Genomic DNA, 72,089 nt, shown 5'->3' on the forward strand with positions numbered 1-72,089 from the left:
TCTCTGTCCTCCTCTTTTGGGTGCTTTAGAAATGACTAAGATGCTCAATGATCAACGTTTCATTGTAATTATTATTGAAAATAAGGTGGATAAACACACTCACTCACTTTCTTAACCGCTTATCCAATCAGGGTCATGGGGGGAGGGCGTGCTGGAGCCTTTCCCAGCTTTTAAATAGGCGCAAGGCACACAGTAACACCCTGGACGGGGCGCCAGTCCATCACAGGGCAGACACACACACACACACACACACCCATTCACCTATAGGGCAATTCAGTGTCTCCAATTAACCTGACTGCATGTTTTTGGACTGTGGGAGGAAACCCACACAGACACGGGGAGAACATGCAAACTCTGCACAGAAAGGACCCGGACAGCCCCACCTGGGGATAGAACACAGGACCTTCTTGCTGTGAGGTGACAGTGCTACCCACTTAGCCACTGTGCCCCTGGATAAATACATATAAATAAATATACATAGTCTGATTCCACTCACTAGTGTTGTGTACTAGTTTTCCCATCATAGCAGGAATGTTTACAATGGCAGGGAACCCCATTCCCCCCAACGTAGTAGGAGCAAGTCATAGCCTAGTGGTTAAGGTACTGGACTAGTAATCAGAAGGTTGCTGGTTTAAGCCCCATCACTGCCAAGTTGCTGCTGTTGAGCCCTTGAGCGAGGCCCTTAAACCTCAATTGCTCAGACTGTATACTGTCACTGTACTGTAAGTCACTTTGGATAAAAGGTGTCCACTAAATGCTAAATACTAAATACTAAATGTTAATGTAGTAGATCCCCCCCCCCATATGTAATTCATGACTAAAATAAATAACCTATAGATTCTTGCTCGTAGGCAGAGTTAATAACAGCGTGTTACTACTTATAAAGTAATTGATTTTAAAAGCAGTAATGCTGCCACCCCACTGCTGAGAAACAGAATCATTATTAGCTCCTGTACTCTCCATTACGGGGTATTTCACAAAATAAAGTTCATCAATCCTGTACCCTCGGTTCCCTTCCTGTCCTGTAGGCGCTGTTGTGTACGTTGATCCGTAGCGATCCCTGGATGCACTGCAACTGATTTCCAATAAATTTAGGGACTTGACCCAAGACGGCGGTAAATCTCTCTCACCGTTAACACCCTCATTAGAGCCCTCTTACTCACAATAATGTCGCGGGAGGCGAGCGTTATCAATATTTCTCCAGAGCGCTTCTTAATGCCAGACCACACTTTCATTAAGGACTATCTATAACCCAGGGTTATTAACTGCACCTACTTAATGTAAAGCATAACTGAAGCAGATTCCTGCAGGGGTGGACAGGAGGGTATTTTATCGAATTTCCAACAATATGCCAACAGCAAGACACTTTATAGGGAGCTCTGGCTTCCTTCTGATTGTTGGCGTCATTGATTTGACTTGCGGTAAGGCACCTAGATTGAACAAGCTCCAGCTGGCGACCTGTTCATGTCAGGGATTTATGCAACACATCAAACTCAACAGAAAAAGGTCCCAAACGGTCACAAATTTGGTTTTATGATTTTTTAATATTCATTAAATTACTTTGTTTTTACACCTGTTTTGCACCTGAACTCAATAATTAAGAGGGGTGTCTAAATACATTTGGCTATCAAGGTCTATAATTTAACATCTTTGCAGGGGTGGAGGGGTAGGAAAGGGCTCACTGAACGCCCCTCCCAAGTGATTTCCAATAATCTCCAAACAACATTCCATCAGCAAGACACCTCATAGAGACCTTCTGATTGTTGCTGTCCAAGTACAAAATATTTGAATTCTGGGAATTCTTGCGTCTGGAAGTGGAGCCAGCAGCCGTTTTTTCACCTGCACTAGGCGAGTGCTAATGCAGATCAGCACTGTGTACGGAGAGACACACCCTGATCAGCACACTCTTTCCCCGTCTCTGTGCAGGCACCATCAATCAGAACCTATCTGGCTTACTACTACCCCACCCCTATATGAACAACAGGCCAATCGTTGTTCATGTGGCTGCTCAGTCCAGCCAGATGGCAGATTGCAATGCGTGAATGATTAATACACTCATGGTCAAGTGTTTACAGCATAACACAAAACGTGCACTTTCAGTCTTTATATAATAAATAATAAAGCCAAAAACATGTTTTTTAGCTATAATCAAACCTTGTGGGTGCAGCACGTACTGGTTCACTTTCCCGCCCATATAAAGTGTCCTGGGTCGCTGACTCTTCGTGACCGATGGGAGACGTGCGGGCAGAGCCACTTAATTGAAGACAATTTGTCTTCTCTCATAAATTCATCATTGTGGGGAGCGACCTGCGCTCTCTGGGCAGCTTTTAGTGCTCCAGGACCATAAAGCACGGTAACATATTTGAACATCAATATTGCATCAGCCGCGCCTTTCCAGAAGTGGCTACGTTCCAATTTCTTGAAGCCAAGTTCGGTCGCTTCTGGAAACATGAGGATGGCGTAAACACGACATGTGCAGTCATCTAGCTTCAGAAAAATGAAAAGACGTACGATTTTACTTTATATTTCATAAACTTTAGTAGAGTATAATAAAGTAGCAGTGTATATAGATAGATAGATAGATAGATAGATAGATAGATAGATAGATAGATAGATAGATAGATAGATAGATAGATAATGTGTATATATGAATATGCATGTATAGTTTATATATATATATATATATACAGTGTATCACAAAAGTGAGTACACCCCTCACATTTCTGCAGATATTTAAGTATATCTTTTCATGGGACAACACTGACAAAATGACACTTTGACACAATGAAAAGTAGTCTGTGTGCAGCTTATATAACAGTGTAAATTTATTCTTCCCTCAAAATAACTCAATATACAGCCATTAATGTCTAAACCACCGGCAACAAAAGTGAGTACACCCCTAAGAGACTACACCCCTAAATGTCCAAATTGAGCACTGCTTGTCATTTTCCCTCCAAAATGTCATGTGACTTGTTAGTGTTACTAGGTCTCAGGTGTGCATAGGAAGCAGGTGTGTTCAATTTAGTAGTACAGCTCTCACACTCTCTCATACTGGTCACTGAAAGTTCCAACATGGCACCTCATGGCAAAGAACTCTCTGAGGATCTTAAAAGACGAATTGTTGCGCTACATGAAGATGGCCAAGGCTACAAGAAGATTGCCAACACCCTGAAACTGAGCTGCAGCACAGTGGCCAAGATCATCCAGCGTTTTAAAAGAGCAGGGTCCACTCAGAACAGACCTCGCGTTGGTCGTCCAAAGAAGCTGAGTGCACGTGCTCAGCGTCACATCCAACTGCTGTCTTTGAAAGATAGGCGCAGGAGTGCTGTCAGCATTGCTGCAGAGATTGAAAAGGTGGGGGGTCAGCCTGTCAGTGCTCAGACCATACGCCGCACACTACATCAAATTGGTCTGCATGGCTGTCACCCCAGAAGGAAGCCTCTTCTGAAGTCTCTACACAAGAAAGCCCGCAAACAGTTTGCTGAAGACATGTCAACAAAGGACATGGATTACTGGAACCATGTCCTATTGTCTGATGAGACCAAGATTAATTTGTTTGGTTCAGATGGTCTCAAGCATGTGTGGCGGCAATCAGGTGAGGAGTACAAAGATAAGTGTGTCATGCCTACAGTCAAGCATGGTGGTGGGAATGCCATGGTCTGGGGCTGCATGAGTGCAGCAGGTGTTGGGGAGTTACATTTCATTGAGGGACACATGAACTCCAATATGTACTGTGAAATACTGAAGCAGAGCATGATCCCCTCCCTCCGGAAACTGGGTCGCAGAACAGTGTTCCAGCATGATAATGACCCCAAACACACCTCTAAGACGACCACTGCTTTATTGAAGAGGCTGAGGGTAAAGGTGATGGACTGGCCAAGCATGTCTCCAGACCTAAACCCAATAGAACATCTTTGGGGCATCTTCAAGCGGAAGGTGGAGGAGCACAAAGTCTCGAATATCCGCCAGCTCCGTGATGTCGTCATGGAGGAGTGGAAAAGCATTCCAGTGGCAACCTGTGAAGCTCTGGTAAACTCCATGCCCAGGAGAGTTAAGGCAGTTCTGGGAAATATTGGTGGCCACACAAAATATTGACACTTCAGGAACTTTCACTAAGGGGTGTACTCACTTTTGTTGCCGGTGGTTTAGACATTAATGGCTGTATATTGAGTTATTTTGAGGGAAGAATAAATTTACACTGTTATATAAGCTGCACACAGACTACTTTTCATTGTGTCAAAGTGTCATTTTGTCAGTGTTGTCCCATGAAAAGATATACTTAAATATCTGCAGAAATGTGAGGGGTGTACTCACTTTTGTGATACACTGTATATATATATATATATATATATGTCTGACAGTGTTGATACAACAAATCAGGTAATGATTCAGTTCACTTTCGATACACTGTTAGAATTAGATTCAGTTCAGATTCAGTGTCTGTCAGTGTCGATACAACGAATCAGGTAATGATTCAGTTAACTTTCGATACACTGTTAGAATTAGATTCAGGTCAGATTCAGTGTCTGACAGTGTCGATACAACGAATGATTCAGTTCAGTATTTTGGGGGAATATCAGACCCTCTACTGCCTTGACCGGAACAAAGCAATGAATGAATGAATAAAATGATCCAAAATTAATAATAACAAACATATTCAGTACGATGTGTTCAGTCGTGTTGAATCTGAACTGAATCTAATTGTAACAGTGTGTTGAAAGTGGACTGAATCATTACCTGATTCGTTCACTCGACACTGTCAGACACTGAATCTAAACTGAATCTAATTCTAATACAGTAGTTGTATTGAATATCAACTGAATCATTACCTGATTCATTGTATTTACACTGTCAGACACTGAATCTGAACTGAATCTAATTGTAACAGTGTATTGAAAGTGAACTGAATCATTACCTGATTTGTTCACTCGACACTGTCAGACACTGAATCTGACAAATAAAAGACAAATAATAATAATAAAAGAAACTAATTTTTACAGAAATGAACCTGTATATGTACACCCCCTTGTGGAGGCTTTACGGTACATCTTGTAATCCACAGTGAGACCAGATTGCCACCAATTTGATTAATGAAGTATATTTTGTATTATGTTTTGTGTTGTGTTTTGATGCATTGTTTGTGTTGCCTGGGTTGTGGTAAAAATCGTGGACAAAATATGGGTCGCTCTGGAAACTGGAGACTGGACCTTAGAAGGGTGCTTGGGATCAATGTGTTGCTTTAAAGTCTGGTTAACACCAAGGCTCAGTTTAACCACAGAAGGTGGTCTCACAGAATGTGACAGACCAGTAAGCTGTCCACTGACGCCAGTTAACAGGAAAAAGTAAATTAGCCGTAATCAAGAACACGGCTTTACTTCTTCTTTATTAAGCCAGATTTGACATTAGAGTTTAATATAACAAAGGCATGTGGTGCAGTCCTAATGAGAGTCATAATTGGTTGGCAGTCATAATAATCTGGTGTAAGAAACATAAATTCACATAGCGCGGCGTACTGGGAGGACTTACGACCTGAATTACAATGACTCGTACTGATAAAGATCTCACTAGTTACAGAACGACGGAGGAACATCTGTAATAAAAAGAAAACGGGAGAATATTTTGTTTATTAAATTGGTCATTAGTTTTTCCACAAGATAAAACTACTTCATTAACAGTGTCGTAACAGCTCATTTATACAAGAGGGTTCTTTAATAAATGGACTGCGGTTGTAATAGCCCCAATTACACCAACAATTGGATAAACAAATCTAACCCACTACCAATGAGATCTGGGGATCGACTCGCCAAGTGAACATCAGCATGGACGGGATTGCCTAATGTCCGAGGGAATTGCCAAAAAAGCATAGCCACTGCTTGTCAGTGCGCTCTCAATGCTGGTCCCGAGCCTGGATAGAAATAGTACTGTCGCATCCGATAGGTCATGTGATAAAACATTGTGTAGCCAGACGTGCCGTATATTCGAATCATTTTTTCACGGTATGAAGGGCGTCCCTTTACACAGAACTGTCTTTAATCATGTGTCAAGCAGCTACGCCCACAAGGGAAGCGCCGTCAAAGTACGCATCATTAGCCGAACAAAATGTAATTAATGATTTATTTGTTCTACATAAAGACGTTACAGAAGCAGCTAATAAAGAAAACAGCAGTTAATCACAGACGAACCAAATCACAGTGTTTACTGAAATTCATCAGAAAAGTTACTGAAACAATGAAACACTGAAACAGAGCCGTCTCTTGAGCTGTTTGTCATCCTCTGTTGTCCGTCTGTTGGTGGATTTTAGATGAGCCTTGTGGCAGCAGTCAGAGAGTGTGATTTAGATCCAAAATCTCTCACAATGCCAGAGACGGTTTTCTCAAAACTCCAAAAAAATGCCAAAGGTTTGTTTGATTGGCTGCTCCATATTGCCCAAGTTGTGATTGTGTAATTGAAAGTGTAATTCTTTGTTGCCCGTAATGATGCCCTGTGAAATCTGTATTCCTGTCTCATGCCCAGTGTTTCGGGGGAATATCCGACCCTCTGCTGCCTTTGTAGTTTGTCCGTTGCCTTCTCAAATTCTTTTTCTTTCTCCAATGTGCTTTTGTGATGTAACTCAGTGGTGGACTGATTAGCTGGTGGAGTCTTTCTGAGTTTCTCCTTGTTTTTATTATATTTTTTCATATATTCCTGGAATTTCTGTGATTTTAGAGCTGTTATAACCGTTTACTTACTCAGCACTGTGTCGTCTTTACCTCTCTCTGGCTTTCTTTTCCAGAGACTCAGTAAATAGTAGTGGCTTTTTGGTTCCATCCGTAGCTTTTTCTTTCTCTAGTGTGCTTTTGTAATGTAACTCAGTGGTGGATTGAGTAGCTGGTGGAGCTACCGCAGTCTCACTTTGTTTTTCCAGAGTCTTCCTGATTTTGTAGGTCAGCTAACTTGCCAAACAGTAAATTTCTTGTAGGAGGGGACTGTAGGTGCAAAGCGAAGAGCAACTTTAAATTTATGCCCCCATGATGTCCCTAGACTCTATGCAGACACCACCAACCAGCCAGCAGAGGTCGTAATTCGCTCAGTTATAAGGAGTCCCTATCCGGCTTACCCACCCTATGAACAACAAGCCAATCGTTGTTCATGCAGCCGCCCAGCCCAGGCGGATGGCAGAGCTGAGATTGATACGATGTGTTCAAAATCCCAGCTCTGGTGTGCTAGCGTGTTTTACCGCTGCGCCACCTGAGCGGCCACATGGGTTCATTTTAAAAGACGTTGCCATCGGTTGAGAACATTTCACGCAAGGTAAATGTTGATAATCAATTGAAAAAGCAACAGAGCCTCAGCAAACACTCGAATCTTGAATCTTGACTCGTCCCTGTCATCACTGCACTCATCCGATCATTCTGAGCACGGAAATCCGTTCAGCGACCAACTAACTTAATTACTGACTGACTAATTCACTCAACAACACTCGCAGGGCTGCTTACTGCTTGTGTAGTTAATTATCAATCTTCAAATATGAAACCGAATGGTTTTTTTTTATCAGAACCCATAATGCAACATTTCTACACAAGAAACCCATTATACATTACGGCGTTCCTCTGGGTGCATCGCAGCGCGCTCCTATTACAGAAAATGCATCTGAAAATCCTTCACCCACACCGGGGTATAGAAAATATTAAAAAAACGAGGCTTTGTCGTCGTATCAACACTCTGCTATAATGAACAGCACATTCCCAATCATCTACAGCTCTCCTGAGATATGACTAAATACTGTTTCTAATTATAAAATATATGAAATACGACTGTCCTGGGGCCTCACAGCTGACTGCTTATTAAAGCGCTCATTTAGTGACACCTAAAATTGGAAAATTTTATCAGACGCAATTCATTAAAGCAATTTGCGTTCGAGTTTGTGCGTCTCTGATAACGTAATAGCGAATTAGCCTCGTTTAATTTGTGTACATTTATTAATTATTTTCTTCACGTGTATAAAAAGTATATCATTGTACTTTAGGGTCATGGGGGGGTGCTGGAGCCTATCCCAGCTTTTCAATGGGCGCAAGGCACACAGTAACACCCTGGACGGGGCGTCAGTCTATCGCAGGGCAGACACACACACACACACACACACACACACACACACCCAGTTACCTATAGGGCAATTCAGTGTCTCCAATTAACCTGACTGCATGTTTTTGGACTGTGGGAGGAAACCGGAGCTCCCGGAGGAAACTCACGTAGACACGGGGAGAACATGCAAACTCCACACAGAAAGGACCCGTACCGCCCCACCTGGGGATTAAACCCAGCACTTTGTAGTTCTACAATTACTGACTGTGGTCCATCTGTTTCTCTGCATGCTTTGTTAGCCCCCTTTCAAGCTGTTCTTCAATGGTCAGGACCCCCACAGGACCACCAGAGAGCAGGTATTATTTAGGTGGTGGATCATTCTCAGCACTGCAGTGACACTGACATGGTGGTGGTGTGTTAGTGTGTGCTGTGCTGGTACAAGTGGATCAGACACAGGAGCGCTGCTGGAGTTTTTAAACACCGTGTCCACTCACTGTCCACTCTATTAGACACTCCTACCTAGTTGGTCCACCTTGTAGATCTAAAGTCAGAGACGATCGCTCATCTATTGCTGCTGTTTGAGTCACAGGATGCTGCACACGGGGCGCTGTTGGCTGGATATTTTTGGTTGGTGGACTATTCTCAGTCCAGCAGTGACAGTGAGTTGTTTAAAAACTCATTGCAGTGCTGAGAATGATCCATTACCTAAATAATACTCTGTAGTGGTCCTGTTGGGGTCCTGGCCATTGAAGAACAGCTTAAAAGGGCAGAGCATGCAGAGAAACAGATGGACTACAGTCAGTAATTGTAGAACTACAAAGTGCTTCTATATGGTAAGTGGAGCTGATAAAATGAACAGTGAGTGTAGAAACAAGGAGGTGGTTTTAATGTTATGGCTGATCGGTGTATATATAAATATATAAATGTAAATACTTCCCTGATTGCTGCTGAGCGTCGAGAATATTAATAAACTGAGATATGACGCAGTAAAAACCCTTTCCTTGCTTTTACACACCGCACAGGTTGAGGAAGTGTGTGTAGGTACATTAGGCTGCACATTAAGATGAACCCGGAGAGGACGGTCGTGCATGCTGATTCACGCATGCTGATTCGTGTCGACTCTCAGCGCTGGCATGGTGCGGGGAGGTTTTTCAAAATCAATAAGCCTCCTAACCTCCAAATGAGCAAAAACTGTTGTGGAACTCATTCATCACCAGCGCATTCTTAATGAAGCACTCGAACCGGAGAAGGCGCCTCGCGGCCCGGCCCGGCGAGCGCACGCGGGCGGGCGGTGAGGAATGAGCGGCGGAATGAATTAGGTCTACTCTATTTGCTTCGGTCTCGGGATTAATCACTCATCACGGAGACGTGGGTAGACCGGTACACGTGCGCCTCCGTGTGCTTAAAGGTCGTCCCAGTGATCACCAGCGACGGAGCAAGAGTCAATTACTCGCTTTAAGGTTTGAGAGCTTGTTAATTCGGCCCAAAACAAACTACGGCTTGGATATAAATGAGCCGCCGGACTGCCCAGAGAGCCCACGGGTCTGATTAATGAGCGATGCATTATTAAAACTATATTCCTTTTCTAAGTGGAGGTTGTAGATGAAGGAAACTTCCACAGCACAGATGTGATTGTTACTGTAAAAACTTTGTAGAAACAGTGTGCGGTTTGGGCTGGGCGTCCTGTTCTGACCCCGTTAGCTACCGCGCACACGGAGAGAGAAAAACAGTCAGGGTTGTTTGCTGGAAGATGAACGATCCTGAACGGAGTGTCCATTACTGATTTGCCATCTCTTGGCAGCAGCACTGTCTACTGGAAGTGAGTCAGTATGGGCTCATTACTCTGTGTGTGAGTGTGTGTGTGTGTGAGTGAGTGTGTGTGTGTGTGTGTGTGTGTGTGTGTGTGTGTGTGTGTGTGTGTGTGCGCGTGTGTGTGGGACGCATCACGGTTGTTTGTTTATCGCTCCTCTGTAATAGCCGGTTCTGGCCTGTTCCAGTAATCAAGAGAAGTTCTCCTGAGATCAGACTCGAATTAACTCACTAATTACCCACCACTAATCCTCAAAGTCACACCGCGAGCCCCCTTCCTTTACGCTCCGCCGCCTCGGATAATAGGCACGCCCGCTCACGGGTCGTCTCCCGACCAATTCTGTCCGGTTCTGTTTCTGAACGCAGGAAGCTGATCAGATGGGCACCGCAGGGACGGGCGACTGGAGTCCTGAGGTCCTGAGTTTAATCACAGCCCCCCGAACCCCACTCTGAACACCACTACTCTGATTCCTTTTAGTAGCGTCCAAAAAGTGCATTTGTGACATCTAACCGTTCAGTCACTCACAGGAGGCACAAATTCCCACAGACGTACCTCAAAGTACTTCTGGTCATAGTGTACGTGCATTTATTCACTTTTACTAACCGCTTCATCCTGTTAGGAGTAACCATGGTGACACACACACACTTTTTCAGCACACACACACACACACACACACACACACACTTTTTCAGCACACACACACTTACTTTTTACATACACACGCTTCTAGTTCACACACACACACTTTTTACATACACACACACTTCAAGTTCATACACACACTTTTTCAGCACACACATACTTACTTTTTACATACACACACACATACACACTTCTAGTTCACACACACATTCATACTTCTAGTTCACACACACATGCGCACACACTTTTTACACACACACACACACACACACACTTACTTTTTACATACACACACACTAATACACACATGCACTTTTCTAGTTCACACACACTTTCAGCACACACTTATTTTTTACATACACACACATTTATACACACATGTACTTTTCTAGTTCACACACACTTTTTTAGCACACACACTTACTTTTTACACATCACACACACACACACACACACAAAATTCCAGACAGTGTCTGTGGGAATTTGTATTTGTGCCCATTCAGTCAAGAGAGCATTTCCAAAGTCGGGCACTGATAATGAACCAGTGAAATTATATTTTTATATTAACAATAACAATGACAAGTTCAACTGTGAACGATTAAACGTCATTTTAGAGGAAAATTCAACATCGATTCTGCAAGACGTTTATCTGAAGGAATTTAAAAAATTGGTTATCGTTTGCTGAAGTTATGAAAAGAGGTACAGAGGTGCATTATTTCTGACTTACAGTGGAACAACAGCACACCGATGCTACAAGATTGAAAGCACCTAATCTAAACCTGAGTAATTACAGATGTTTACAGATGTTTGGCCATGTAGCGTAACATGTACTGTATGACTAAATACCTTTTCGAGGCATCAGAAATAAGCAAACAATCCTTCTTCCCCTATTAATCATGTTCATATCAAACTCTTTTACATGACGTGAGGATCACATTTATTTTTTAGGTTCATGGAGACTTTCCAGTGTTCTGAGCTGTTTATTAAAGCTGCCACTTATTATGCTAATATCTTCCTGCTGCACCCAGAGGACTGAAACATCCTTAATGAATTTCAGAAACGATAAATCATTTCTGTGACCTTATAATGTAAAAGTTGTACTTCAGTGATGTTCGGATTTGTTTACAAGCTGTTTTGTAGCACTAATGTGTCGTGTTTCTGTTGTACTGTCATTTATTTTTTAATATTAATAAAATACTCCTTACTTCATTTTTTAAAATATTTTATGCATTTTTCTCCCTTTTTCTCCCAGTTTAGCATAGTCAAGTGGGTATATTGCTGCTCACACCTTCTCTGACCCAGGTGCGGAACCCTTCTTCACCCATGCATTCTGCACAGGCGCCTCTATCCGCCAATCAGGGTCCTTAGACAGCGTGTGAAGACCCCTCCGGCATATTCTGGTCATCCCTCTGCATGCTCTGTTAGCCCCCTTTCATGCTGTTCTTCAATGGTCAGGACCCCCACAGGACCACCACAGAGCAGGTATTATTTAGGTGGTGGATCATTCTCAGCACTGCAGTGACACTGACATGGTGGTGGTGTGTTAGTGTGTGTTGTGCTGGTATGAGTGGATCAGATACAGCAGCATTGCTGGAGTTTTTAAACACCTCACTGTCACTGCTGGACTGAGAATAGTCCACCAACCAAAAATATCCAGCCAACAGAGCCCCCTGGGCAGAAGGTCTAGAAGATGACCAACGCAAACAGCGGCAATAGAGGAGCGATCGTCTCTGACTTTACATCTACAAGGTGAACCAACTAGGTAGGAGTGTCTAATAGAGTGGACAGTGAGTGGACACGGTATTTAAAAACTCCAGGAGCGCTGCTGTGTCTGATCCACTCATACCAGCACAACACACACTGACACACCCCCACCATGTCAGTGTCACTGCAGTGCTGAGAATGATCCACCACCTAAATAATACCTGCTCTGTGGTGGTCCTGTGGGGGTCCTGACCATTGAAGAACAGGGTGAAATCAGGCTATAAAGCAGGTAGTCATTGTAGAACTGCAAAGTGCTTCTGATAAAATGAACAGTGAGTATAGAAACAAGGAGGTGGTTTTAATGTTATGGCTGATGCATAGGGTATTCCATGGCAAAACGTGTTCAGTATGAACTCCCAGAGTGTCTGAGTGATGGCATGAAGAAGAAACTTGATAGGCTGGATCTGGCTGGTAATTAACAGGCTGTGCTTTATGTGGCACAAAAACTACCCACATGACTAGTCTCCCAATTTTATGGGAATTTAATTTCATGCCCTAAAAATATGGACACTGTCCACAGTTAAGCGAGCTACACACAGGCTGGCGTACAAGCTTCCAAATGCCACCTTAAAGCTTTTAAAGGGGAAATCAGGGTCAGCGTATTTCTTCCTGCACTGCATTGTTAACCAAGACGTAATTTATAGAATCTACTACAGCGCTCTGGAAAGGGACGGCACAGCTAAATCAGAGCACGGCTTAAATGAGGTCCTGGCCTAGCGTAGATCACAGGCGCATTTGTTCAAGCCCTGATTTGCATGCTGTATTAGCACTAAAAGGAAAAATGAAAGGAAAGTTAAGTTCAGAAGAAAGACTCTGACTGATACTCCTCCTCCATCCCTAATGACTGCCTATATATACCCATCATTCCCTTTTGTTCACCATGACAAATTCCACTGTGACACCCACACTCTCCCGGCCTCCTCTGCAGACGCCTCTTTAAACTTTCATGTACTGTTTAAGCCGTGCCGAACTTCCCCCAGAACTCGTAAAAAGTGCGAAATTGCTGCTTTATGATGTCATAACAAAGACAAATTCGCAGCGTACGCTTCCGTTATTGGCTGTCTTCTAATATTGCCCATATTTGTTTTCGTTTTACTCCGAGGCATCTCCCAGGGGGTCAAAGATGCCCTCAACTCTCAGCCCGATTCCAATTTTAACCTCTTCGTGCCCTCTGGCTGCTCATGTTCCGGAAAAGTCCCAAAATCCGCCAAAGCAGAAGCTCCGAGAGTTGATTAAATATCCAAAATAATGTTCAATAAAGGATCCGATAAAGAAATATTAGGAGTAGTATTGGGATTTGAAGGTTCGGATTGGCCATCCGCAGCACTGGAAGATTTCCCTGTGGCCTGGACCAGCCTTGACCACCAGGCAGATAATGTAGACCAGGCGTATTCAGTAGGTAGCTCATGTCACCAGACTTAAGCCAACTAATAGGAGCAGGGGTAGCTCAACAGGTTAGTCATTCGTGCTCTCTGGCTACCCATGTTCCTTGAGTCAGAAGACCATATTTAAAGACTTTGATGGCATGACCAACATGTTTAACGTGGTGGCAATCCACCAGCAGGCTGCCGGTCTTATTTCTCCTGACATTCGTTATTGGTTGAAGGCGAGTCAAGGCACCAGAGGCCGGAAACTCGCTCGCCAGCCACACAGAAGGAATTTCAAATCAGCCTGGGAAACGTGGGGATTCATTTCTTCACCTTCCTCTCGTGTTATATCCCTCACACCGCCGTGATATAAAGGATACAGGAAAAAACAGTAAGGAGGGCTGCCATTTTCAGGGTCTCTAATGTGACCATTACAGTAATAGCGTCATTAAATAGAGTGTCTGAGAACAAAGGATCCAGGAGTCTTTGAAAGTGATCTCATCTTTTATCTCGTCTGGGGGAGTTTTTGAACAATGTGCTGCCTGCTTGTGGCATCCATCCGTCTATGAATTTTGCTCTCGTTTATGATCTGCATGTACAGCACAGGTACGTCTGAATGATAAACTCGATTGACTAACCTCTCAAGGAAGGCTGATTTTGAGTATTTTGGAGTAGTATTGGGATTTGAGGGTTGGGATTCATCAGGCAGATAATGTAGGCCAGTCATATTCAGTTGGTCGTTCATGTCACCAGACTTAAGCCAACTAATACTAGGAGCAGTTGTAGCTCAACAGGTTAGCCATTGGAAGGTGGCTGGTTTAACCCCCAAAACTGCCAGGTTGACAATGTTGGGTTCCTGAGTGAAGCTCTCGACCCTCAGTAGCCCAAAATAATGTTCAATAAAGGATCCTGTTAAAAGGATTTGGATTATTAAGAGTAGTATTGAGATTTGAGCCATTTTGCCACTGGTCAGCCTTGACCACTAGGCAGATTTTGGGCGCTCAGGTGACACAGTGGTAAATCATCGTAGCCCACTACTGCTGAGATCTTGGGATCCAGGGTTTTAATCACATGGTGCTATCAGCCTGTCTGTCATCTTCATGGACTTTGAGAAGGTTGGTGGGGGTTTGCACAGTCCAGCTATTGGGAGGTGCACTTGTCAGTGCACTCTTAGTGCTGGTCCCAGGCCCGGTTAGAAAAAGCATGGTTGCTGTTAATCTGGTATGTAGACCAGATGCCCAAATACGAAAGCAGCCGAAATGTAAACAAGTTAGTTCAGAAAACTTCTTATGTTCTGCACACTTTTCTAATTTGTCAAGGCCCAATTAAGCCCGAAATTTGGATTTTCTTCACTCCATGCCAATTTTAAACCCTGCCAGAAGCTCCTTTTGTATTTTAAGTGTATTTTACATCTGGTTAATTGTACTTTCGGCGTGTTATATCATCCTAAATGTGAATGGCAGGTGAACATATGCAGGAAAAGAAATCTTGATTAAATCAAGTGTCAGATTTGATTCTCCTTCTATGTCAACTCTATTAAATTCAGAACATTTACACACACACACACACACACACACACACACACACACACACATCACGGTTTAGTTGTTTTCCAGCCTAACAGCCACTATATCGTATCATATCGTATTCTCATCTCTCATAGCTCATCTCTCCTCAATTTAACCTGACATGTTGTTATGAAGAATTGTAATTGATTTTCTTAAACGTGGTTAGCGAAAGATACGAGGCGCAGACTCGAAGCGTCCAGGTTCGTTTTTAATTTCGACAGACGTCCGGGCGTCCAGACAGCCAGACCTGGAGAACAGACGCCTGTAAGAGCGCACTTCTAAAAACAGGGTCAATATTTTAGTAAAAGATTTTATAAAAAAAAGGATCGACTTTGTAATATGTGTAGGAGTCATTCTGATTTTTACCACGTCCTTGTTTCTACACTCACTGTCCATTTTATCAGCTCCACTTACCATATAGAAGCACTTTGTAGTTCTACAATTACTGACTGTAGTCCATCTGTTTCTCTACATACTTTTTTAGCCTGCTTTCACCCTGTTCTTTAATGATCAGGACCCCCACAGGACCACCACAGAGCAGGCATTATTTAGGTGGTGGATCATTCTTAGCACTGCAGTGACACTGACATGGTGGTGGTGTGTTAGTGTGTGTTGTGCTGGTGTGAGTGGATCAGACACAGCAGCGCTGTCAACACAATCAACACATTTTAACAGGTACATAAACACAAACTGAATTTGTACACGGACACCCTCTTGTGGAAGCTTTATGTTAAACCTTGTAAACCACCATGTGACCAGATTGCTACCAATTTTATTAATTAACTATATTTTGTTTTGTTTTGATGTGTTTGTGTTGCCTGGGTCACTGTAAATATAATGGACAAAATGTGGGTCTCTTGGTAAAAAAGCTCTAAAGAGCACCAAGGTTCAAAGAGCCCAAACAGAACCTAAAATATTCTAAATATACTAGAAGTTTTATTCACAAAGAAATGTATGATTGACACCTGCTGGCCAAATTCAAACACCCCAACACATGCTAAGGTAGCAGCACCGTCAATCACAGCTGTGTTAAATCCAGCGGTTTCTCTAACTCCACGTGTCTGACGACACACATGACCGTGTTTTACAGTCCCGGCTCCGCACATCTGTCAGCACCATCTTCATTCCCCGCTGCTCCCATCTGAGCCCAGATTTCTTTGCTGTGCAGGATGCTGGAGTGTAACGAGTGGCTATGAAGCCGGCGCCGGGGTTCAAAGCGGGTCCACAGAGATTCAGTTAAAAGATCTACTGTCCGGAACGTGAGAAAGCTTCTTCAGGGATCTCGTGTTATGGTAATGCTGGTCTGAGTGAGAATGTACTTCAGCATGTTCACCCAAGCTAAAATACTATTAATTGTTATTCAGTATACACCTTAAAAGGTAGGTAGGGCAGTGGGGCAGTTGTAGCCTAGTGGTTAAGGTACTGGACTAGGAATGGAAAGATTGCTGCTTCAAGCCCCATCACTGCCAGGTTGCCACTGTTGGGCCCTTGACCCTCATTGAGCTGTTTCATTGGGCAAAAGACCCCAAACAGGTCATCAGTTCAACACAAACACACACTTAGGGAAATTTCTAGAAGCTACACTTAACCGGACTACACATCTTTGGACTGTGGGAGGAAACCAGAGTACCCACATAAAACCCATTTAGGCACACATGTTGACCCCAGACAGGTGCACCTGTATATTATACAATGTTCTTTTAACCAGTGATAATGAAGGTATTATAAAACCAGCAGTTATTTAACGAACGTTGCAGGATAACCTGAAAGCAGCAGGAACAACAGGCACACAACAAAACAATAACAATTAATTCCAACCGTCTCCACCAAGAAAGAACCTAGAAACAACTCTCAACCAGTGATAATATAATACCAGCAGCTATTTAACAAATGTTGCAGGATAGCCTGAAAGCAGCAAGAACAACAGTCACACAAAAACAATAAGCAATTAATTCCAACTGTCTCCACCAACCCCAGACACATGCACCAGTAAATTAAAACAATGTGTTCTCCTAACCAGTGATAATGAAGGTGATATAAAACCAGCAGTTATTCAACAAACATTGCAGGACAACCTAAAGGCAGCAGGAACAACAGTCAAAAAACAACAAGCAAATAATTCCAACCAAGAAAGCACCTAGAAATGCTAAGCACCAGTTGTCTGACCACAGTGAAATTATACAGTACTACTAGATTATACAGTCACACAAAAAACAATAAGCAATTAATTCTAACCCCATGTTGTCCTCAGACAGGTGTGCCAGGAAACTATACAATGTTCTCTTGACCAGTGATAATGAAGGTAATAGAATATCAGCACCTATTTAACAAAAGTTGTAGGATAACCTGAAAGCAGCAGGAGCAACAGTCACACAAAAAACAATAAGCAATGAATTCCAACCAAGAAAGCACCTAGAAAGCTAGACCTAGGGCGTTTCAGAAACAGGGACAACCCTCTACTCATGACTTTTCTTACAAGTGTCCCTACATCACCCAGCATGATAGGTTTCCAAAAACACACCAGTACAAGCTAGTTTAAATCTATTTTGCTCATATTTGTGTGACATTGCGGGCAGTCTGGCATTCAGCCGTATTATTTCCAGACTTTCGATGCTGCCCAGCAGATGTCGCTCATATTAGCTTGTAGAAACACACAGCAGACCTGTATCATACACTGATACACATACCCGTGTCTTATATTTACCCACATGTCAGATGAAATGAAAATAAAACTCTTCGGCAGTCATTCAGCCGCTCCGTGTGTCTGTGTACGCGCATCACCTTGACTCCTACCGTCAATACAAACGCTAACGAAACCCAAAATTAAACTTTCATTTAAGCATTCATACCGTGCAGCGCAGGAAAGGAGGGGTTCCGGACTGAAAGAAAAATTTGTTACGTATGTCAAGCTGTTCCGAGCCGCAGCGCCAGAGCAAAGCTATTTAAAGAGGCTATTAATCTTCAGCGCACACGCACTCAACCTCGGGTCGAGTGGAGCATGAATAAACCACAAAGCGAATGCGGGACAAAGGTGGCTAAACACGGCGGCTCCAGGATCCACCTGGTGCGACGCTCTCCGGAGGTCAAATCTGTCAATAACGGGCCTCGCCGGCGCTGGTGGCAGCGGCCGGGCAGTTAATCATTACAGGACACAGTATCGCTGACAATGTGGTGAAGGAGCGCTGTCAGCGAGGAAGAGATCAGCACCGGGAGACTCTTATTTCCAGCGAGCGCGCACTAAGAGCGTCTTTAAATGGGTTTATAGCAGAATAAAGAAAGGGCTTTGTGGGTAAAAGGATTTTCAACGGAGAACTTGGTTTGAACAGACAGAAAATTGGACTTAATCTCACTCAATGTGGCTGGAATTGCTCTTGAGTATTTAAAATGAGGAGCCTATAATACCATTAAAACACCATTAAACTGGTAAACATTTACACTCTATAGAAACGGTTAATAAGAGCAGATGATGAGCTGGGTGGATGAGCTTTGAAGAGGATTTTGGGGGGTTTGCCAGAGGACGTTCTGCCCTTTCAGTCAGAGGAGTACTTGTGAGGTCAGTACTGGCTCGCCAATCAACGTTCCGGTTCATTCCGAAGGTCCTGAAGGTTCCGAAGGTTAGGGTTTATCTGGGGTTAAGGTCAGATTTATGTGCAGGCCAGTGGAGTTCCTCTACTCCAAACTCATCAAACCATCTCTTCCCTTTTCCCTCTTCTTCCAATTCTGCATAGCCAATTATTGTTCCGCATCTGAGGAGGGTATATGTCCCAGTTACACGCTACCTCTGACCCCTGTGCAGTCCGTCAATCATTTTTCTGTGGATTTGCACTTGAGGCCAGTCCTGCGCATGGACAGTCACTCGCCTATCTCCACATTCCTCAAATCTATACAGGAACCTCAGGCCTTTAAAGAAGGGCCCTTACACGGCATAAGAAATCCCACCCCATTTTTTTAAACCTGGTCTTTAGCCACCCAGCAGACTAGTGGCCATTTGTGCCCGCTAGGGGGCGCCCAGCCGACCGGTAGCAGAGCAGAGATTCGAACTCGTACGATAGGTGTGGCTCAGGGTCATCCACATACTTGGTTTGTAGGTTGGGGTGTAGAAAGCTCCATAATGTTGTAACCTAGTGGTTAAGGTACTGGTCTGCCAGGTTGCCACTGTTGGGCCCTTGCGCAAGGCCCTTAACCCTCAGTTGCTTAGATTGTATACTGTCACAACTGTAAGTCACTTTGGATAAAAGCGTCTGCTAAATCCCGAAAATGTAAATGTTATTTATCTGGTCCTGCAGCTGGTAGCTTCTCTGTGCCCGTTTACTGTAAATATGGCTAGTTTGACTGCATACATTTAAAACTGGAAAGGTCTGAAAAAAAAAAACCCCCGAACTGCCTTCGTATGCTGTCAGATTTATTCCAGGAACCACCGAAAATGGTTCTACCAGGAATACGAAGCTGCTGACGGACAGGGGACACTTACCCACGGTCGTTTTATTGTCAGGGGCTTAGAGGCTGTCGTGCTGGAACGAAGCCCCCGGTGCTGGTTTGCTATGTGCATGTGATCAGCAAACATCAGTCAGGGTGAAAATAGACCCCGTTAGCACAAGCGTCCATTTACATTTTACTTTTTTGGCATTGAGCAGACACTTTTTATCCAAAGCGACTTACAGTACTGTGACAGTATACTAAGGACCTTGCTCAAGGGCCCAACAGTGGCAACCTGGCAGTGGTGGGGCTTGAACCAGCGACCTTTTGATTTCTAGTCCAGTACCTTAACCACTAGGCATCTAATGGAAAAAGAAACAGAGCTTGATGGGTTGATGTGGAAAGGTTTAGAATCTCTGCTGTAGAATTAGCATAACAATCAGTTCATCGCGGGAAAATACGCTAGCACACTATCTAGAGATAGCCGGGGGCCTGCACGGATTTCCGATTGGCTGTGTGTCTATAGTGGGAGGGATAATGCCTGAAACAGGGTTTCTCGTCCCAGGTGTTAGTGAGGCGCCTGGACAGGGGGTGGACAATCATGGATAGCAGTGCGTGGCTTTCTGTATGCAACCCCGCCCCCTGCAGATGAATAGAAGCCATCAATGGCTGCAATGGCGCAACAGACTCGGCTCTCCTCTAACGGGGCACCAAAAAGTCAAGCTGACTGAACTATGAACAAGTCACGCGCGCCGATATTCCATCGCTCTGGGTATCTGAAAGGCCGAAATGTATTTACCTTCCAGTACGACGGCGGATATTTAACACAGCTGTCACGGTGACTTGTTTCCCATCCTGGCTGCTAATTAATGAGGTCGGGAACGAGCGCTAACTCGATCGAATCTCTTTAACTCTGCGATACCGACCTAAACAGTTCATCATCTCTTGTCATCCGACAAATGCCCTCGAGGTATTCAAAAACGCAGAGCGCTTCATCATCCCGGCCGCTCAATATGTGACGCATCAAGCGCTCGGCAGGGCTAAGTGCATAAACTGCGGCCCTGTTTGAGATGGATGCACTGACTTCGCTATGAATAATATATTCATCGAGCTGTGGATTACGCCAGCCGCTATATAACACGGTGCCGCCATGCAGGCCTGTGTTTATCCCGGTAAATTGAGAGCTAAAAATTTGTATTCGCTCTCTGGCCGTCTGACGTCTCATCTGGAGCATGTGGATCCCTGACAGCTTATTCCAACAACTTTACATGCATACTGCAGCGTTTATGGCAACAAAATGTATTTTATTTATTTATTTAATACTGGTTACACAAGATTCATCAGTTCAAGTCTTTAATGTCAAACACTTTAATGTCATGGACGATTTTGTATCTCCAGTTCACCTCAGTTGCATGTCTTTGGACTGTAGGAGAAAACCGGAGCTCCCAGAGGAAACCCACACAGACACCGAAGAACATGCAAACTCCACACAGGAAGGACCTGTACCACTCCACTCGGGAATCGAAACCATGCAAAGCGAGATCCATAAAACGTGGCTTGACAAGCTTGCCTGCACACATCCCTGACCTCATGAAACACTTTTAGGATGAATTGGGATATTGACTGTGAGCTAGGCCTTCATAATTGAACATCGGTGTTTGAATAAAAGGGCACGAATTCCCACAAACACTCCAAGATCTTGTGAAAAGCTCTACATCAATGGCCATTGTTTTGATCAGATTGTTCAATAAGTCAGGTGTCCATATACTTCTGGCCATATAGCGTATTAGCCACTGCACATCCCTGTTTCTGACAAGTCTAACCAAAACACAATGCTACCAGCACCTCAAAGGTCAGTCATCATTGTCGTCTGCTTCTCCTCTTCAAGATGCACCACAAATTTTCAGTAGAAGACAATTTTGGACTGCAGACAGGCCAGACCAGCACACACACTCTGTGTCTACAAAGCCACGCCCTAGTAGAACGTGCAGAATGAAGCCTGCAAGTCACCCATCCCGTCACAGATACTGAATTATAGAGAATCAGTTTTTGTGAGGACCATTCCCAAAGGTGTAATCATATCGGAGAGGTCAGCAGGCCTTCAAAAGTAGTTCAAGTTCAGCCGCGCTCATAAGCAGCGAGGCCACAGAGCGCGAGCGTGGCGATTAGCCTGCGCTAGTAGTTTTCGCAAAGCCGCAGCTTCATCGTAAGCAGCTTACTCGAATAATTAATAACAACCAGTGGCACGCCTGTTCCGCTCCCAATCCAGAGGACGCCGCATGCACCTGCGCCCCTGCGCTTTACCATTTTTCAAACCTGCTCTCGCGATATGTACGCTTGCTTAGTTTGATGTATTTTGCATGCAGTTCGGGTCACCGCTGACCGGCTGCTTGGGTGGTGCACCACCACGGGCCGTAAAAAAGATTTTTTAAAACATTTTACCTCCCGATCGATTCGTAAAGTGGACGGTTTCATCCGGCGGCGGCCACGGAGCGGATCTCCGTAACTCAGAGCCCTGCTCGCCGACTGCATCAGTCGTAATCGGAATTCTACGCTCGTGTAGCTTTGATTTTTAGATGGGTCACAGCATGGGGCGTCTTTCAGATGTTCTGCAAGAGTGCTCATACATTATGCATGCAGCGTGCGGAAAGAAATGTTTCAGCTAAAAGTTCAGACAGATAACTGGGCGATAACTGCAGTGTCAAAACGTGGAGATCAGATATGAGCCGTGGCTGACACCACGCCACTTCAACTCGAGTGCCTGGAAAAATTATTCGTACCTCCAGTGTTTTTCTGGATTTAATGTAGAGCTTGTACATTTTAAATATAAAATATATAATATACTATAATATAACATAATGTATAATAATAATATATAATAAAATGTAATACAAATAATATAATGTAATATACAGTATAATCATTGTACTTAATATAACAATATAATATAATGTAATATAATATAATACAATAAAAATATATAATATAATTTCATATAATTTCATATAATATAATATAATTTAATATAATTTAATATAATATAACAATATAATATAATATTTAATATAACATAATATAATTTAAAATAATATAATATAATTTAATATAATTTAACAATATAAAATAACATAATTTAATATAATTTAATATAATTTAATGTAAATAAATATAATTAATATAATATAATATAATATAATATAATATAATATAATATAATATAATATAACATAATATAATATAATATTATATAATATAATACAATATAATTTAATTTAATATAATTTAATATAATATAACAATATAATATAATATAATTTAATATAATATAATTTAATGTAATATAATTTAATTTCATATAATATAATTTAATTACGTTTAATATATTTTAATATAATAAAATAGTTATAATTATAATTGTTATTATATAAAATTATTATTAGTATGAATTATTATTATTATTATTATTATTATATATTTCAGCCACAACCATTGCTATCATAATAATAATAATAATAATACATTTTATTTATATAGCGCTTTTCAAGATACTCAAAGACGCTTTACATAAGACAAATAATCAAAACAAATACGTACATACACCATACAAATCATAGTACAAAATCAAAATAGTACATCAACATCAAGAATAATTAAGATAAAAACAAAGAGAGCAGCATAAGACAGTTCATTAAAAATTAGCTAAATTATGAGAGAGAACAACAAATATAGAACAATTTCTTAAAATTAGACAGAAACAGGACAGATTTACATGCAATCAGGAAACTGAAAACTTTACAAGTTTTAGGATCTAGGACTTCACATTTCTGTCGTGATCTAAGTATAAAAACTATTAAAAAGAATAGCAAAAATAAAAGCATTTATTTTGTGTTGTTACAAGTTAAATGCCACTCTGAATAGATGAGTTTTGAGAAGTGACTTGAATTTGGACAGGTCAGGACAATCTCGTAGGTGTTTGGGGAGAGCATTCCATAAAGATGGAGCAGCTATGGAAAAGGCCCTGTCACCCCAGGTCCGGTGCTTGGTCCTAGAGGGTATGGACAGTAGGTTAGCCTCAGAAGAGCGAAGGCTACGGGAGGGAATGTGCTGATGGAGCAGGTCGGTGAGGTAGGATGGGGCCTGATTATGGAGAGCTTTGTGAGTGAATAGAAGAATTTTGAATTGAATGCGTTGAGCAACGGGAAGCCAATGAAGTTTTTGTAGAACAGGTGTAATATGATCACGGGAGCGAGTATGAGTAAGGAGGCGAGCAGCTGAATTCTGGATATACTGAAGTTTTTTTAGGATTTTGTTAGATGTACCATAAAGGATGCTATTGCAATAATCAATTCTGGATGTAATAAAAGCATGAATCAAGGTTTCGGCGGCAGAAAAGGAGAGTGATGGACGTAGACGTGCTATGTTTTTTAGATGAAAGAAAGCAGTTTTGGTGATGTGATTTACATGGCGGTCAAAAGAGAGGTTGCTATCAAAAATTACACCAAGATTTCGGATGTTAGAAGACGGAGACAAAGTGTCATTATCAATGGTAATTTGAAAATTTTTTGTGGTTTTTGCCAGGGTTGTAGGACCTACGATGATCATATCTGATTTTTCACAGTTTAATTTGAGGAAATTAGCTTTCATCCACAATTTCATTTCAGTGATGCAATTTGTCAGAGTGGAGTGAAGTTCAGTATTAATGGATTTGGAGGAGATGTAAAGCTGAATATCATCAGCATAGCAGTGGAAATGTAAACCATGCCGACGTATGATGTCACCAAGGGGGAGCATATAAAGAATAAACAAAAGGGGACCTAACACTGAGCCTTGGGGAACGCCTTGGGACAGTGGAGCAATGGCAGAACTACAATTGTTGATATTAACAAACTGTTGTCTGTTTATGAGATATGACCTTAACCACAAAAGGGCAGTACCAGTGATGTTGACAGAGGATTCAAGGCGGGACAGAAGAATGGAGTGATTAATGGTGTCAAAAGCTGCAGTAAGATCAAGGAGGACGAGAATATTAATTTGTCCAGAGTCTGAGGAAAGAAGAAGGTCATTTGTGACTTTGAGGAGGGCTGACTCAGTGCTGTGCTGGGGGCGGAAACCAGACTGAAATGATTCAAATAGATTATTGGAATTTAGGTGATCTTTGAGCTGTGAGGCAACAACACGTTCCAGTATTTTCGACAGAAATGGAAGATTGGAAATGGGCCGAAAGTTACTCATAATGTTAGAGTCAAGTCCAGGTTTTTTAAGTATGGGAGTAACAGCAGCCAATTTGAGTGATTGAGGGACTGAGCCAGAACTAAGAGAGGAATTGATTATCTCTGTGATAAGTGATGAGATAACTGGAAAACAACCCTTAACAAGTTTTGATGGAGCAGGATCCAAAACACAAGTGGAGCTTCGCATCCCTGTTAAGATCTCAGATAGGTCCAAAAGAGACACAGGTGAGAACTGAGACAGAGGCTGGGTAATAAATTGAGATGAGATAGGCGGAGAAACAGAGATGACAGGGGAAACTGTCAGAAAATTGTGGATATTCTCAACTTTTGTTTGAAAAAATGAGAGGTAAGAGTTACACTTGTCAACTGTAAAGGAATTGGTAGTATTGTCAACTGGTTTGAGAAGTTTATTTATTGTGGAAAAGAGAGTCTTAGGATTTGTTGATCCAGCATGTATGAGTTCGGAATAGTAAGTGGATCGGGCTGCCGTAAGAGCGTCTTTGTAATGTTGAAGATAATCAGAATAAATCTGATAATGTACTGTTAGACCGGTTTTCTTATAAAGTCTTTCAAGCTGGCGTTTACGGGATTTCATTTGGTGAAGCTCAATTGTGTACCATGGTGCGGAAATAAAATCATATGCAATAAATCAATTATATAAATGAAACTCTATGCTTCCAACTTTGCAGCAACAGTTTAGGGAAGGCTCTTTCCTGTTCCAGCATGTTCCTGTAACCCACAATCCTGACTTCAGCCCTACTGAGCAGCTTTGGAATTAACCGGAACATCACTTGACCCCCACCATACAAATGCTCTTTGACTGAATGGGCAGAAATTCCCACAGACACGTTTTAAATGTTGTGAGAAGCCTTCTCAGAAGTGGGATGTCCAAATACTTTTGGCCATATTGTGTAAGTGCATGATTTTGATTTGAGGTTGGTGAGCTATCGGCCTCTAAATGACGAACACCCCTGCTCCATTCACAAAGTTCTACTGTATATATGCCAGGATATCAGGATAACGTCCACAGATTTATGTACATTGCTTAATCTCCTTCCAAAACCAAATACATCAATCAAGGGGTGTATCGTTACCCTTTTAAGAAGTAAAATGAAGTGCAGAGATGTGTCGGTCCCCAAATTACGGTCACAGGCGCTGCAGGGAAGTCAGATGCCGTTTATTGTCTGAAGCCTTTTATACACTTCCAATCTAATGACATTACCTGTATAGCGGATTATGTAGAAATAAAAATAAAAACACACACATGGCAAATCGAAGAGCCCAAGGACACAGCGGTGAGGTAGAATATTTCCCAAGTCGGTCTGTAAAGCAGTTTGCATGATGACAAATCAAAAGAATGCAATAACATTATAAAAAAGGAAATAGTCTTCATACCACATGTAATGGCTACCATCCATCACATCACCTGTCTAATGCGCACACCCGTCAGCCAAAATATTAGAACCACGACAATGTCTGGTCTGTAACACTTGCATGTGAGGGTCAGGGAAATAGAACATGTTGGGCTGATGTGTTGACTGGGTTGAAGTACTCACTGACGCTGGTCTTTGGGCAGCCAAAGCTCATTGATGTAAGAAGACATGAAGGCTATGGCGTCTGGTACTGACCAGTTGAAGGGCAACTGTGGTGTCAACACAAAGAGCATCAAAGCCTTGTGTACAAGGCTGTGTAGTCACAGGTTAGTCAAAGTGCCCATGCTAACTCTAGCCCATCGCCAGTCCAGTCCATTGCCTACAATGATCACCAAACGGCTCAAAGGCTTGGACTGTCCAGTCAATGTCCTGACCTTTACCTAGGGAGGTCTATTCACATGATAATGAGCCTAGAGGACATATTCATTCCAAAACCTTGGGCATAGATATGGAGTTGGTTTCCTATTTGTAGCTACAACAGCCTTCATTCCACCGGGAAGTGTTTCCATAGGATTTTGAAGTGTATCTGTGGGAATTGGTGCCATTCAGTCAACATGTCTATCAGATTAAACATGTTCCTGCACCTTCTACTAAGAAAATGAGTCAATAAATGTCCAAATTAATTAAAAAAATAAATGTAGCACCGAGCTAACACTCGATAATAAATCAAGGTCAAAGGTCTGTGTTATCACAGGGAACTTGAGCAATTCAGAAATCTATATCACACATATATCAAGGTCTGGGATTAAAATATGCATAAACAACAACAAAAACCCACATCGTACTCTGTACGTCTCAAACTGACAAGGCAGGACATGCTAGCTGTCATCCACTATTCTGTCACATCTCAGCATGGCACGATGTCGAGAAACCGACATTTGCAAATATCCCAACTCTCTAAGGAATAAACACAGCAGACGTAGGTGACGTTTCCATCAAGTGATGTTAGATTCAAATACAGGAAGTCACGTTCATGCTGGTGTTTGGTGTTTAAGGGATCAGAATGCAGCATGGTGAAAATCATACGATCAATTGGGTGGAATATTTATAAATACGTACAGTATGGCATCATGCATATCATTATTATGTTATAAATACTTATATAAAAATACAATATTGCAACTACAAAGCATTCAGTACTGATGAAGGTCTCCAAGATGACCAACTCAAACAGCAACAATAGATGAGCGATCGTCACTAACTTTACGTCTACAAGGTGGACCAACTAGGTAGGAGTGTCTAATAGAGTGGACAGTGAGTGGACACGGTGTCTGATCCACTCATACCAGCACAACACACACTAACACACAACCACCATGTCAGTGTCACTGCAGTGCTGAGAATGATCCACCACCCAAATAATACCTGCTCTGTTGTGGTCCTGTGGGGGTCCTGACCATTGAAGAACAGGGTGAAAGCAGGCTAAAAAAGCATGTAGAGAAACAGTTGGACTATAGAAGTGCTTCTATATGGTAAGTGGAGCTGATAAAATGGACAGTGAGTGTAGAAACAAGGAGGTGGTTTTAATGTTATGGCTGATCGGTGTGTTTTGTGACATTTATGAAGCAGGAGTCATTAAAGAGTGTCCTGCTTTTTCACAAACACGATCGACAGTTCATTTAAATATCCGCTCTACTCAAGCTAAATTAATGTAAAATAAAAAAACTTTCTACCTGGCTGGACTCTTTCCGTATTTGACTTTAATTAATATTGCTCACTGAACAGCGTAAGGAAAAAAATTGCATTTGTCTTCGAGTTGTATATTAAACTCAGAGCTGAGTCATGCTGAAAAGGAATTGGCATCGTTTAAAAGGTTCGGCCTTAGTAATGAAGTTTCTGATCTGGGAGAAACAGCTTCTTCAGACATAATAGAAAAGCTCGTCTGGGTTACATGCTTCGACTTTGAGCTCACAATCCCCAGTCCTATAAACGTCTCAAACCTACATTAGTAAGGCAGGTGTTTCGATATGAAGTGGTGTTATATGATACATTCCTGCATATTTCTTAATTTTCTCATCTCAGCTAAAGGTCATGGACAGATGACTTTCATTTGTATTTTTTTTACTTTTAGAAACCATTTCAAAAGAGTGGAATTAATTATTAAAACCCTTATTAAAATGCATTTTATTAAAAAAAAGAGATCACTTACTTTCCGTTCACTGTGTTTGACTGGTGATATGTTATTACTCTAGAATGCGGGCGTCGCTTTGAGCCAGACATAATAAAAACCTTGTTGTCTAAACAGTTTAAATTAGAATTTGTCTGTAGACAAAACATGATTCCAAAATGTTTGTGTATCACCCAGGTGGTTTGATGATTCACATATCTACCTTTCATATTGAGGAATTAACTTCTTATATAATTTATAGTGTGTCATTGCTATAACACAAGTACTAATGAATGAGGGCGGCACGGTGGCTAAGTGGGTAGCACTGTCGCCTCACAGTAAGAAGGTCCTGCGTTCGTTCCCCAGGCGGGGCGGTCAGAGTCCCTTCTGTGTGGAGTTTGCATGTTCTCCCCGTGTCTCACCCGGGTTTCCTCCGGGTGCTTCAGTTTCCTCCCACAGTCCAAAGACATGCAAGTGAGGTGAATTGGAGACACTAAATTGTCCATGACTGTGTTTGATATAACCTTGTGAACTGATGAATCTTGTAATGAGTAACTACCGTTCCTGTCATGAATGTAACCAAAAGTGTAAAACATGACGTTACAATCGTAATAAACAAACAAACAAAACATGAACAATTTTGTATCTCCAGTTCACCTCACTTGTACGTCTTTGGACTGTGGGAAACCGGAGCTCCCGGAGCAAACCCACGCAGACACGAGGAGAACATGCAAATTAAACCCAGGACCTTTTTGCTGTGAGGAGACGGTGCTACCCACTGAGCCACCGTGCCAATACAGTAGACCCTTGACTAACAAATTTAATTGGTTCAGAACCTATTTTTCCCATAAGAAATAATGTAAATAGAATTAATCTGTGCCAGACCTCCGAAACCACCCCCTCACCTAACCTGTCTAATGTCTTAAATGGTCTTTTTTTTATAAATTCAAGTATATTTTCCCTTAAATCTTAAATTATAGAATAGACATTACTGTAATAAACAATATTAAACAACAATACACAGTAGTACATAAAAAAACACATCACATTTCAGTACAGTATGTGTGCTGTACCATACACCATAATAAATTTCCTTCTTTTTTTTTTTTTTTTTTTTAAATGTGTCTACCAGAAACAACAACAACTTTCATACTGTACTAATAATAGTAATAGATTCATTTTCTCACCACTATGCTTTTTCTGCACCTTCTTTGAGGCCATTTTGATATTGAAATGTACAAAATATAAAGAAAACACCGGAAAAACACCGTCCGCTGTCCGAATGTTCGCTCACTCTATAGACAGAGCGAGAGAGAGAGACGGTCGGAGTCAACTTGTTCGTGATGTTACGCGTTTCGTTCGCGTGCGAATTTCGGTTCGCAATCCGAAATTTGTTCGTACTTTAAGTAAAAAAACGCACGTAACCCAAAATATTCGTATGGTAAACGGTTCGTCAGTCAAGGGTCTACTGTACTAATAAGTAATACACTAGTAATAATTTCTGGGACCTCTAGGACCGGAGCTGCCCACCCCGAATATAGACAAAGGCGCAGAACTTGGGGGTTCTTGGTCACAGAAACTTGTAGTGATCAGGGATGTTTGGTTGCTGTTGTTCTGCCTCTCTTGTCCGATCACTCAGGTTTGATGACGGTGGGGAGGTGGGCGCTGACGTCCTGTGAAAGCCTTCATGACTTTGTTACCAGCTCGCTCTCCCTTTTAGTTATGCTGTAATAATGCTGTAATAATTAGGAATGCCGGAGTTGATCCCCAGAACTGAAGTAAAAAATCCAAAAATGCTTTAATAAGGTCGAGTTTGTAAAAGCATTTTCTGAATTCTGGAACACTGGTCTTTTGCCAAGGTCAGGAAAAGAACCAAAGGGCAATTATAAATTTTTAAATTCTGGATACAGCGGATATTGCCCACAGTCATCACAATATTCTGCTGCCACGCTACAAATGTAAATTCATAATCTTAGGTGCTTATTTTCAAAGAACCCACAATGAACGCCTTATATTCATGGAATTAAAAGAGTCTCAGAGAAGCAACAGTAGCAGAAAACACTAAAATCCCCAAACTGCCAAATTACACAGTGCATGAACCCCAAGAGTTTCTTAATTTCTTTACAGAAGTTATCATTTGTCCCTGACTTTGTAAAATATTAAATCAGGTCTACTCTTTTGGGCCTGGATTTCATCCAGCTTGGTGTCCTTCACCGGTGTCTTCCTGGCTGTGCAGCGGTTTGCTCCGTCTGTCGAGGAAAGATAGAAATTGCTTTGAATTTTAATGAATTGTGTCATTGTCAGCCATCGAGGTAATTAATTGTTCCTATCGCCAGGAAGCTGCCCCCGGTGCCGCCTCGGTGGATTGCTTACTAAACAAAAAATGGTCCCACTTCAGGGCCGGTACCAAAATGTGTCTGTTATGCCAGCGCTGATGATTGAATATCGGCCTCGCCGTGCATCAATTTGCCATGTTAATAGGCACGGACACGGGTGCCAATTTTAATGAGCTTGACGGAGGGAACGCATCGAGAGGCTAATTCTGATTTTGACCACATTGAATAAATGAAGGGGATTGTTTACCTTCCATGAACACGTTTCTCATTTCGGAATAGACTGTTAATTCGGCGCAGAGTGAAGTCCGACTAAAGTGCTTCCTCCCTTCGGTCATGTCATTTTATTCTGGATGATAAAGAAACTAATTCGTTTACATCTCGGCGGAGTTTTAGCATCATCGAGGGGGGAAAAATGAGAGCAAGAGCGGCAGACAGTCACATATCTTTGAAATTGGATCATAAAGTGAAGTAATGTGGAGCAAAGACGTGCTTTTATCTAGTTAGCGTTATTGTCTTTGGAGTACTGTGTACATCCTGTCATCCTCCTGGGAGTCTAGCAAGGTTTACCGGTTCCATTTGACACCGGGCAAAACCGCGAGTAAAAGCACCCTAGGAAGGAAGCCGTGATTTTACTGCAGCGCCTAACGCCACGACGCCTGACGAACGGCATTAACCTTGGCGTAGGCCCGACAAAATAAAGGCAACGACATCAATTTGTAACCGTAGATGCACTTCAAGCTTAAAGGCAATCAATAGCACTCTGTGATAACACAATTACATGACTGGCCAGGACGGCGAGGCCGAGCTGTTTTGAATCCCATCGCGCTTAATTGTGTCGGGCCTGATCAATAGTCGTTTTCAAATGTAATGCTTATTTTTAAACATGGTGGTTCTGTTGATGCATACTGTTGATGCAGATTGATGAACGCTGATGCTTGAGTGGGACTGGATTGGGTTTAACAAGAGTGATGAAACACTGGAGCGGTCCAGGTCCTTTCTGCATCTGCGTGGGTTTCCTACGGATGCTCCGGTTTCCTCCTACAGTGCAAAGACATGCAGTCTGGTCAACTGAAGATATTAAATTGCCCCGTGTCAGGCATTCACCAAAGCCTCAGTCTTTCCCAGCAAAGATGAGTCAAGACTCAACACTCATTTAGCAGACGCCTTTATCCAAAGCGACTTACAGTACTGTGACAGTATACAGTCTGAGCAATTGAGGGTTAAGGGCCCAACAGAGGCAATCTGGCAGTAGTGGGTCTTTAACCAGTAACCTTTCGATTACTAGTCCAGTACCTTAACCGCTAGGCTAGAACTGCCCTGATATGACTGCCAATCAGTTCAAAACGATTTGTCGGTAGCGCTGCTGCCTCACAGTAAGACGGTCCTGGGTTCAATTCCTAGACTGAGTGGGTTTCCTCCTGGTGATCCGGTTTCCTCCCACAGTCCGAAGACATACAGTCATTTAAATGACTAAGAATGTGTGATTGTGTGTGCGCCCTGTGTTGAACTGGCAACCCGTTCAAGGTGTTTCCTGCTTTTATGCCAATGAATTGGACCCACTGTGACTCTGAACTGGTTTCTGTCCCACACTGGACAAAAGTTGGGACAAAATAAGAGTGAAACTTTATAGAATAATGAAGTTACGCAATAAGCAAGTAACAGTAAGGCATTCGCCAGCCAATCGGTTCAAAAAGAACATATGTACTTTGTAATTAAGGTGTTTTTACCATCAACTGTTAAAAAATGTAAAAAGATTCAGTGAATCTTAGAGCTGCTAAATGCCATAAATATAACATTTACTCTGATAAATATGAATACAGCCACATTGGCACATCTGGAGCACTTCAGAAAAATATTGTTACTTAACACAGTCCGCCACAGCATCAATAAATGCAACCTGAAACTCAGCTATACAAAAAGAAAGCCAAACATCAGTTCTATGAAGGAATGCTGCCAAGTTCTCTGTGCCCAAGCGCATCTCAGATGGAGAAAACAACAGTAGAAATGAGTGTGGTGTGTAGTTCGTTCAGTCCGACAGTTCACGAGTTCATTGTAGAGCACTGAAGGGTCGAAGAGTGAAGAATCAAAAGCTCCCGGCAGAAAAAAAATCGAGCCGACGAGAGAAATGAGCTTTGTATAAAAAAAATGAGCACGCACGGCTCTGTTTGTCAGCGCGACACTTTGCACCGGTCATCAAAAACCAGCGGTCCGTTAAATACGTTATGATGGTGACGCTTCCATTCCGATGAGAAAATAGCTTCTTTTTTATGCTCTTGGCGCGGTAGACGCATTACCATTACAAACGATTCCTTCTGTTCCTGTATTGCGCCTCTGGAATCTAATTACACTACATTGCCAAAAGTATTCGGACACCTGACCATGAGCTCGTTGGACGTTCCGTTTCAAAAACAAATACTATTAAAATAGAGTGACCTCTGTGTGATCTTGTCAGCTAGAACAGCACCCACTCTTCTGATAGGGCTTCTCACAAGAGTTTGAAGTTGGCTGGGCACTGATGTTGGTCATGAAAGCCTCAATTGATGTTCAAGTTCATTCCAAAGCTGTTCAGTAGGGCTGAGTGGGGCATTTATGGGTAATTCAAGGACCAGTGCAGTCACAGCAGCCACATGTAGTGTCAGGGCCATGGTAGGTCCAGCACCATAGGCTATTTTTTGGCTATTCTCTCAATTTAGCATAGCCAATTTGTCCTTTGCTGCTAAAAAGACCCCGATCCCATCTTAGGAGGGTATATTTGCCTGACACATGCTTCCTCCGACGCGTAGGGCTACTAACCAGGGTGCTTACACAGCATTGAAGACCCCACCCCATTTTTAGTCCGGTCTTTACCCACCCGGCAGACTTTAGTGGCCAATTTTGTCTGCTGCAGGCACTGCCAATTGTGCCCGCTAGGGGGTGCCCAGCCAACCGTTAGCACTAACAGTTCCCTCGTTGAGCAACACACACTCACATACTGTATATACTCACACATTAACACCCAGGGACAATTGTTGTTGGAGTAGCCAATCCACCCCCATAATTTAGTATGTTCAATCAATTTATTCATTGCATCCACTGTGTCCCTGACCAGAATAAATTGGTATTAAAATAGACAGTAAATGAATTAATCAATCTAATGTACGTAAAACATACATACCTCCCACTGTGACCCTAATAAGGACGAAGCAGTTATCATCGATACCTTTAATAAAGCATAGTCATCCTCTAGAAGACCACACCCATCCCCATACTGTTTCAAAATGAGCTTTTCCTCTAAGGGGGCAAGCACTCCCAAACCGTGGCACGCAACCCAGACAACACTAGTCACCCGAGCAGCCTCGTGACTGAAGCTCCTGCCACCCGTGCTGCACCATTAACCCTGTTTTAAATTTCCTTTCTCCATTCTGATCAAGGTCAGGTGACCTTGCTTTACATTTCATATCACGTTCAACCACGTTCGACCGTATTATGCAGCGCGGTATCTATTCAGATATACCATCCGGAGGTCATGAATACAATGACTGCCTGCAGAAATGTACAATTTCACTATGGGACTGTGTGAAAACCTAATGATCTGTCTACATAGACGCATTTAACATCATCCTACGCTCCTGAGAAGGGGGCATGTCTAAATTCTTAGATACCTTAAAATGCTGCCTACTGAGGTGCCTTAATTCCCAGTGATAATCTGACTGAATAACAATGAAAGACGAACATGGCAGATGAGTGCACCAATCAAAACTGCCACCTAGTGTCTATATACTTGAACTGACATTGTAATTTGTAGTATTAGTGACATTATTAATATAATTTATAATATAATTGTATTTTTTGTACTTCTTTAGAGACAGTGGTAGCCTGGTGGGTATAGATGTGGGTTACCAGTTGGAAGGTTGTGGGTTTGAATCCTGGCTCTGCCATGCAACCACTGTTGACCCCTGCACTCTGATCCCAGCTTTCCGTCCTGTGACCATGTGACCTCCTGCGTTCTACCGCTCGTGTGTCTCTCAGGACAGATTGGGAAGGGGTTGGAGTGTTTGGCTATTTCTCACGTCCAAAACCAGCCAGCGTATCGAATTTGTATTATCACATCGCATGACCGTGTGACCTCCTGCCTACCTTCTACCTCTCGGTGTGTCTCTCCCTCAGGACAGATTTGGTGGCCTTCGTTGGCTGTTTGAGCAGAATCTGTGCTCGGGTGGGTGGACAGAATCTGGTCCGATCTGGCTTGAGACGTTTGTGTGGGCTTTAAAGAATTTACAACCAGCACAGCCCAGCCAAAATAAAATAGAAATGAAACCAAATGTAATAAACCAGATCACTATGTGAGATCGGCGGCCGAGAGAAGGGAACAGGTTGCCACAGCTGAATTTATGATGAATTTTGAGATATATTATGTGTTCTGCTGGGCTGGAAACCATCTAGGAACACTGGTTACCTCTAGATTGTGTACAGCCATGGTACTGCCATAATCATCTTCTGTGGGAGAATTTGGATTGGGAGTGGGCGGAGTCGACAACTCAAGCGATGTTGCGATTACCAATAAGAATTGAGGACTGAGCAAAGCTTTATCTCCGCCCTGGTAGAGATGGAACAGAACTTCCCCAAATAGACACAGAAGCAAATGCAAAGAACAAACACACTTTACTTGTCATGTTGACTGCACAGACAGTGATGGACTACGCAGAGATGATATGTATAGACGAGCCATTTCCCTCCAGGATTTGTATTTTTAGCAGTAAAACTGTGTGGGAAGGATACGCTCCTGGATAGATTTCTTGGCGTCTGTAGAACCATGGCAATTAAATGTCTACAGTTGATGATGACCCTTTCGGTGTAAGAACCGAGCGTTTCGGGCGACAAGAGTGACGAAATCGCTGCCAGTTCAACCGTAATTGTTAATTGGACACACTTTAAAAAAAGATAGAGTAAGAATAATCTAAGGCAGGTGGAACGTCTGTATTTGTCATATATAAATACACACATGTAGAGTACAAGGAAATTATTTGAAAGCTGGGGTCAAAGCGCAGAGCCCAACAGTGGCTGCATGGCAGAGCCAGGATTCAAACCCACAACCTTCCAACTGGTAACGCACATCTATAAATTTCAATGTCAATTCAAGTATATAGACACTAGGTGGCAGTTTTGATTAGTGTACCATGAAGCAATAAGAAAAAACTGTACAACAATTCCGCTAACAACAACGTCATTTTTAAAGCTTTGAACTAGGATTAGCAATTTAGAGCAGCCAATCCCAGTAAACATTTATTATAAATATTTTTAGACATTGCTTTGTGCACATGGGCATGTCATGTTGGAACAGGGTGTCCCAATACTTTTGTCCATATGATAGAATTTAAAGCACACAATAATGCGTTTGTTTTGCAGAGGTGGGCGAAGATTTAGAACCCTTCAGGTTCCAGGTTCCTTCAAATTGCCTTTCTGATTGGTCAGAGGTGTCTTGATGAAGCATACAGCCTTAGCAGCACCTCACAGTAATGCTAAAATAATAAACCTAAACTCTGATTAATGTTAAATCAGAATCGATAGCATCAATAGAACAGCCAGCTATTGTTTTACTTAGCGTCTTTATTACAGTCAGAGTCTTCGCCCGTGTGAGATTACATAAGCCTGCCCTGCCAGGATGAAGGTTTTTATCATGGCAGGTGAGGTTGGCAGCCATGAATCGGAACTGTTGTTTTCTCCCCTGCTTTAATTAAATCCATGGAGTGCCGAGACCGAAGATATCCCTCTTTCCAAAGCTCTAGCCGTCCCCTAATGAGACTTTTCATCAAGATTACGCTTAATAACAACACAGTGATACCTCTTTATTATTGAACCACGTAAGTGGCACTTTAGGGCCTTCGGTCTGGACACACAGGAGCTGCTGTTGCTCAGGATTTGAAACGAATCGGATTAATGCATCGAGTTAACATAGTTTTTAAAAGGTTGTTAATCTAAGACCATGCAGGTTTTTGAATGTGTGACGTGATTACATTTAGGAATTATAATATTGTTTTGTTTTGTGTGGACATATACCCCCCGCGGGATCAGAATTTATGATCATAACGCGATAATAAATAAATAATGCACAGTGTATTAGGTTCTGCTGGCAGTTGATTATGCTAGTGGTCAAATTTATTGGACAATATTAATAAACAAGCATGAGTTATTTTAAATCAGGGCATCGTGTAGAGCTGTATATAGTAGAGAGATTGGACAGAAATTTACTTCAGAGGGTGGATTGGCTGTTCTGAATTGCTAATCCGAGTTCAAAGCATTAAAAATGACGGTGTTGTTAGCGGGATTGTTGGACTGTTTTAAAATGATCATAATTAAAAAATGATTTGGTTACGTCTTATTGCTACATCATACACTAATCAAACCTGCCACCTAGTGTCTATATACTGGAATTGACGTTGACATTTGTACTATTAGTGACAATATTAATAACATTATTCATTAGTGATTATATTAATAAACAAGGATGAGTTATTTTGATTCAGGGCGTCACGTAAAGCTGTATCTAGTACAGAGATGTGGTCTCATTTTAAATAAAATGCTCACTTTGGGTGTGGGAATATACAAATCTTAGACAGAAATGTACTTCAGAGGGTGTATTGGCTGCTCTAAATTGCTAATACGAGTTCAAAGCTTTAAAAATGACGTTGTTGTTAGCGGGATTGTTGTACTGTTTTATAATTATTATTAAAAAACGATTTGGTTACGTCTTATTGCTTCATCGTACACTGATCAAAACTGCCACCTTGTGTCTATATACTTGAATTGACATTGAAATTTGTAGTATTAGTGACCTAATACTAGGTGCCCTGTCGAGGGTTAGTGCACTTATTTGACACACTATTCAGTCGAGTCATGTGTGGTTTGGAACAGAGCCAATGTGCTGGATTGTTTCGTCATTTGAGGCACCCTTGCTGCTTTCTGTAGAGGAACCAGGGTCCATTCGTGATACACTCCAAGTATAAAACATTTTTATACCTGCTATAATCCTCGTTGTGAGTGAATGTGTGAGCCTGTATTGGCTTGCATTGGGTTGCACTGAAATCCTGACTTATGCTCGGTGTTTCCGGTCGGCACTGGAGCCACTGTGACACTGCATCCAATTTACGAGCTTATCATCCTGGTCAGTCTGAGTCTGGCAGCCTGCATAATTTATTAACAGCTGCCGGCCGCCAGTTAAACGGCTCCAGTCTAGACCGACCTCTAGGTCTTGTGTACGATATTGTACAAACAAACTTATCCTCACCTTAATCATTTATATCATCGCCTTAATCATTTTTCATAAAGATCCCACATGGGCCGTGGCGTGTAATTCAGACTCGTGGTTGAATATCTGGATGACCGGAGCTAATATGATCTGAACAGTGATTACAGTTGTACATCAGCACTGGTCCTGCACTTTAATGTGAAACCATAGCAACAGTGTTTTCCTTCCCGTCTCCCATTTTTCCCTTTTTCTTCTTCTTTTTTTATTTTTTTAGGCTTGGTTGAGCGGCAAGTGTCCTCCCGTCTCCGATTCATCCCAGTGGGATTAATTTTAAGGCCCCAAATTTGATGGCTTTTGTGAGCGTCTCTCCAGGATGTCAGTCGTTGCTATGTGTGTGTGTGTGTGTGTGTGTTTATTTTTTATTTTTTAGATATAAGTCAGGAATGTGTTGGGATCACGCTGAGCGTCAGACCGACTTGTTGTTTGACGAGTCATTCGTTAGAAGACTTACGTGAACACACCAACTCTAAAGCAGCTTTGTACGTTGTCGTTAAGAACTAAATCTGCACATCAGAGGCCGAACTTCAAGGCACCAGAGATTCTTACCAGTTTGCTTGTTTGTGTTCGAGGATCAAACTCTGAAGCAGGTTGGTTCTGTAAAAGTCAGTCCGTAAACCCTTAAAATACACAATCTAGAATCAGAGATGTTAAAGGAACCACTGACAAAGAAAGGACCATCCCTAAACTGCTGCAAAGTTGTTAGCTCTTAATTTCTGTTATATAATTAATTTATTACACCTGTGGCCGAAACACATGCATTCAATTATTAGATGGTCAAACAGAGAAGGGCTTTAGAAAACAAATAGCAAGTACTACAAATTTCAGTGTCAATTCAAGTATATAGACACTAGGTGGCGGTCAATCCCAAGTTTTTAGACAGACGACAAAAGTTAATATTTCATGTTTATGTTGATTACTGTACAGTACAACAATTCTGCCAGCAAAATGTTTTTTTAATGCTTTGTTTACCACCCTAAGCCAAATTTATTAACAGCAACTAACAGAATTTTAATATAATCCACAGGGGCACAAAGTGGCCTCAGGTTATTTATTTTAAGCTATCTTTTAGATTTATGTGCTGAGCTCAGTTCTTTTCGTTCTTATACTTACCAGTTTGACAAATATTGGTTCTTACACACTTTTGAGCACTTTTTTTTACACGACCGTTGTTCTCAAACAATAAGGCTTTTTCAGGTCTGTAATTATTTACCTTTTAACAGACTCCAGCAGATGTTGCGCACAGCAGGAATCCGAATGTTTGTACATGCTATTGACTTTACGTGGACGTTGCTGCTTTATCAGCCGGACGAATAAACAGGGGTGGGGTTGTTTCGCCTCGGGTCAGAGTGTTTTCTGTAAAAGAGCAAGCTGCTAAAATTAGGCCCTACCAAGGCGTCCTAGCAATCCTACGGCAATTCAGTTAGCAATCGCTTAGTCAAAATGTCCAAGATGTCGAAGTCTAAAGCAGCCTAAAGGCTAGGCGTTCTTAATAATCAGTGGAATTACACATCTGCACTCTAGGAAATAACAATATAAGCAAGTTTACAGATCAGTGGACTTTACTGTGGGTAACCTGACAGCAAGAAGGTTCTGGGTTCGATTCCGTGTCTGCGTGGGTTTCCTTTGGGAGCTCCGGTTTCCTACCACAGTCCAAAGACGTGCAGTCAGGTTAATTGGTGTTACTATGATGGACTGGCGACCTGTCCGATATATTTCCTACCTTTCGCCAAGTGAATTGTACCCACCGCGACCCTTGATAGGATAAACCAGTGGTCAAACAGATTATAAATGAATGAATGAATGACCACTGATTAGCACCTAAATAAAAAGTTTCTTTTTGGAAGTTTTGCTCCTAGCAAAGAAGCAGTGATTAATGGGTACTTACACCACCGGGGCATCTAATTAATTCCCTTAATTATATCAGACAGTATCAATTGCAGAGGAGGCCGATACAGAGAAGGTAATTCGCTCTTATTAAGGCTAATGCGTTAACCCATGATGTATGCACTATTTTAATTAAGGCAGTGCTAGCAACAATTACCGCATTGTAAAGTAGCGTTCTCCCCTGTCGACAGTCTACAGTAACGGGTTCTAATCGCTTGTTTTTGTCATTCAGTACATTATCTACTTTGAATGTACACACACGATGGAGCTCGCACAGAGCTGGGCGTGTCTGAGGAAAGGATGGACGAATGTGGAATCAGCGCCAGCCATACAAATGCTGCCGTCTTTGGCACAAATTTCCACAGACACAAACACGTGTTGTGTTTTAAGCTGCTTTAGACTTCGATATCTTGGACATTTTGACTAAGAGATCGCTAACTGAATTGCTGTAGGATCGCAGGGATGCCTCATACTGCAAATTCACCAAGACAAGACAAACCTTAAATTAATATATTATTACACAGAAAAAGGCTTGTTTTAGAACCTTCCAATTAGTAATCCAGAAACAAGAAGTGATAAGTAAGCCGAGTTTGAGGCCTTCAAATGAGCCGAGCATCGTGAGTCATTTAGCCCCCCAGAATCCATTTGATTCAAGTATTGTTGCTAAAGGACAAAGCCCGGCATTATTAATCACTTCACGTTCGGCCACCGTGGACAGAAAGGCCAATTAGGCCCCGCGGCGAGCGGAAAACTTACACCTAGCCCGTATTGACATCGAAGGACATGGAGTTCTGCATAATTGTTAAGTTAATTTAACGGCTCGGGATAAAATGACCCGCAGAACGAGCTTCTGGATTGTACCGTACCGGTGCATCCGGTAAAACTGAGAAATGAGGATCTTGTGGAAACAACTAACCAGATCACACTGTGGAATAATTGCATTAATTATCCAGACGTTCATCCTGTAATATCTATTAGTCAAGCAGAATTAGTCTATCTAATATGTGAATAAATTTCATCAGCTGAGCATGTAATCCCTCCCCTGAAAGAAATAACTAAATATTAGGCTTTAGTAATTATCATAAAGCATCACACCTATTAGACTTCTCACCGACTCTTAAATGAACAACTTAAATTATACACCCACTTCAATCTGTCCTAGCGGCTCCGGCTTAACAATTAAAGCTTGATCATGTGCTTGAAGTAATAGCTCCTTAAGGTAAATACATAACGAAGTTTCCTTACACTTAATAACGAGTAGACTGGTAGACCAGCCTGTGTTTTTGTTTGGATCCACTGGATCCTTCTCTGACATGTCTGAAGACATCAGGCTCTTCTTTTTACACACTGTACTCTAAACCAGGTACAGTGGGCACAAAGGCGTCAAAGTTGACTATTAAAGCAATGGCAGAAGGTCAACTGGTCAAATAAATAAAGCCATTTTTCCCACATGATGGCCTAGACGGCACCAGGATGCATGTCCAGGTCTGGGAACAACTTCCTACGATCCAAGGGTTGTTCTTACCACCAGGATGCATGTAGGACGTCCCATCTTGCAACAAACGGAGCCTGTCTTGTGGAGTTCCTTCCTCTACAGTTCACAAGCTGCTGATCCATATGGCCAAAGAGAACTGGAACTGAATATGGGGCTAGGTGGTTCCAGGTCAGCATCATTGCTAAATCCTGACCACAATAAAAAACACCTACAATGGGCACAAAGGCGTCAAAGTTGAATATTAGAGCAATGGCAGAAAGTCACCTTGTCCAATAAATAAGGAATGGATCGCCGAGACAACACCAGGATGCATGTCCAGGTCTGGGAACGGATTTCCTACGATCCTCAGGCTGTTCGTACCACCAGGGATGCATATAAAGCCTGCTTGTAATGTCCTTGCACCAGATACCACAGGACACCTTCAGATGTCTTGTGGAGTTCATTCCTCTACAGGTCAGTATAGGTGGGTGGTTCATAAGTTCACAAACCAATGGTCCATAGTCCCAGGCTGGAGTCCTTTGCTAAACCCTGACCACAATCAGAAACACCTACAATGGGCACAAAGGCGTCAACGTTGGATATTAGAGCAATGGCAGAAGGTCAACTGGTCCAATAAATAAAGCCATTTTTCCCACATGATGGCTTAGATGGCACCAGGATGCATGTCCAGGTCTGGGAGTGGACTTCCTATGATCCTCAGGCTGTTCGTACCACCATGGATGTAATGGGATGTAATGTTTGTAATGTCCTTGTACCAGATACCACAGGACACCTTTAGATGTCAGATCACCTGGTCCAATAAATAAGGGATGGATGGCCAAGACAGCACCAGGATGCATGTCCAGGTCTGGGAACGGACTTCCTACGATCCTCAGGCTGTTCGTACCACCAGGATGCATGTAGGACGTCCCATCTTGCAACATACAGATCCTGTCTTGTGGAGTTCTTTCCTCTACAGGTCAGTAGAAATGGGTGTCCATAAGTTCACAAACCGCTGGTCCATATGACCGATTCGTCAATCCATATTGAACCTCTTCAGATTCCATCTGGCGTATTCCAGTCTGCGTATCCCTGACTGTGCTTCTTTTTCAGGAGTGGCGTCAGGCCCAGCTTCACATCTGCATCGCTTAAACTCGTTATGCCAAGCGTCTCTCGCAGATTTACTAGATCCGTTCCGATTTTCCACGGACGTTAGCCTTGATTTAGAAGGCAATGCGGGCAGCCGTAATGCAGCCCTGCTGGGTCTATTAACCCCTCTTTACGCTAGCTTCACATCTTCCTAAATGTATTCGACCTCACATTTTTGATTTCATACCTAATTAAAGCATCTCGTGCTTTTAGAGATCTTCTCGGATTCTTGGATCCTTGGCAATAATCTACATTTCTTGCAGTCTAAACATGAATAAACTCGAACGTTTAGACACGCTTGTGAGAGACGTGTACGCCATGGGAATGTAAAGAATTCAATGATTCCTTTATACTCCATTTCTATATATATAAAAAAGTATGTGGACGACCCAAGGACGAACAGAAGGACAACGATGTAGCTCCTCTACAGTAAACGTTTACTTGCTGGACTAGAAAAAGACCTGTTCTCACAACATCAAAAGCATATCATTTGTTTTATATAGTTGTTTATTTTGAATTTCATGCTCGTTTGCTAACAAACAGACCTAAACTCAGGAACCCGAAGAGGTTTACAGGAACTCCGGTGGCGAAGGAGAAGAAAAACGTCGCTGGTAATTACCGATCTCAACATGACCCGCCTGTTACACGGTCGAGAATCGTAATGAGAGCGCTAATGATACATTTATTAATCAGGCGTCATGGCGAATCTGTCAGGCCGACTCGCTAGTTCCCGCTGGTTTCATTTGCACTCGCTGGGGTCGCTAGAGTGACTCGTTCTGCTCCGTTGGAACATCCCGGGCTCCTGATACTGACGACAACGAAGCCGGTAAGATATCAATTTGTGTGAGTGTGTTTGGAATAATACGATGGTAGTTTGGAATGGTGTGCAACGCTTACACCCAAGAGCTCGATGACTTTCAGTGTCACACCTTCTGGTACCTTCTGGTACATGACGCGAGAACGTTTGAGGTTGATTGATACGCTGGAAGTATAAAGTTTAAATACTTATTCCCCTCTAGTTTATTCTTGACCATATGGTGTAGGTGAGACATCGCAGAAGCCCGATCTTACACATGACTGCTAATGCTCCCACACACAGCTGTAATTGTTGTCTCCTAATGACCAACACCTGGATTTAATGACTGTGATTATGCACTCTCACCACTCCGGCATTCAGTAAATAACACGCCAGTTCGGTTATGTTAGCAAATGATGTACTTTTAGTTGAGACTTAACTAAAAAGGATGATGCGGTGCTGGGCGCCCCCTAACAGCCACAATTGGCGGTGCCTGGAGCGGACAAAAGGACGCTGGTGGTTACCCGAGGCGCCTGTGCAATCGGGGTCTCCAAAAGCAGAACATTAATTGGCTAAGCTAAATAGGGGGATCATCATTATATGGGGTTGCTTTCCTGCAAATGTACTGGGGAATGTCATCAAAGTGAACATGAATGGAGCGATGTACCTGGATATATGAGCGTCAATCAACCAACCAAACAAACCAATAAATAAATAAAAAATAAATGACTCCTGACTTGGTACACTATATGGCCGAAAGTATTTGGACACCTGACTATCAGCTTGTTGGGCATCCCATTTTAAACACAAATGGTGACCTCTGTGTGATCTTTTCATCTAGAACAACAGCAATTGTTGTGGCTGAAACAAATCATTCAAATTAGAAGGAGTGTCCCAATACTTTTGTCCATATACAGCATTTGCTACTCTACGTTGGCCCAAAACGTGACTGCTCTGTCCAGTGTGTATTCCAGCCCTGCGTCCAGTGTTTCGAGGTGACCTTAGACCCGCTGTCACATCTCTCGTCCACTTTGTTTAACGTACCGTTTCACGTCCCGATCTGATTTGACATTCGCAGACGCTCTAAGTGGACCGAGTGCTTTTTGTCTTAAGTTCCGGGCTGCGCGTTTCGAGAGAACTCTTCCGAGTCCTCTGCGATAATCGGCGTCGCAGATTACCGGCGCATTCACATTGTTCACAGCAGGTGGCTGAACAAATTGGAAGCATTAGATGCGAAATTGTCAAAATTGCTTTCGCTCTCTCTCTCTCGTTCTCTCGCTCTCGTCCGCGACGCCGAGCGAGACAATGCGGCGAGTTTGACTCCCTTGGCTCTCTCGCCGTGGATAAGCTGGGCAAATGCGTTTGGGTCTCAGTTTGAGAGGAGAAATGGATGTGTGGAGTGCAACATCCTGCAGGATTTTCTCGGAGGTCAGTCAGAACAGCAAAAAAAATTTATTCAAAACTGTGTAGTAAAAGTACATGGCTGAAAGTATGTAGACACCACTTTGAAAGTGTGTTCCAGCATGTCTCCCCATGCACAAAGCTACCTCTAACCTTTACCCTATAAAACACCTTCTGCGTCGTTCAGCTTCAGTGCTCTCTGATCTCACTGCATTTTGGACTGAATGGGCACAAATTCCCACAGACACACAGAGGCTGTGGGAATGAGCCCATGGTATTAAAATTGAATGTCCAACAACACGTGGTACAAAGCAGGCTGATCAGTCTGGATAGATCTGGATTGCTAGAGCTTCCGCCTGAGCTAGAAACTCCCTGGCCAGTTCTGCATCTGCTTTGATATAGGTTCAACTTTCAATCAAAAGCAGAGAGGGAAATCAAAACCTTAACTCTAACCTCAACCCTATCCCTAACCTTAACCCTATCCTTAACTCTAACCGTAACCCTATCCCTAACCTTAACCCTATTCCTAACCTGAACCCTATCCTTAACCTTAATCAAATATCCCCTTTCATTTCACAAAATCCTAGATCTTCAGTGGATGAACGATGGATGGTTCTCACCCTAAAATCGCTAAACAAAGGAGCTTTGAATGTACAGTGTATCACAAAAGTGAGTACACCCCTCACATTTCTGCAAATATTTTATTATATCTTTTCATGGGACAACACTATAGACATGAAACTTGGATATAACTTAGAGTAGTCAGTGTACAACTTGTATAGCAGTGTAGATTTTCTGTCTTCTGAAAAGAACTCAACACACAGCCATTAATGTCTAAATGGCTGGCAACATAAGTGAGTACACCCCACAGTGAACATGTCCAAATTGTGCCCAAAGTGTCAATATTTTGTGTGACCACCATTATTATCCAGCACTGCCTTAACCCTCCTGGGCATGGAATTCACCAGAGCTGCACAGGTTGCTACTGGAATCCTCTTCCACTCCTCCATGATGACATCACGGAGCTGGTGGATGTTAGACACCTTGAACTCCTCCACCTTCCACTTGAGGATGCGCCACAGGTGCTCAATTGGGTTTAGTCCATCACCTTTACCTTCAGCTTCCTCAGCAAGGCAGTTGTCATCTTGGAGGTTGTGTTTGGGGTCGTTATCCTGTTGGAAAACTGCCATGAGGCCCAGTTTTCGAAGGGAGGGGATCATGCTCTGTTTCAGAATGTCACAGTACATGTTGGAATTCATGTTTCCCTCAATGAACTGCAGCTCCCCAGTGCCAGCAACACTCATGCAGCCCAAGACCATGATGCTACCACCACCATGCTTGACTGTAGGCAAGATACAGTTGTCTTGGTACTTCTCACCAGGGCACCGCCACACATGCTGGACACCATCTGAGCCAAACAAGTTTATCTTGGTCTCGTCAGACCACAGGGCATTCCAGTAATCCATGTTCTTGGACTGCTTGTCTTCAGCAAACTGTTTGCGGGCTTTCTTGTGCGTCAGCTTCCTTCTGGGATGACGACCATGCAGACCGAGTTGATGCAGTGTGCAGCGTATGGTCTGAGCACTGACAGGCTGACCTCCCACGTCTTCAACCTCTGCAGCAATGCTGGCAGCACTCATGTGTCTATTTTTTAAAGCCAACCTCTGGATATGACGCCGAACACGTGGACTCAACTTCTTTGGTCGACCCTGGCGAAGCCTGTTCCGAGTGGAACCTGTCCTGGAAAACCGCTGTATGACCTTGGCCACCATGCTGTAGCTCAGTTTCAGGGTGTTAGCAATCTTCTTATAGCCCAGGCCATCTTTGTGGAGAGCAACAATTCTATTTCTCACATCCTCAGAGAGTTCTTTGCCATGAGGTGCCATGTTGAATATCCAGTGGCCAGTATGAGAGAATTGTACCCAAAACATCAAATTTAACAGCCCTGCTCCCCATTTACACCTGGGACCTTGACACATGACACCAGGGAGGGACAACGACACATTTGGACACAATTTGGACATGTTCACTGTGGGGTGTACTCACTTATGTTGCCAGCTATTTAGACATTAATGGCTGTGTGTTGAGTTATTTTCAGAAGACAGTAAATCTACACTGCTATACAAGCTGTACACTGACTACTCTAAGTTATATCCAAGTTTCATGTCTATAGTGTTGTCCCATGAAAAGATATAATAAAATATTTGCAGAAATGTGAGGGGTGGACTCACTTTTGTGATACACTGTATGTGGATAGTTAGTTCAATGGACAACCAAACAGAATCCATGTGTCTGCTTCTGAAGCATATTTTTATACAAACACAAGGTCTGTTTGTGATTTTACGCTTCAGCCAACAATCCGGTACAGCCGCTAATTACAGATAATTACAGTCGCTTTATTGTAATGTCAGAATGATTACACGGGATCACAAACTAACTGTCCGAGCTGAACAAACGAAGCTCATAACCTTCAGATTGATAGAAAGATAGAAAGTAATAAACACCATGCGAATGTTTTCCCCCCCCAAAATAAACATAACCTGAATGTGAATGTAGCCAAGCGCAGATGGAAACCTGGGCCTCGCTAATGCATCAGATATTGTGTAGACAATATTACAGCGAGATTAGAACCCATATAAGCATATGCTTTATTTTCCCAACCCTACAGATCTATCAGTGCTAGCATCTGGTGGTACTGTGAATGCCAGCATGAGCTCTATTAGATTAAAATAGATAATAACAGGGCACATGGGTTCAGGAGTAGTAATGGATACACGTGTTGTCCACGCTTTATCGAAGACGCAAGCCAGCATCAAAACAAAATGGTCAAACCTGACGTTCATTCACCTTGTTCCTGTTGGGCTAACCTAATCCTAATTCTAACCTTAACCCTATTCTTAACCCTATCTTTAACTCTAACCTTAACCCTATCTTTAACTCTTATCCTAACCTTAACCCTATCCCTAACCTTAACCCTATCCTTAACTCTAACCTTATCTCTAACTCTATCCCTAACCTCAACCCTAACCTTAACCCTATTCCTAATCTTAACACTATTCCTAATCTCAACCCTATACCTAACTCTAACCTTAACCCTATCCTTAACCCTAATCTTAACCATATTCCTAACCTCAACACTATCTGTAACTCTATCCCTAACCGTAATCCCTAACTCTAATCTTAACCCTATCCCTAACTCTAACCTTAACCCTAACCTCACCTCTATCCTAACCCGATCTTTATCCCTACCCTTAACCCTATCCCTAACTCTAAACTTTACCCTATCCCTAAACTAACTTTTTCACTTACCTTCACATCCAAATCCCACTCCGCAGTCTTCAGAGTCTACAGTACATTGATCCTATTCCCTGTGAAAAAGAGAAGAAACATCAAAATAACTCAGAAATGACAAAATAACTCAGAAATGACAAGTTGTGCCCAATGAGCCAGTGCATCAAGTTTTTTTAAACAAAAGATATTTTAACCCTTACCTAACCTTAACCCCAAACCCTAACCTTAACCCTAACCCTAGTTCACAACCACAATGCTCCACTTGTTCAGCTGTAGCAGATAAGATCCCAACGTATATCCCAATGCCATCGTTGATGGACGACTCCGAACAGCACCTGACCTGTCAGATTAAAAAGTGGTTCATGACCCTAATTTGCTATTCCTGCAGGGTTTCTCCTCCTCATTTATCATGGAACCATCAGCGACTGACCTGATAACTGTTCACATCATTGTTATATAGTTTATATACGAGTTTTACCGCTATAGAGGACTTTTTAAGGACTTGACCTCACTCTCAGGCATCGTCCAGGGAGGGATGGATTCCGTTTTTAGCCTGGTTGATGTCAAGGTTTGATTCTTATACATGTTACTGAGTTTTGGAACAATATTGATAGTTAAAAGTGCTATCACCCAGTCTGTTGTTGTTGTCGTTGATAGGAAACAGGATTGAAGTAACTAATAAAGCAGGTAGTGAAGCATTAAGTAAATAATTTGGCTGAAATAATTTTGACAGCATAGGTAAAACATAAAACAACAGATGAATTTGCTGCACTAGCAATCTTATAAAATCCTATAAAATAGAACATTGTGCGTCTTTGAAAAAGTTTTGCTGAGCTATAGATTAACAGAATAAAAGGGCAAATTTCCTTTAATAATTCATTAGGCACACAGGCCATTATACGGGGGAGAATGCTCAAGAGACGTGAATTTACACTTGGAAGACAGTTCTCATTATGCAGTCATTCTGCAACGCTGTTTTTGAGAAGCATCGTGTTACGATTCAAACGAGGGGTTTAGAACCTCCTCTCACGGGTCCACGTTATTGCTCCCATTTCGATCTGCCTGTTTGGCATGGTAAAGCATTAAATTTTATTAGACATGGGTTCAATCCTTATGTATAGTCACAGGGTTGGTATGTTGTGGGTTTGGTTAAGGTGTAAAGATGGAAGTAAAGGGGTCAGTGGACCATATATTGCTCAGTATTGTTTTCGGTACTGCAATGAGACCAACATAGGAGTAAGTGTCATATTTTACATATATACGTATTAAATAATTGGTGAATGGTGGTTACTCATCGTAGACATGGACAGGCATGACAACCCGAGAGATGTTGTTAAGGGTCAAATCATTTTAAACAGACGACAGAGCTGAAGCAAGAGGATCTCGCAGGCAGCCGTGATGAGAACCCACCAACAGCATTCTGAGAAGAGACAACTGGCGACAGGTTACTGGGCGGCCAAGACTCATTGATGAAGACAATGGTGCTGACCAACAGAAGTGCCGAACTGCAGATAGCATCAGTCCAAGCAATGGAAGAAGGTCGAATGATTCTGTTTCCATAATATTGCCCCATTGCTCAACTATTGCTAGGTGGTCTTTTGTAAACGGAACTTGATGGTCAATGGTGGTGCTTGAACCGGCAACCTCATAATTCCCCTTACAGTACCTTGACCGCTGAGCTACCACTGCTCACAGACATCTGGAGGAAAAGTGCTTTGGTCAGGGATGAAAAAACCATCATACTTGTTATAGTAGACACAACAGAGAACAAAATCTCTAAAGATTCTAGAAATTTCTGCAGGCCTTTTGCTTTTATTTATCGTTTTATTAAGTTTGTGTTTTAGTGTGACCTTTGCAGAATGAAAAGTAGCAACAAAAGGCACTTCTCTAGCTCTAGCTGGGCAGTGGTAGCTCAGCAGTGAAAGTACAGGACTAGTAACTGGAAGGTCACTTGTTCAAGCCTCACATCTGCCAGGTTGCCACTGTTGGGTTCTTGGGCAAGACCCTTAACCCTCAATTGCTTGCAGTGTATACTGTCTCAATTGTAAGTCGCTTTGAATAAAGGCGTTTGCTAAATGCTGCAAATGTAAATGTAGCTTAAATCTCTATAGACCTTTTTGAGGGTCATCTGAAATTGCTATGATCAGGGTATAGGTCAGAAGAACAGATTGTTATTAGCAGAAGCAAGACTAGGTCACACCACATGACTGTTAAACCAGTAATTGTTATTTATTTATTTAGTTAGTTAGTTAGTTATATAGTTAGTTGTTTAACACTGTAATTACCTAGTAATACTTATGTAAGTTTAATACAAACATGCAAAGTGCTGTTAGTTCAAGTGTTATTAGTCTGGCAATTAATTGCAGTATATTGCACTTCATAATGAATTAAACATTTTTAAAAAGAAGACAGATCTGGACTGCAGCTAGGCCAGTCTAGCACCAGCACTCTCAGGTTGTTGTGACACACCCCAAACTTGGCACTGTCTCGCCAAAACAAGCAGGAATGTCCCAGAAAAAGGCGTCGTCTATCTCCGAATTTCTTTGTACACTCGTGTACACAGGTTCCTGTAACTCGTTCACACAGAAGGTTTCCAACCGTTAGTACAGCTGGGATAAAGGTCAGACCACAACTAATAAACTATGAAAACGAATCCTCTGCTGAACGTGCTCTGTCGTGCGTTTAACAACGCCGTCGTGTTTAAGCAACAGCTGAACATTCATGTCATGTTCCTCCTGAAGCAGGTGGCCATTATGAGAAAATTGCCATTCTGAAAAACAACCGGCGCCGCGGCGCTGTGGAACGTTTTAAGGATACCGGATCAATTTGGCATTTTCTTGTGGCACCTCAAGCAAATATATCGTGCGCCTTAATGGGGCGAAGCCTCTTACCGAATCCCAAATCTCTGACTGGTAATAAAGAAAAAATGTATTAAAAGGGAAAGTGTGGATACATACGTGATGTGGCTCGCTTGCTTTTTTTTCGCTTTAGGAAGCTCGTCCTGAATGTGGAGCCTGAACGATCATAACAGGGTTGACTTTCATGTCTAATTACAGGTGGTAAAAATGCGGCTCTTTTTTAGAGCGTATGGAAGTCAGCACGCCCAGGGCATAAAAGCTTTATTTAGGTAATTACCAGTATGAACAGACGTGATCCTTTTTGTGTTTTTCTTGGCTGTTCAGGATGGTAATTTGGCTGCTTGTCTGTGACGCCTTGGCCACCTTGTATGATCGATTTCAAGATTTATGTAGAACTAGAACAGTGGATTCAGTTTACTGTGTTGTGGATTTGATTTTAAATGGATAGTTACCAGATAGATAGATAGGTCCAAGGAAGGCACCAGGATGCATCATGCAAGGAAGGCAGTGTGCTGCTTTGGGCAACGTTCTGCTGGGAAACCTTGGGTCCTGCCATCCATGTGGATGTTACTTTGTTGCAGACCATGTTCACCCTTTCATGGAGACGCTATTCCCCGATGGCTGTGGTGCCCTGCCACAAAGTAAAAATGCTTCAGGAATGATGATGTTTGAGGATCACAACAACCAGTTTGAGGTGCCTCCAAATTGCCCAGATCTCAATCCAGTCGAGCATCTGTGGGACTTGCTTGACAAACACGTCACAACATACAGGAGTTAAAGGATCTGCTGATGACATCTTGGTGCCAGATACCACAGCACACCTTCAGGGGTCTAGTGGAGTCCATGCCTCCACGGGTCAGGGCTGCAAAAAGGGGACCAACACAATATTAGGAAGGTGGTCATATTGTTATGCCTTTGCATATCCCAGCCCAAAGAGTCAAGTACGACAGATCTGGGATTGAACCCACAACCTTCCACTAGACTCTTAAACTACACCACCACTGCCAGTTCCGTGAAGGTTTCGCGTATCCGTCCGCCTCCTTTTGGCAGAGATCCTAAACGAACCAGCTTTGAAGATCAAACAGAGAAATGCTGTGAAATTCGGCCACTCGTTTAGATTCTGGTGGGGAAACGGCGCCTTTTTTAAACTTGCTCTCTTTCCTGACGCCACGTGAGGAATGCACAGAGGGATCAATTAGTCCTGGAGAACATGATTTGCATCGGAAGCTTAACATGATTTGCATCGGAAGCTTTCATCAGGACCGCAAATCTTCCTCCATCCTCTCCTCTGTCGTTCTACGATCTCTGGGCTCTCCGGAGATACACTGTAGGGCCAAAAGTATATGGACACCTGATCATCAACCTTTTAGTTATAACAACAGCTGATCTTCTGAAAAGGATTTTGGTGGAAATTTGTGCCAACTTGTTTGTTTACATTTTTTTATTTCATCTTTCAACTCTACATTTAGGAGGGCATCAAAGTTTGCTTCCACACTGGCAGTTTGGGGGCACCAAAGGTCCACCTGTCCAACCCCAATGTCATCCACTAATGGCTATGTTCGAACTTCATTGTACAATCATGTGAACAGGTTCCTTTAACTTGTGTCTTTAACCACTGGAGCAGCTTGTTTGTTTACATTTTTCTTTCATTTTAAACTCTACATTTAGAAGGGCATCAGTGGAGTCTAAGTTTGTTTCCACAGGGGTGGTTTGGGCACCAAAGGTCCACCTATCCAACCCCCTTGACCACTGGAGCAGCTTGTTTGTTTGCATTTTTATTATTTCATTTTTTAACTCTTTATTTAGGAGCATCAATGGAGTCTAAGTTTGTTTCCACGGGGTGGTCTGGGGCACCAAAGGTCCACCTATACAACCACCTTGCTATTGAGGAGCGTCTATCTTCGAACGTTGTTGTACAGTCATGTGAACAGGTTCCTTTAACTTGTGTCTTTAACCACTGGAGCAGCTTGTTTGTTTACATTGTTTTCATTAAATTTTTTACCCTACAGCTCCGTCCCGCCCACAGCTCTACTGTTGTGTTTAAATAACTGTTGAGATGCGTCTACCTTCGAACTTCATTGTACTTCATTGTTCCTGTAACTTGGACCTTTAACCACTGGAGCAGCTTGTTCGTTTACATTTTTATTATTTAATTTTTTAACTCCACATTTAGAAGGGCATCAATGAAGTCTAAGTTTGTTTCCACAGGGGCAGTCTGGGGGCACCAAAGTTCCACCTATCCAACCCTATGCCACCCAACCCAACTCTACGGTTGTGTTCCAATAACATCAGAAATACCAAGCTATGCGGAAATCACATTGTATACTTGATTTAGCAATGGATGCCATACTGTTGGTGCTTCTTACATTTATCAGAGATCTAAAATCCCTCTACATACGTCCCACATACTTCTCACAGTTCTGCAAACCATTGCTTGGCTGCCTTTCCTCCTCTAATGATCGCTGGCACAGTACCAGACGTACCAACACCGAAGAGCCAGAGCTTCTCAGAGGAAAATAATCCACACACACTTCCTTTATACATCTTCCGTTATTAGCAAACACGCTATCCGGGGAATATCTGATGTTAATTTCGCTTTACACACACACACTGCTGAGAAGGTCAGTCATGTTCATGATTATATATTAAACTCTGCTGTTTAATATAAAGATTGTACTGCAGCGCTCCATTACCTCCTAACAACAACGTGTACTGGTTTGACGTGATTTCGATCCTGGATGATCAGATCGTAAAAACACCTTCTCGCTTCAACTGTCTTCACATCCTAAATGCTACCAATAAATATAGATACACTAAACAAACAACACAGTCAAAATAAGTAATCTTACCATTTGATACAAGTGCCAGCTCCTCTAGTATCGCCTGATACGGCGTACCAATACCAACTATGTCTAATTGAGTTACTTGATAGGTGCCCATTAATGGCAATAATTATTCTATATATTTGTGGTACCATTTATACCATTTTAGGAAATGATTAGGTAATTCCTTTGCTGCATGCACCACCCCCACGCTGGCCCCACACCAAAAAACCATCAGACACACATGCAGTCACAGATTGCTTCATTTTTCCAGCTAAGATCTAGAATTCTAGCTTTATTCAGTGATTAGCTAGTGTATTTGACTGCTCCAAGACCCGCGCACCCCCTTAAAGCAGTACTCAAGTACAGGTCTATGTATAACTGCAATAAGCGTAAATGGATGTCGTTCTACTAGCTGGTTACATTCATATTTGGTTTCAGTGCCAACAAAATGCCACTATGGAATTTAATTATGTACACGTTAACTAGCTGGTCAAATTCACCTTTGCTTTAATTAGGTGACCATATTTTGGACACTTGTGGTAAGAAAGCAGCACGGCACAAACGGACACCTGCACTGGGTACATCGATCTGTAGCTGCTGTGATGCTTCATGGTGTGAAATGCAAAAACTCCCTCTGCAGCAGTAACAACGTCTCAGGTGTCTGCATACTAGAAAGCCGGGGCAGGTATCCACTTTCACATATGAGAAAGCGTACGGGTTCGGGAGATATTGAATATTAAAACTAGCAGTACAGACGTACAGAGATCATAGCGCGTCACGTTCCGACAAGGTAAGTTAAGAAAAGACGTCATTTCAAACAAACCACAGCGGCTCGAAAGCAGCTTAAGGAAGGCAGCGTGAACAGATAGCGAGAGGACGCCTCGCCTGCTTTGTCTCCTATTGAACAACAACAAATGATTGTCCCGAGGCACGGCGCTCTCGGAGACAATCCGACTGATTGCAGAGAGGAGCCGCGATCTCCTCGGAGATCTGAGGCCGATTTAAGCGATGCTAGTTAAAAAGAAATAACACAATGGATCATCTGCTGAACGCCAGGAGAAAAGAACGAGCCGGCTGAAGTGGACGGTAGACGTGACGATAAAAGAGACTAACAGCATCCTGAATGCTTGATAAAGGACGATGATTATTAGTTGTAGCACGGTGGGATAACAAGGGATTTTTTTTGTTTAATTTGGGGGAGGGGGGCAAACAAATTGTCCACTTATCACAAATACATGTTTACTTTTAAAATCAGTATTTGTACTTTGGAAACGAATGTTTTAAAACCACGGGCACTAATCAGACGACAGCCTCGCCACTGCAGCTATAACAGCTTTTAGTTTTTTGGGAAGTTGTTCCACAATATTTGTTCCTCCTAACGGTGTCCAATGGGGTTACGCATACTTCTAGGCCCTTAATTTATTAATATTGTGTTGGTCCCCCTTTTGCTGCCAAAACAGCCCTGACCCGTCGATATGGACTCCACTAGACTGGCACTAAGATATCAGCAGCAGATCTTTTAACTCCTGTAAGTTGTGAGGTGGGGCCTCCATGGGTCAGACTTTTTTGTCCAGCACGTCCCACAGATGCCGGATTGGATTGAGATCTGATAATGTTGTGCTCCTCAAACCGTTCCTGAAGCATTTGCTTTGTGGCAGGGCACCACAGCCATCAGGGAATACTGTCTACATAAAAGGGTGGACATGGTCTACAGCGATGCTGCCTCTGCTGGCTTGCCTTCTTCCCATAGTGCATCCTGGTGCCATGTGTTCCCCAAATAAGCAAACGTGATTCATCGAGACTTCAGACTCATCAGACTCTTTCATTGCTTCATGGTCCAGTTCCGATGCTCACGTGCCCATTGTTGGCAGCACGTGCACCCGACTGGTCTGCGGCTTTGCAGCCCCATACGCAACAAACTGTGATGCTCTGTGTATTCAGACACCTTTCTATCAGAACCAGCATTAAGCTGCTACAGTAGCTCGTCTGTTGGATTGGGCCGCCCATGACCCTGTCGCCGGTTTACCTCTGTTCCTTCCTTGGACCACTTTTGATAGATACTGACACCCCACAAGAGCTGCAGTTTTGGAGATGCTCTGACCCAGTCGTCTAGCCGTCACAGTTCGGCCCTCGTCAAACTTCTAACACATCAAACACCTGAACTCAAATATTAGGAGGGGATTCACATACTTTTGTCCATATAGCATATCAAGGGGCCATATATTAGTGGTCAATCCACCTGCCGATGCACAGAGCACTATTATACTATCAGTATTAAACTGAGGTGTTAAGAATCCCAACAACACTGCTGCACCTGATACACTCATACCAGTATAACCCACATTACCATCACATTTTTCTATTAATGTCAATGCAGGGGGTGAAAATTGATCCATCGGGCAATAATCTCTGGTCAGTGAGGGTCCACAAAGCGGACAGAGCTCTGAACTCGGTCAGTAATCAGATTCCCTGTAGCTCATAAAACGGTCAACAAACGTACGGCAAGTCAGGTGTTCCAAATAAAGTGCTCGTTGAGTGTACTTACAGTACATAACAAATGGTTATTATAATTAACGCTAAGCTGCCCGGTCTAAGCAACTATCCCGCGCGATGAAAAATAATACCGTATATGAGACAGGTACCTGCGCCGCGTACAAGTCACGCCTCATTCCACAGTTCTTTCCCGCTGAAGCTTTGATAGACTAGCAATTATGTTTAGCCAACCTCAAAGTGCTGCGCTAATAGGTTTCGGTAATCGTACTCCCGGGCTGTGTGCAATCCAGAGGCCTAAATGAGTGATTTCGCAGACCCCCCTCCCACCAACCCCCCACCCTCTTGATTGGGTTCTGCATCATCTATGTAACACCTGAGCCTCTCCATCTGCCAATCAGCACGACTTGGCCGGACGTAGCACTGTAAATATATGATGGCGTACTTACAGCGCCGTGAAATGTATCCAGCCCTCATTCTCACATGACTGGTTTTATGTTTAACCAAAAGTATTCGGACACCTGACCATGAGCATGTTGGGGTGTTTTTGTTTGTTTTTTTCCCTTTTTCTCCTACTATAGCGCATCAAGTTTCTGCCCGTCAATCATCCTCTCACTAATGCTGGTCCCTGCTCCTGATTGGGGAGGACGAGGCTGCTCCACGCCCCCTCCTACACGTGCACAGCAATCGAACATCTTATCACCTACACTTGACGAGTGCAGTGCAGTACAGCGCTGTGTACGGAGAGCCACACCCTCTACCGCACTCCTCTCTCATCTCCGTGATACGATGTATTCGAGATCTCAGCTCTGGTGAACAGCGTGTGTTTTTACCGCTGTGCCACCTGAACGGCCATGTTGGGGGTCTTATTACAAAAATGAATGCTATTAAAATCAAATTATCTTGAGGTAGAACAACAGCCACTGTTGTGAGAGGCTTCCTACAAGACTGAAGTATGTCTGTGGGAATTTGTGCCCACTGAATTGAAAGATCGTTTGTATGGCTGGGCTGGGTCGAGCTTTTCATCATGTTACACCCGAAACTTTGTCCTTACGATATACAGTATGGTGTACATTTATTCATTTTCAACTGTTCTGTGGACAGTATTTAACATACTGATAGACCTCACAAATTTGGTCTAATTGACGTCTGTAAAACAGAGCGACTTAATAAGAAAAAACTTAAAACAAAGGCATACACCTACGACATGCTAATTAAATAGTGTAGCTACTTAGATACTTAGATAAAAAAATGCAGTGCATTCAAAGGTAGCAGAAAGAGGGAAAGTGCATTAACAGCATTAACAGCCTCAGTCAAATTAGGAATTTAATGACCTTTATTAAATTAATTAATTAAATACTGATTCAGTGACTACAGGCTAAACACAGAGCACGGCAGACACGTAACTGTCATTACTAATGAACTATAATACACAGAAAATAGAAATTTTATGAAAAGAACTTCGACTGATGGAGACAGAACATGTCCAAAAGTAGACGCCCATTTTAACTACCTACCCGATTCCACCAATAAGCAGTGATTTGTTAAATATCTTATTTTATGAAAATACAGCTCAAGTATGACGTAGTTATTTAGCCCAATAATCCCAAGAACATGTCCAAAAGTATGTAGACAGCCCTTTTATCTACTGTGTAAGCAGTGATTTCTGAATACAGATGATCTGCATATGAACTCGCCTCGTGCAGGTGAAAAGATGCAGTCGGTACTGCACAGGTGTCGGAGGGGGGTGTTTCAGTCAGTAGTGGAGGGTTATATTGATAGAGGTGAAGCGCAACTCAACCAGGGTAATTGGATACAACTAAACTAGGGAAGAAAATTGGCGGGAAAATACAGGTATGTAATTTAAAACAGCTTAAAGAAGACGTACATACAAATATCCGAATGATAGCTTATGCCGCATTAATACTCATGTTTTTTTTTGTTTTTGTTTTTTCATTTTTGCCACCCACACATTGATGAGTTTGGCGCCACCTAGCGTTGCATGCGTAGAGACACACCCTAAGGGCACTCTTCCTCATCTCTTGTGCAGGCGCCTCTAATCAGCCGGCAGAGGTCGTAATCGCATTCTGACAGAGAGAGACCCACATCCGGTTCTTTGTCCCACCCCCCCAACTGAGCAACCGGCCAATCGTTGCCCATACAGCCACTCCGCTTCGAACCGGTGAAGCAGAGCTGGATTCGATACCACGTACTCAGAATCCAGCCCTGGTTGCAGCGTGTCTTTTTACCGCTGCGCCACCTGAGCGGCAATACCCATGGTTTTGAACGACGTGCCCACAAAGTAGTTCCACCCTGATGTTTCTCGGTGGGTGAAGAATCCCTCACGGTGGTAAACAAAACGTAATGAGTCCGAGAGTTCGTCTCGGCGAGGCGAGCGCTAGCAGCTATCCGTGCCTGCAGACGTGTCTTAGACTCACCTGTGAAAGGCTCGGGGGTGCAGTCTGACAGCAGCATTAGTCTTCCTGGCATGGCTGGCATGCCGGCTCTCTCAGGTATTTACAGACACTCACGACTGTTTCAACAGCTGCCAGGTCTGTTTTGATGCACGGACAGCGGAATACAGATGGGCGGAGGGTATTTTTGGCCGAATACTGGACGCATTGTTCCAAGATTAAGGAATTATTCAAAGCTGAGCTGTAATTAAGGAAGAAATGGTTTTTCATTTGAGGATAAATATAATAATATAGGAGTATTTGTGGGGATTAAGGGCTTTGCTGAGGTGCCTACGATCGACAGTTTGATCTTAACCACTGAGGGTTCATCTCACCACCACCAGAAGATATTATGCAAATTTTAATTTCGCATATACACTGATCAGACACAGCAGCACTGCTGGAGTTTTTAAATACTGTGTCCACTCACTGTCCACTCTATTACACACTCCTACCTAGTTGGTCCACCTTGTAGATGTAAAGTCAGAGACGATCGCTCATCTACTGCTGCTGTTTGAGTTGGTCATCACTGAGATCTTCATCAGTGGTCACAGGATGCTGTTGTCTGGATATTTTTGGTTGATGGACTATTCTCAGTCCAGCAGTGACAGTGAGGTCTTATTCACTCATACCAGCACAACACACACTAACACACCACCACCATGTCAGTGTCACTGCAGTGCTGAGAATCATCCACCACCCAAGTAATACAGACTCTGTCGTGGTCCTGTGGGAGTCCTGACCATTGAAGAACAGAGTGAAAGCAGGTTAAAACGGTATGTAGAGAAACAGATGGACTACAGTCAGTAATTGTAGAACTACAAAGTGCTTCTATATGGTAAGTGGAGCTGATAAAATGGACAGTGAGTGTAGAAACAAGGAGGTGGTTTTAATGTTATGGCTGATCGGTGTATATTAGACTGGCACCCAATTGATCAGACATTTATTTTATTGGTAGATTAAGATTAGGTCAATAAACTTGTGGTCAAAAGTATGTGGACACCTGACCAGCTTACTGGGCATTTCATTCCAAATCCATTGGCATTAACATGTCCCCAACTCTATATATACTGTATATAACAGCCTGGACTATGAGAAGACATTCCACCAATTTGGAGCCCAATCAGTGCCCAGAAAGCACTTGTAGGCATTAGGGCTTGAGTCTTGGTAGTGCCAGTGGCCTGGTGTGGGGTGATGAGTAAAAAATAGATTCCTTAAAGGAGACCTACACATAGAATTGTCATATAGGTTGGAAACCAGAACCTTTATAACCCGGTTTATTTGGTGCACCATGATACAACCTATTAAATGTTTATACAATTTGACCTTCTACAGTTTGAGCTAAAACATCTTCAGCCAAAATGTGTGAAGCTTCTACCCCACGTATGATTTATTTGTCTATTTTTTCCAGGAAGCTTCCTGTTTACCCCCGCGAGCTCCATTCAAGACTACAGAACGTACAAGAATCATTTCCCAACTACAAATCCCTTGGCAGCAGGTTCTGAGAATTAATCCTCGAGCCGAGGCTCGCCGACCTGTTACCGCGTTCGCGCCGGCATCTGCGACTCGGAGCCGCTCGACGGGGGGTGGAACCGACACTCATTGTCGGCTTTAATCTCGGCGATCCTGAGATGCGCTCTCAGCGGTGCTGCTCTTAAGTAAAAGGTATTAGAGGCATGTCTTTGATGCTCGATAGATGGGGCGACAGCAGGGGTCTCAGATGAGCGCGATTGGATTACTCGGGATCCGCGATCGCAGATACAGTTGGGAATAAAACAACCCGGTTTTATTTAGCGCTGGTGACCGGATGAAGATTGCTTCCGAGGATTGTGAGGGTGGATTCGTTAATCATCCTTCAAAAACACTTCATCCTAAGTAGGACCTTTGCACATTTCACTCTTTGCTGCCCAACATTGTCACCTTAAATACCTTAATTTACACTGATCAGCCGTGACATTAAAACCACCTCCTTTTTTCTACACTCACTGACCATTTTATCAGCTCCATTTACCATATAGAAGCACTTTGTAGTTCTACAATTACTAACTGTAGTCCATCTGTTTCTCTACATGCTTTGTTAGCCCCCTTTCATGCTGTTCTTCAAAGGTCAGGACCCCCACAGGACCACTACATCATCATACCAGCACTCATACCAGCACAACACACACTAACACACCACCACCATGTCAGTGTCACTGCAGTGCTGAGAATCATCCACCACCCAAATAATACCTGATCTGTGGTGGTCCTGTGGGGGTTCTAAAAAAGTATGTAGAGAAACAGATGGACTACAGTCAGTAATTGTAGAACTACAAAGTGCTTCTATATGGTAAGTGGAGCTGATAAAATGGTCAGTGAGTGTTGAAACAAGGAGGTGGTTTTAATGTTATGGCTGATTGGTGTATATAGCAGGTCACAGTAGACCCGGCTTACCCAGAAACAGTGGGGGGGCAAGGTGGGAATACACCCTCAACAGGATGCCAGTCAGTCACATCTTAGAGCAATCAAGAGAAGTCAATTTGAGCCATAGTTGCCCATAGCCTTCATGTCCTTTGGTATCAGTGAGACTGTCCAGCAACTGGTCTCAGGTCATGGTTTGTCTCTTCTTGGGACACTCACTAAATAATGTGGTCTTTATGATAGTTCTACAGTCTTTAAACGTGCTCATGTACCAGAGTTACACAATAGGCATTGTCATGCATATTTTTTGGATGCCATGTGACATTAATGCCAACCTATTCACTACTTTAATATATTATTTATCTGGAATTGTTTCTGACCTAGTTAAACGTTTTGATTATTGCTCTTTCCTCTAATATTTTCCAGAACAGAAGGCACAGTATTAAATCCTTTTAAAAAGTTTCACCATTTTCCTCAGGGACACGTGAACAGCCTTTATGTTTCTGGTACCAGGGTTTCAGTTCATCAGAGGTCTGCTTTCCCTCCCACGAAAAGTGGGTGACCAGCCCGATCACGCCGTTTCTCTTCAGCGAGCGAACGCATCGTAACATTACTTAAATGAACTCGCCTGGTAATCATTTTAATAAATATGTAAATGCACCAGGCAGAACCCGGCGAGTCGCGCCGCTTCTCGGGCGAGAGGGATAGCTCTCAGGATGTGTCAGGGCTCCGCCGACTGGCATTAAAATAAATTAAAGTAATGGTTCCCTGCAAATGCCAAGTCCATTAGCAGGGGCTGGCGGCGGGAGAGAGGTATGAGCTATGAAAGGTTTTTAAGAAAGGTGGCTAATGTTTGCTGTCGCTAATGGTCTGCTGGTCGTAATGGGTGGGGCTAATTAGCAGGCTGTTACCTGGATCTGTACTTTCTTAGAGCGGACAAGAATATAATGGAATAATGTTGTGACAACCGGCTTTCACTGGCTGTCAACGAAGTGAGAATTGGAGCATGAAAACAAGCGACGTCAACCATTGTGGTCATTGTTGAGTGCCATGTTAACACACAATCACTGTCGTTAAAAACGCCACCAACAGAGCTGAATTAGCATGTTTTATTAATCCATTTATTCATTCAGACTTTCACTTTCAGCAGTGAGCCCAAATGTCCTGGACATAACGTCCTTAACTTATTATATACATTAAAGGGGGCTTTATATTAGCCAACCGCTAAGATTTTGGGATTCGAAAGGAAGGACAAGCACTATGCAGACTATAACTGGAGCCAAAAATGAACCCAGGTCCCCAAGGTCTTAAAACTGTGTAGCATCAACACCAAACTATGCCAGGTGGCAAAAACCATGACACCAAATTATGGCACTTAAGTGAACTTCTGACAAATGAGTAACGTAACATCACTGACACAGCATGTCTTGAATACACAGTATTACAAAAAATACATCTACTGAATGGCCAAAAATATATGGACACCTTTTCTAGGTGAGTTTGGGTTTATTTACATCCATCGGTTAACCCAAAATTACTGGGTGCAGGGCAGGATTACCCTGGACAGGGCGCCGATTCATCACAAGGCTTCGACCACCAACCCATAACCAATCGTGTCATGTAGACACCTGGTAAGGTTCAATCCCCAGTGTTGATGGGATAACCTAGTAGACACCTGTGCCACCCGAATGCCCGTAAATAAAATATGATTCCAGTTTAATGGTGTTAGAACATCCAAAAATCTTAAAGAAGTCTTGGTGCTCAGATCTTCTACTCTAGTGTCATTTGGTGAGTTTGAGAGAAGAAGTCCTGCAAAACCATTCACATTGGAGGAAACTCATCACACGCAGACAGTCAAGAGTGCTTCCAGCTTCCAGAGATTAGTGGAATTCAAATGGTAGAGCACAAAAAGAATTATCTAAGAGCATACCCCAGAACCAAGTTGATGGTTAGGGGTGTTGGGGCTGTTAGGATTTGGAGGGAAGATAAAACCGTTTGGTGCTGTGGTTTGCCATTGCTGATATGAGCACCTCTGTTGCAACACAGAGGCTAGAGGAGAAGGACAAGTCACCAAAAGCTTATGGACACCTTGATTTTTACCTAACAGGTTCTCGCATAACTTTGTCCCTGTGCACAAAGCAAAGGTCTGTAAAGAAGTTTGACAAGTTTAGGGTGTTCAGGACCTCCAGCAGCCTGCACAGAATCACTCGATGTTTCACAAATTCAGTGCCTGACGCACTGGGCGCAAGTTCCCACTGAAAGACTCCACATTCGTTCAGACTTTACCGCCGTCACAGCGGAGATGCATTTGCATGCTGACTGTGATTGACCCCGGGCTGCAATCAACATACTGACAATCAAGCAACAGACAGGCACTTCTGACGCTGTAGAGACAAAAAGGAAGGACTCCTATTCGAGAGACGAGAAGTGCCATACTGGGCCAATCAGAGCCGCTCATTAACAAGACTTCTGCGGCGTCTGCTCAGTGTGACCCGCTAAGGTCACAACAAAACGGTAAGCATCATATTTTAATGGAATCCTTCAATAATGGACTAGGGGTTTCAACATGAAGGACCACTCCAGAAGTGATGCGAATACCAGCGCTGGGATTCTGAACTCTACGGGTTCTAATCTCGGCTCTGCTACCGGTCGACTGGGCGCACCTAGTGGGCACAAGTGGCCACTAAAGTCTGCTGTATGGGAAAAGACCGGACTAAAAAGTGGTATGCGTATTTGATGCTGTGCAAGGACCCTGGTTAGTAGCCCGAGGCGCCTGTCAAGAAAGTGGATTTCTAGTGGATTTCAAACTCAAGGCCAGCAGGCCAAATCCAGCCCGCAACATCATTTTATGTGGCCTGCGAGAGCTTACAAGACGTACGATTGTCTTAAAATAGACTGTAAAATCGTGCATGAACTGCAAAGACCCGCAAAGTGACCGCATCCCACCACTAGATGGCAGTGTTTCCACATCAGCGTTTATCTGAGTCGGTTTTCCAACAAGTGATGTTGAGAAATATTTACAAATTATCCCAAAATGTACAAGAAGGAAGGAAATTTAATAAAAGATGTTAAAGTGAAAACAAGTTTGTGCTTCAAGAAGAGATACTGCTACGTCTCTTGTGTTATGAGGCCGTGTCTGTGGTAAAGGAGGACAATATAAATGTAGATATACTGTACATTATAAATATACAGGATAAATTTGACATTTTGACACCAAACACAGAATTTAGCCTCCAAGAAAAACAAATTGTCCAAGACTTAAAAGGCAACTGCAATCACAGTAGGATACGTTACAATCGGCACTTTGAGGGCCACCATAATGCAGATGCTTTATGCTTGAGGGTCTTCAATCAGAGCCGCTCTAAGTATCCGTTTTAATTAGTTTGTTGCGGAAAAATAAGCAAACTCAAACGGGTCGATGATAAATGAGTCCGGCGACTGGCAAGTTTCCTGAAAAGCGACCAAATGATGCATTCTTCCGTACGTTTCCGAGGCCATTAGCGGAGAGTCGTTCAGACTAGTGGAAGAGAAAAGTGGCTCTAAACAAAAACAGCGTTTGTAAGCAAGACGAATCCCATTAGCGCGGAAATATCAATTAGAAGTTTATAGTGATAGCACGAATGTAATCTTTCGTTTTTGTCGTCTGAAGCTGTCGTCTCTCCGACACCTGCTCAGTAAGACAAAAAGGACTTCATTACACACGTATCTCAACACCAGCAACACCAGAAATTATAATTATATATTACACACCGATCAGCCATAACATTAAAACCACCTCCTTGTTTCTACACTCACTGTCCATTTTATCAGCACTTTGCTGTTGCAATTGCTGACTGTTGTCCATCTGTTTCTCTGCATGTTTTGTTAGCCCCCTTTCATGCTGTTCTTCAATGGTCAGGACCCCGACAGGACCACTACAGAGCAGGTGTTATTTAGGTGGTGGATCATTCTCAGCACTGCAGTGACACTGACATGGTGGTGGTGTGTTAGTGTGTGTTGTGCTGGTATGAGTGGATAAGAGTTTTTAAACACCTCACTGTCACTGCTGGATTGACAATAGTCCACCAACCAAAGATATCCAGCCAACAGCGCCCCATGAGCAGCGTCCTGTAACCTCTGATGAAGGTCTAGAAGATGACCAACTCAAACAGCAGCAATAGATGAGTGATCGTCTCTGACTTTACATCTACAAGGTGGACAAACTAGGTAGGAGTGTCTAATAGAGTGGACAGTGAGTGGACACGGTGTTTAAAAACTCCAGCAGCACTGCTGTGACTGATCCACTCATACCAGCACAACACACACTAACACACCACCACCATGTCAGTGTCACTGCAGTGCTGGGAATGATCCACCACCTAAATAATACCTGCTCTGTGGTGGTCCTGTGGGGGTCATGACCGTTAAAGAACAGCATGAAAGGGGGGTAACAAAGCATGCAGAGATACAGATGGACTACAGTCAGTAATTGTAGAACTACAAAATGCTTCTATATGGTAAGTGGAGCTGATAAAATGGACAGTGAGTGTAGAAACAAAGAGGTGGTTTTAATGTTATGCCTGATTGGTGTATTATGTAGTAACTGTAAGAACAGAACAATCAAATCTCTTTGATTTGATTAGAAATTGTTCGATTGCAGTCAAAGCTGCCAGTCTGGTGGTAACTTCCCGTCTGTCTGGGACTCAGGACGAGCCCTCGTTAGGACTGTAATAATTCAAAGGCGATTAAAACCGTGTTGTTCCCATTATAGCACAGCAGAGCGAAGACTTAATTTTCTCTAATTACTCCTGTTATCTAATCACATTTACGATGCTCCTTCGGGTGGAGTTTTGGTTCTTTCATCAATACAGGCCCAGTACAGGTGGCAAACAAAAAAACGAGGCAGCTGCTGGGTGTAAAATTTCCTGAATAGATGGTTAGCCTGGTAAATAGTCAAATATCCCAATAAAACTAAATGATTTGACTTCAATGCTTCATTCAGCATGAAGACATGGTTTGATGAGTGTTAGAACAGCAAGAGATCAAGCCTTGGTGGGGCTTGAACCAGTGACCTTTTCATTACTAGTCCAGCACCCTAACCACTAGTCTACAACTGCTCAACAAGTGGTTGGGAATTGGTATATAATACACTGGGAAAGAAGGGGGTGGGGGTAATCGATGTTGCCCCCAACTATTGATTCTTGGTGCACCCATGCCTAACTTTAAATTCCTGCAACAATAAAAAATATAGATAGGACAGAGCCACGGTTAAACCTAGCGTAGTGCCTCGAGAGCCTCGTTTTATACACTCGAGTATGCAAGCCAGCAGTCGAGAGCCCCTTCACAGCCCCTTATTACGACTGTGAAAGATGCGAATGACAAAAATGGCAGCACTTCAGCATGCCATCCGGATACGGAGAGAACAGAACAGGCACGTCAACCGGGGACGGGCGTACGCGTCATCTGATGGGCTGAGAAGCCTCGCCGGAGACTACCCCCCGTCTTCCCTGGCACCTGCAGTCGATCAGGTATCGCTAGCTGCCGTTTACATGCCAATGAGCCCCGCTGGCATCGCGGAGGAGAGATTGGATCGGGGAATACGTGATAGACATCTGGCAGGCTAGAGCGGCGGGAACGAGCGCTCTGGCACTTTGCTTCGCATGTGCGATCTCGGATGAGCGGATGAGCTCGGATGAGACGAGGACTCGGGAATCATATGCTGGAGGTTACACAGCTGACATGATCAGTCAGAAATGAGCCTTAATAAATGCAGTGTGCAAACAATGGCATATGGGGTTGCTAATAAGGGTGGTTTAATGCCAAACCTCCTCTCTACTTAGGCAGCTAACTAGGTAGGGAGTAGGCAGCAAGGCAGCTCACTAGGTTTTCAAACAGACCCTTAGTTTCTAGTTCCACATATGCTTAAGGCAAGAGACTACAGGAGGCCTTATCTCAACCATATGGAACACCTTTGGGATGGATTGGAGCATCAGCTGTGAGCCAGGCCTTCTCATTTCAACCTTCTCAATGGGCCAAAGGTTCCAGAAACATACTCCAAAATCTTTTGGAAGCATTCCAACCAGCCCTTGATCAGGTGTCCACATACTTAGTCACTATTGGTAATTCCAATTCCAAGCAGACGCACAGCACAAAACACTCGAAACATTACGAACCATATCAGCCAAGGCCACTATTATGCTGAAGAGGAAAGGGCCTTCCCCAAACTGTTGCCACAGTGTTGTAAGCATATCATTTATTTTACAGAATGTATTCCATTGTGGGCAGTTGTTGCCTAGTGGTTAAGGTACTGGACTAGTAATTGAAAGGTCGCTGATTCAAGCCTCACCACTGCCAGGTTGTCACTGTTGGGCCCTTGAGCAAGGCCCTTGACCCTCATTTGCTTAGACAGTTCACTGCCACAGTACTATAAGTCACTTTGGATAAAATCGTCTGCTAAATGTAAAAGTTCGCCCGCACTTTATATTTAGAATTAGTGTCCACATACTTTTGAATTTCCTCCTGATAAGTGCCGCTTAAGACATTTCACCCCAAAAACTCGATTCCTTAAGTGACCGGATGCCATTTTCACGGTCACTTTTGTGCACCCAGAACTCCAACGAGCGCAATAAGAGGTAATAGGCAATAGCGCACGGCGTAATTAAATCAGGTCCTTCACATTCACCGCACCAGTTGAAGTCCACGTTCGAGAACCATCCGCGTAACCGGAGTCTCGGCGAGCGAGTAGGAGGACGGAGGGAGAGCGTTTGAGCAAAAACCGACAAGACGAAGCGAAAGCGCTCCTGACCTTCACGTAAGGGATGAGAGCGGAAGAGACGGCGGAGGGACGCAATTTAAAAGACGAATCCTTGAAATGCTCCACTGGAGAGGGTAATAAGCTAGGCAAACCTTGCCTTTTTCCCCCATGATCGCAGCGATCACAAGAGAAGAGACGAGAGAAACTGATAAGCTTATGAAGGGAAAATGCGCCAGTTTAAGGTCGCTACAGTGTGAAGGGACTGGACGAGAGTTGCATGATGCTCTTCATTTGCTGAGCGTCTTCACTATCAGCTGTTGCATTTGTTATCATTTTCCTCCCAGTCATGTCGAGTCATATCCAATCTCCCTGTTGCAGTTGCAGTTCTTTTGTTATCTCGACTGCTGCTAACCTACTCCCCCCTCCGACAAGTGTGCAGTACCCTATTGCATCTTTTTACCTACACGAGGGTTTTGGCAGATTTGTATCCTTGGACTGTTGTCTAGTTGAACTAGAGTAGGGAAATGTTTACTGTGGAAGCTCTTCTGTAAGTCGCTCCGGACAGTCACTTGAAGGATCCAAACAATTATCATGCATGGATCCTGGCCAGCACAGGCAGTGATCTTTATTTTTGTTTATTTTTTGCATTTAAATCTTGTACAAATACAAATAAGTAAAGAACTACCATAGCTGCTCTCTTAGGCAATGCAGTGTCCAGAGGTAAATTAGACAAACATGAGAAAAACATGACTATAAACAGACAAAAATAAGAGGTAAACACAAAGTGATTAGGCTGTGCAGCACTAATACAACTAATACAGGGTTTTGGCAGATTTGTTTCCTTGGACTGTTGCCTACCTGCCCTAGAATACAGAAATGTTTACTGTGGAAGCTCTTCTGTAAGTCGCTCTGGATTAGAGCATCTGCTAAACAGATCAATACTGCCTGCAAGTCACCTGAAGGATCCCACCAATTATCCTGCATGGATCCCGGCCAGCACAGGCAGTAATCTTTATTTTTGTTTATTTTTTGCATTAAAATCTCTTACAAATACAATTAAATAAAGAAGTAACATGGCTGCTCTCTTAGGTAATGCAGTGCCCAGAAGTAAATTAGGCAGACGTGAGAAAAACATGACTATAAACAGCACTTATACAACTAATACAGGGTTTTGGCAGATTTCTATCCTTGGACTGTTGTTTAGTTGAACTAGAGTAGGGAAATGTTTACTGTGGAAGCTCTTCTGGAAGTCGATCTGGACAAGAGCGTGTGCTAAACGTACAGATCAATACTGCCTGCAAATCACCTGAAGGATTCCACCAATTATCCTGCATGGATCCCGGCCAGCACAGGCAGTAATCTTATTTATTTATTTATTTTTGGGTTTAAAGTTAAACTAACATAGCTGCTCTCTTAGGCAATGCAGTTTCAAGGAGTAAATTAGGCAAACATGAGAAAAACAAGAGGAAAAACACAAAGCAAACTCCAAATCTGACCCATGTGTAGTCGATTGTAGACTATAGTTAAAACAGTTCTTTCTGATCTAAAAGGAACATAATAACACAAGTTCCTTGGCACAGTTCCCGTCGATAACGGTTTTGCTTTGTGAAAAAGACTTGCGGCGGAATATTCTAATGATTTTATGCTAATGTTCACAATGCAGTGTGTAATAAAGCATGCAGAGGAAACTATTCAGACACAGGAAGGGAAAGGTGTATTTTCCTTACATTACATTACATTACCCACACTATGGTACTGTTTCCTGCAGAATTATTCCAATAGCTTTGATGCTACCCAGGATGTTGTGTTTTATAGCATTACAGGAACCTGATTTTTTATTTATTTATGCTTTAATGGCTTGGCTGGCAAAAGTCCGGCTTCGTTTCTCCTCCATGGAAAACACTAATGCACCTGAGGAATTCGGGTCAATACGGTCTAATCATGCAGATTGAGTGGTGCTAGTGCTGGACTTTTATCAGATACAGGGTATAGTCATTCAGCTTTTTACTAGCCACTTTATTCTGTACATTTTCTCATCTTATAGTGTATATAAAATACATATTATTTACTAATTCATCCTGAGTAACTGCATCGTCCTTATCAGGGCTGTGATTCCTAATCCAGGTCTTACCTTGTCCAGAAACAATGACAGTAATACAGGACTGTAGTCCATCTGTTTTTCTACATACTGTTTCAGCCTGCTTTCACCCTGCTCTTCAATGGTCAGGACCCCCACAGGACCACCACAGAGCAGGTATTATTTAGGTGGTGGATCATTCTCAGCACTGCAGTGACACTGACATGGTGGTGGTGTGTTAGTGTGTGTCGTGCTGGCATGAGCGGATAAGACACAGCAGCGCTGCTGGAGTTTTTAAATACCGTGTCCACTCACTGTCCACTCTATTAGACACTCCTACCTACCGAGACGATCGCTCATCTATTGCTGCTGTTTGAGTCGATCATCTTCTAGACCTTCATCAGTGGGTACAGGACGCTGCCCACACTGCGCTGTTGGCTGGATATATTTTTGGTTGGTAAACTATTCTTAATCCAGCAGTGACAGTGAGGTGTTTAAACACTCCAGCAGCGCTGCTGTGTCTGATCCAGTCATACCAGCACAACACACACTAACACACCACCACCATGTCAGTGTCACTGCAGTGCTGAGAATGATCCACCACCTAAATAATACCTGCTCTGTGGTGGTCCTGTAGTGGTCCTGACCATTGAAGAACAGGGTATGTAGAGAAACAGATGGACTACAGTCAGTAATTGTAGAACTACAAAGTGCTTCTATATGGTAAGTGGAGCTGATAAAATGGACAGTGAGTGCAGAAACAAGGAGGTTTAATGTTATGGAGCTGGTTGGACATGGCATTTAAAAACACAATTTGGCATGTGCATATGTAGGGATTTGTGCCCATTTAATTAAAAGGGAATTTACAAGATCAGGCTTGGTGGTGTGGCTTGTCATCCTCAATTCAGTTTACCCCAAATGTTTTAGGACAAAGCTCAGTGCAGACCACTAGAGTTCCCTCACACAATTCTCACAGAGTCCACAGACTTCTTACCCTTATTGTATTTATTTGGTTCGTGACTGTTTTTAAGGTTTTTGACTTCTGCATATACTTTATTTCCTCAGTAAAATAATAAAGCATCACACTGACGAGATCTCAGGCTAGATTTTAATAATTGTACCCAGAGGGTGGTTGATGGTGTCTTAATATCCTGTTCGAAACTTTATTAGTTTCATGTCTTCAAAAGTTTTGTATTATATGAGAATCCAATAACCCAAATCCCTAACAATGTACATAAAACAAATGCAGATGATGTGCAAATCCCATCAGACCTGTATTAAATAAAAACACTATATAAAACACCTGACCATGAGCTTGGTGGACTTGTCGGTTCGAAACTCAGCTCTGCCATCTGGCTGGGCTGGGCGGCTACACGAACAACGATTGGCTGTGGTTCATTGGGTAGGATAAGCTGGATAGGGACTCATAACTCATAACTGAGCGGATTACGACCTCTGCTGGCTGGTTGAGTCAAGAATTAATGCGCTGATGATCAGGGTTTGTCTCTTTGTACACAAAGCTGATCCGCATATGAACTCGCCTTGTGCAGGAGGGGACGTGTGACGTGTGTCAGTCTTGCTCTCCTCAATCGGAGCGGGGGTCAGCTCCAGTGGAGAGGAAGCATAACGCAATTGGGTAAAAATTGGACCTGCTAAAAATCAGGAGAACAAGGGAGAAATGAAGACTTGAGAAGGCTTCTCACAAGACTTTGAAGTATTTCTGTGGGAATTTGTGCCTGTTCAGTCAAAAGATGAAGCATACTGTATAAATTCCTTTATACAGTTGATCTGTTACACCTGTTAGCAAGTGTTGTTGCTGACACACAAGAAATCAAAAATTAAAAAGGGTGACCCAATACTTTTGTTTATATCTACAACTCTAAAAGGTAGATGGGTTGTGTGATAAATCCAGCAGAAACTGCCTACTCATGTTCCATCATGATTCATTTTTAATCTAATAGGCTTCAACACTAGAAAACACACAAATCAGATTTATTTAGGACAGGCCAAGTTTGGTGAACTTTTTTCCACCATTGTGAGACGTACTTGGAGGATATAATGTGATTTGCTGTGGAGGATGCATGTATTATTCTCTGTAATACGAATTAAGGGCACCGTGTGGTGCTCACTTTTCTTAATTACACACAAGGAAGGAAAATAACGAATGTCGCGGATTTAATAATGACACAGAATTATTAACATCTAACTCAATTATTGATAAATGAAAACAAACAAACA

This window comes from Trichomycterus rosablanca, chromosome 26, assembly GCF_030014385.1.
Source record: "Trichomycterus rosablanca isolate fTriRos1 chromosome 26, fTriRos1.hap1, whole genome shotgun sequence".
Taxonomy (NCBI): Eukaryota; Metazoa; Chordata; class Actinopteri; order Siluriformes; family Trichomycteridae; genus Trichomycterus; species Trichomycterus rosablanca.